The sequence below is a fragment of the Agelaius tricolor genome, unplaced genomic scaffold (assembly GCF_023055355.1).
Source record: "Agelaius tricolor isolate 1412-34295 unplaced genomic scaffold, bAgeTri1.0.p SCAF_34, whole genome shotgun sequence".
NCBI classification, from domain to species: domain Eukaryota; kingdom Metazoa; phylum Chordata; class Aves; order Passeriformes; family Icteridae; genus Agelaius; species Agelaius tricolor.
The window spans coordinates 4,171,854-4,243,942 of NW_027269294.1; the positions used below are offsets into that span (position 1 = coordinate 4,171,854).

Genomic DNA, 72,089 nt, shown 5'->3' on the forward strand with positions numbered 1-72,089 from the left:
CTTAGCATGGACATTAGTTTTTTCATATAGCCTTGTTTTATTACTATGATTGCTCATTACAAGTAATCAAACAGCATTAAAAATGAACAAGATCTGAATGGTTATGCCACAGAACATAAACAAATTTTGAAGCTGTAGGCAATGGAAGGGTGCCATTGCATCTAGTGCAGGTTTAGGATTTTTTGCAGCCAAAGAAAGGCACAATGCAGATAGATCATTTTACAGCTAACTTTTCTTGTTAGTACTTACCTACATGGAGAAGATAAAAGTAGGATTTACACAAACTTTCATTTTCTTTCAGCATTATCCATCCTCTTAGCTGAAATAATAAGAGCAGAGACATCACACAGGTTGTAGGGCAAATCACTGGTAACTGTATTTCCCTGCTTCTTGACTTGAATTAAATTGTATTTGGAGTTAAAAGGGTTGAGTTACAAGAGGTGACCTCATCTCAAACCTGTTGAAATTACTGAAATGACTTCTCTGCTTCCTTGGGCTACAAGTAATTGGCAGGTGGTGGCTGTTTGTTGCAGCCACAAAGCAGAGCTGTGTGGGGCTGCCCTGACTCTCCCCACACGCTGGAATCACCAGCCATGGAAAAATGTTTTGTCCAGAACTGGAAAGAGAGGCTGTGTAAGTCTTCTTAACCAAAAAGGGATAAAACTGCTTTGTCAAACAAAAGGGGTTCTTTTTCCCTAGGTGAAGCTCCTAAATCAAAGATCTGAGCAACTTCCCTGCTTCCTTGCTCACCAAAATACGTATATACACACACACCTTGATTTGTCCTGCATGACTGCTTTCACATTTTAATGATGATATTTCCAAATTCTTGTCAGCAACCTCCAAATGCACTTCTGGTACCATTGAAGTCTGTGGAGTGCTGGTATTTGTAACAACGGGACACGGGTCATACCCTTACATAATCTGCAATAACAAATTAATCTCTGCTCTAAATTTTCATTAGCCTGTACATGATAATAATAAATTACAAACACTGTTCTGTTCCTTTGACAATTATTTATTAAATTGATGCATTTATAAATATAAAACAGGGTTGGAAAAAGCCCAAAATCTTCTAGTAAATAATTGATTATAAGGAAACAATGCATTTCTCATTATTCTTAACTGAAAAAAAAATAAGCCTCCTACTAATTAACTGACTAGAAATATTTTACTTCTGTGTCTAGAATCCCAGTGGAAACAACTTGCAATTTTAACAGAGCTCAAATCTTGGATAATTCTCCTTTGGCTTCAGAAGGATTCAAAGTATATTCTTTGGTCACAAACTGACAGGCTGGTAAGCACAGAAAGGTGTGAAATGTGTGTTGTACCAGGTTGCACTTCTGTCAGAACCACTCTGTGACGGTGCTCACACACAGGGGTTTTCAGCTGAGGGAAGAGACGAGAAGGTTGACTCTATGTTCAGAAGGCTTGATTTACTGTTTTATGATATATATTACATTAAAACTATAGTAAAAAGAATAGAAAAGTTCCATCTCAGAAGGCTAGCTAAGCTAAGAAGAGAAAGGAATGAAAACAAAGGTCTGTAGCTCAGACAGAGAGAGAGAGCCAGCTCTGCCGTGACTGGTTCACTGATTCCAAACATCCACATGAGACCAATCATGGATCCACCTGTTGATTCCACAGCAGCAGATAACCATTGTCTACATTTTGTTTCTGAGGCCTCTCAGCTTCTCAGAAGGAAAAATCCTGAGAAAAAGATTTTCATAAAAAAATGTCTGCGACACCACTCATTGCTTTGTGCCACCATGTGCTAATTTGTTTTTTGCCTATGTAATTTATCTGCATGACACTTCCTTCTCATTCAGAAGACACTGGATTTTCTGCAGACTGAAAAATCCTGTTAGTCAGTGAGGCACCTTTTCTCTTACAGAGAGGAAAGAAGCTGTACTTGCACTCTGTTTCCCTTCCAACAGCACGCAAAGAGATCCATGTCTGGCAGCTGTGAAAAAAGGGTGACAACAACAAATGTGCCTTCACAGTTTTGCATCAGTTTTGACAACTGAGCATGAAGTTTGTACAAACTGTGAACAGCAGACATTTGGAACTCTGACAAAGCACATACTTACTGCATAATCCTAAACCAGAAATTTTAAAACATATTTTCTCCCCTTCCAAATCTCTACTCATGCTCTCTAGTTCAGGCAAACAGATAGTAGAACTAAAAAAGAACCCCTTTTCTCCTCCTCTTTCCTTCTCTTGACACATCAAAATACTTTGGAAGAGACAATTCAGATCCATGGTACCAACTTCTAATCAGCCACTGCAACTAATGATTAGTAACCCTTCCTGGCCTTGGATCCTTTGGTAGATACCTCGGGGATGAACTCCCCTCTAACCCAGATCAGTACCACAGCTTCTAGGATGACTGTCTAAAGGAAAGGAACAGCTTACCATCATCATTAGGTAATTGTGGATTAAGTCAGAAATACAGTGGCTCTTAAAATTGTCAAAACAGCCTCTGAAACACAAATTTAGATAAAGCATTTACTGGTGTTGAGCACACATGTTTGGAGAGAGCACTGAGGCCAAAACTTCAACTTGAGATTTATATGCTTTTATACACTTACCCATACTGTAAATTAACTTGGAAAAGAGAAAACACTAATTGGGCTAGAATCTTACTTGCTATCTAAGGATAAAGCTCAAAGTTGCTCTTACCAGCGTATACTTAATTTTGGCTATTCTCTCATCTTCATGCATCGTTTACTTTCCATCACTTGTGGAGACAGGCAGCTTCCACAAAGCAGTATTTATGAAGAGAAGCACCAATCCCTAAAGCAGAGTAGCACACAGTTGCAAAGTATGTTGGAGTGGCTGAACAGAAAATAAATTTTGTTGACTTTAGCACATCGGCGTAACGCCTAATGTTTTGTCTCCCACTGTGTGGCTGTGCTGATAAACACTGCTGGCTGCTCATCTTTCTCCTTGTGAAGCCTCGTGTCTCTGCACCTCCAGATTTAGGGATCCCCACCGAGCTTTATCACCCAGCCCCTTCCATCAGTGATATTAACACACAGTACGTAATGCACAGTACGTGCATGGCAGGGTGGAGGACACAAACCTCCCAGCCCCATAGAGCTTGCTGGTCATACTTGATACAGCAATTAAACACCAAAGAACTGCATGCATGAGCTGGTCCTTGTTTAAGCCTGGGAAGCCCAGCCTCAGCAGGCTGCAGGTACTCCAACAATTCCCTGTGGGAGCCTGCCACTGTGACACCTGTGAAGATCTAACCCAGACTCACTTGATGTCTTAGAGACAAAGTAGCCACTCAGTCCAGTGCAGACTCTTACTCACCCCAGACTTGGCTGCTCAGGCTGTTCTGACATTATTTGATTTACAGTTTCTATCCCAAATTGTATAGTTGGCATGGACACTGGTTCATTGAGCAAGAGACTTTTTAAATCACCTTGAGAAACTGTTCTTTCCCTCAAAAGGAGTCCATTTCTCATAGCTCCTGGTGCATGTGACACTTACCTCCACTTACTTTTACCACACCTTCTGACAGCCTTCTCTAGGGCTTGTTCCTTGGGTTTTCTTCCAACTGCAAAGAATACTTTTTTAAACAGAGTCTGTGCTAGACTAGGATTTATTCTTTTAGACACTTTGATTCCTGCTATTTGTCATCTCAACAATGTTTAGTGAACTTGTGGAATCAAAAATAAGCTGCAGCAAGCACAATGCTCAAAGCAAGTCATTTCATGTACTAGCTTTTTGGATTTTCCTTCCTTTTCTCCCCAACTCCCTTTCCTCATGCAAATGAAGCAAAATAAGAAAAAAACGACATATGTTATATAAAATATTTAACTTGTGAGGATTTGGGGTTTTTTTGAAGAGTGAGTTTAATTTAAAAAAATTAGCTAGTCATGATGTGCAAGTAGCATTTGATATACATGGCAAAATACTAAGTTGTAAATTGATTGGATTTTTAAGTTCCTTCCTTGTGCTGAGCAGCAGTTCCTCCATCCTCAATTCACTCCTTTTTTTCATTTCCATAGACAATTCCAATAGGTATTCTCTTTTATCCACACACAGAGAAAACCAGCTATTTTTTGCCACCAGTTATCAACTGCCACAGTTTGCCTAGATATGAAATTAAATTTCCTCATCTTCTGATTTAATACCAAAGTCTACATCTGGCCCAGTCCCTTTTGTTAGGAATAATCAAGTCCCACAGGAAGCAGTATTCTCCCTGGCCAGCCACAAATCTATTTCTGTTCTCAGAGCATCAGGGGACAATGGCAACAGCACCATGCTGCAAATATCCTCACTCCTTGCAGCCCTTGTGCCATTTTCCTTTCTTTCAATGATTTCCAGATGACTTGAACCCAAAAATCAGCTCTAAACCTCCTATAAATCTCATTTGCACTTAGAGCAAAAGGTTTGCAAGAGCAACTCCTTTCATCTAAAATCTTTCAGCTCCAAATATATTAGCAAGTGTGAATACCTCTTGCTTGTTCTGTCACTTTAGGTAACCATTTTTGTAGCAAATTTAAGACTTGGGTTGACTGTCACACAAAGCCTTACCTAATTGTAAAAAGCCAATTACCTGGCACAGCTTTTAGCTGTTGCCATTCTATTTATCTTGCACTGGAATTAATTCTCCATCTAAGAGCAGAGTCAGTCATCTCCAAATTTTCATTCAAGAAATAAAATATAACAGTAATTTCATTTTCTGCTAGTCCAATTCTCATTTTCTTCCTTTCTATTTGATGCTAATACCAAGCTTTGTCATTTGCAAAATATGGTGCTAAGTATCTGTACTGCAGTGACCTGGATCTTTTGCATCTCAAGCAGAGACCTACTTAGCATAAACAAACTGATTCAGTTCTAGATGTCAACTTAAAATTGAGGGAGTCTTTGGCTCTAAGCCTCCTCAGGGACATGCAAAATATGGTGTTAGAGGGATTGAAAAAGAGAAGCTGCACTTACAAGAACTGTTATTAGCATTTTAAATTTAGGTTACCATTGTGATTTGGAGTATTATTAAAATACTGTGATATGAACATTATCATAGTGCAGTGCTCTCAATTTTAAATGTTTCTATTTCTAATCATGAATTTCACATTGTCAAGTAGAGAGTTCAGCTATTTTCACCTCTAATGACTGTGTGCCAGAATTTCAGTCTCTCATTTTCACGTATCAAATACACCTTGGGGTAGGTTCTTTTCTAAAGAATATAATGCTGCAGTTCCATATGTCAGATATTCAGTGATATAAACGACCCTGAATTATTTCTGAAAGAGACATCCCTGTTAGCAAATATACTTTAAAAGGTGAAATGAGCTCATTAAACTTCCGTAAGCAAGACAGCAGAATCTTACCTTCTGGCCAAGTGAAGACATTGATCCACCAATAATCTTTTGAAAAGTTCACCAGAAGAGCCTGAGATCTGCAGGAGAGTTCAGCAAAGTTCACTGCTGGCAATTTTGTGTGGTATTCACATTCTCTGAACAGCGAGAGACATAATTCTCTCTCCCAGGATTTCTCCTGGGAAACAAATCTTATCTCTACATGCTGCTCCTGTAGTTTGGCACATGTGGAATGTGTTATGGAGATTGTTTATCAAGAGTGATTTGTTAATTGGAGTCTGGTGATGGTTGTTTGGATTGATTGGCCAATTGACTGTCTCCAGACAGTCACAGCTTTTTCTTTAGTACCTCTTTAGTGTAGTTTTAATATAGTATTAGTGTAATATAACATAGCTTATAAAGCAATTGTTCAGCCTTCTGAATCATAGAGTCAGAGCACATAATTCCCTGGCTAGGGGCTCCTTGCATCGATAATTTCATGGCAATAATCCATATTTTCCTTTGGGATAGTGGATTTCGTGCTTTATAGCTGCTCCATCTCCAAGAATGGCTTTTGCTTTCTGAACAGATACTGGTAAGTAGTTAATGTATGTTTTACAAGCTTAAAAGGCTGCACATTGCATGCTCTGGAGCAAAGCAATTGACTGACTCCCTGTTTGCCCTTGAAAATCACAACTCCTATTGGGCCAAATGCCATCAGTGGCAGGTAAACAAGATGCCAGATTCACTTCCATGTAATGATTTCTCTTCCATGTTAGATTAGTATTTACAATCTTTTCCAAATCCTTTTACAAGTTACAAAGCATTTATAAAGGAAAAATAACTACTCCAAGTACAAGAGAGCATTGGTGGGAAATTACTTGGGGAAAAAGCTGATGAATAGAATAAGAAACCTTGGAAATACAGACCACAACAGAAATAACTAGCAAAGATCAACATAAAAGAATTAGCAAAATTTGGTAATATTGTTTGGCCTCATACTTGCCTTCCACAAAAGGGCTTTCAGAGTAAATACAAAGTGGCCCACAGGGAGATAAAAATATCTCTTATCCTTTCTGATGAAATCAGAATTACACTCTCAGACTTGTTTTCATCTAAGAGTCTTCCTACTGTGATTCATCTGCACTTTCTCTGAGAAGGTAATTAAAACAATCTCACTTCTATACAAGCTTTTCAAAAACCATCTGATGGCTTAACAAGTACTAGTCTCAGTGAAAGGCACCACCACTTAGGAAGCTCTCAGGAAATGGCTACTCCTACCTTTTCTGATGTGGTGGTTGGCTGCTTGGCCATGATTTGAGCAGCAGCTGAATTTGTCCCTCTAAACTCCAGGGGATTTTATAACATCCACGAACATTCTATCACCCACACGTTTGGTCGGATTGGCAGCACATTCCTAATGAAAAGATAAATCACAATATTTCAGAAAGGATTAAAACAAAACCAGTTCATGAAATACCCTGTGCACCGCTCTATTTCAAACAATTCACATGGCATAAATCCCAGAGCCAGCAATGTGGGGCTCATGTGAGAGCTAATGAGGCTCTTTGGCTGTAAGCTGGGTATCATTTAAGCATTCTTTAATACTGGTGTGACTGGTGACCCTGCTACAATGCTATTGCACCATGATTTAGTTAGATGTGATTAATTTCATATAACCCTTATTATTCTAAATTAGATCATCTTGCTCTGAATAAGCAATTTCTTTCTTTCAATTAGAATATGAAATCATTCTTCTTCCTTTCTAGTGTTTTGCATAACGTTAGCTAGACAGGGTGCTGTCATGTGCTACACAGCAAGAGGCTTGTGCTAGCACATTCCTGCTGCTTGTACTGCTGTTACCACCTGCTGTCCCCAAAAATAAAATTTAAAGAAGAGGATGTATGTGCAAACACACAGATTTCAAAGCACAGGCAGATTCCAGGGTGTAATTATAAATAAATTGTTTTAGGACATTTAACTGAAAGCATATTACAAATGCCACTATTAACAGCATACAGAAGCAATTGACTTTTGGGCTTGTAAGGGTTTGGGGGTTATTTTCCACTTGGCTAAAGATGATGGTGAGGACTTTCGGGACAGGCTGGATAATTTATTTTCAGTTAACACATCTCCATGAATCAAATTGTCACGTAACACAACAAAAGGTTAACAGTAGGAAAAGGTACAATTTGTCACACAGTCACAGCAGATTAATGAGGTAGCCACTGGGGCTGGCAAAGGCACTGGCAAGCAGGAGACTGAGGGGAAAGAACAGGAGTGGGAAGAGATGGGATCTCACTGCCACAGTCCCTGTGGGCAAAGCAAGGGTTTATTTCCCCCTTCAAGCAGCACTGCAGCACTGGGTTATACCTTGCTTTTCAATAACAGGTTAGAAGCAAATCTAGTTACAAAAGAATGAAAAACATTCAAGTATTGAATAAGCAGATGTCATAATCAACTACAAAAAGACATGTAAGATTTCCATTGCCTGCCACAGAATTTCAGTCTAAGGCTGAAACAACAACAAGCTCTCTGAGGTAAATGCAACCACCAAGGATCAGAATTTTGGACAATTTAATGCACTGGGGTGGTATTAAACAACAGGGAGCTTTTATAGGTACCTAAACTGCCCATAAAAGAGTTATTTGCAAAGGAAGCAACCTGTTCAGAGTATTCCAAGGATAAAAAAAGTCAAGAAAGTAAGAAAAAGCATTAAGGATTAAATTGTGTAAAAAATCCAGAGAATCTCAAATTAACTGCAGTGCAATGGAACAATCTAATCTTTAATGGTATCAGTATCAATAAGCATTTTTGGCACAGATTACTTTTCACATTACAGAAATGTATTCGGGGCCACTGTGGTCTCTGTTTTGTACAAATGTGAGTGGTTTACTAAGCGAACACCAGGAAATAAATCTGAGGAGTTTTCTCCTGAATGTAACAGAGACAAGAAAAATAGAGCTGTGAATCAAATCTTTGCCATTTAATATTTCATAACTATTGTTATATTGTACACTGCTCAGCATGAACTTCTAGATCATTTTATATGGAAAAAAGTTCAGAAAATATTCTGCGTATTAAGGAATCAATGGCAGAGAACTCTGCATTTTTTCAAGAAATATTTTGACCATGACTTCACAAATGGTTCCAGTCATCTACTGGGTAAATTAATTACTTAGTTGAAATAGGCAAAGACATTTAGCAAAAAAATCCAGTAAATCAGAAAGTCTTACGCCAGCACACAAGTAAGAGGTTTCCCAAATCCTCAAAAGTGGATACATTTCTTAATAGATTTCTTAATACATTTGTGTATTAAGAACCTCATCTATGTTTCCCTAGTAGTGCAGGGAGTTTTCCAAAACAGCAGATTGGTTTGGACAAATAAGCCTTGGACAAGCTTTTGTGTTTGAGAGGGCCACAGATGAGGTAAGTGCAAAACTCCCCTTCAGTCAGCTCCTAGAAAAGTCTTCCTAAGCTGTGAGCTTTCCTTTTTCATATCCAGAACAAACTCTCAGTTGCAGTCCCAGGTGTAACACTGGTGAACAAAGACAGGTTTTATCAAGGAACTCTTCCTTACAGTTAGAAAGGACAGAATGATGACAAGAGTTCCTGGCAAGTGCTTGTGATGCCTCTGGAATGCAACCTGGCAGGCCCACAACTCTGTCATCGATTGGCATTCAAATGCTTGACACTCGAGAGCAGCAAATGCTCTTAAGGGGAAACTGAGGTAACAAGAGAGATAATTTCCTAAAGGTTATTCCATAAACAAAACCAGGCTTGGCACCTGGGCATTAGACCAATGCTTTTCTAACTAGACAACAACTCCCCCACCATGAGAAATTCATTGCATAGGTTTGCTCTTCTTTCTGTCTACTCTTGCCTAAGGTAAAGTGTGTGCCACTAGCCTGTCCACCTTGGCATGGGGGAAGAGGCTTTTCATCTAAAGAGCTCCTTTTCCTAACATCACGCCCCATATCCCATCCTGGGAAGCTGGAAAACTCGTCTGGGAGAAACATGTGTGCCGTCATTTTCGTTTAGGAGTCAGGAAAAGTCAACATTTTTGCAAATTTTTTTGCAAAACCTTAGCAATGCATCAGCCTTTGAAATACCAACATGTTGAATGTGAAATGCAGTTCTGATTTCTCTCAGTTTAAAGACCATCAAGCCAAGCTGGAAAAAGTGTGAAGAATGATGGTTAATGGGACCAAGTTTTCCAGTGTCCAGAACTCTTCAGCTTAGAAATGCACGACTAAAGGGGGCAAGGAATAGGAGTCTAAGCATAACATTGAGTGGCAGAAGCTGGTGATGGAGGATGTCTTAATTTTTATTAATTTCTTAATACAAACAAACAAAAAAACCCAAAACCAAATGAATTTCCCTGGTTGTTTTCTCTTCTCAAGCAGACTACAAACTACTACTAAAATATTAAACCTACAATTCTGAGAAGCCAAATAGTGTTTAGTTTTCCAGCTCCTTGTTAAGTCCGTTATGTTGAAATATTAAATGCCGTGAAAGAAAAAAATAATTATTTGACCCAGACCAAAATCTAGAGATGGTCATTAATAAACATCATACCTTGTCATTGCCAGCTCCAGCAAGTGCCAAATCTCCATGACTTGGGTTTTAATCCATTGCTGACTTCAGGTTCTAGGTTGATGACACTTGACAAGCTTTGGAAATTTGCCTTCCTTAACTTTTATCCAGAGAAAAGTAAAAATCTTCCCAAACCTACAAGAGTCATTAAATGTGAAAAAGAAAAACTTTTAAGACACGGTTAAGTCCAGCTGTGAAGTGTCCCTTCTGTGTCACTGCCCAGCCTACCTGACATCAGCTGCTGCTTCAGTCTGAGCCCTGGCATGAGAACTGGAGCCAGAGCTGTGTGATGGGTGACAGCTGAGCTGGGGCCAGTGCAGTGAAATGGCTTCTGATCTGCTCAGGAAAAACAGATCAGGAAGACACAGTAACCAGATGGACTGAGGCTTGAGGAAGACTGCAGGAAAAGCAGGATGGCTGCAGGAATCTTTTCCCTAGTGCAGGCTCCAGCTGACTTGTTGTCTGGAAACCCAAGTCCTCTGCCCAAGGGCCAGTTAATGAGTTACATTCACAGGTGTCAGGAACCTCCTTGACCTTGTGCTGGTGGGACACAGATGAAGAAACATGGCAGAGAGGGAGCAGGAAGTGGTTACTGGACATGGAAATGGCATTTTCACTTCCTATTGATTTTAAATGACACAGCTGACCTCTACCCGTGTTCAGGAAAAAACTTTTTCTAATTTCTCTGTCTTCCACATCCTCAAGTTTATGACAGTCAAGCTATCGCAGTGCACCAAAGACTTTTGAAGTTATTTCTTTTGAATAAGAAGTCTGCAGCTTAAAGAGTTTTGCCTAAATACATTTTCTACCTAAAATAATTTGAAATAATAACATTCTTTAAACATGACCTAGAATTTTTAGAATTGGTTATTAAGCACCAACATTATAAACAATGAAAACCACTGGATGAGGAAAATCACTGCCTGAGGAATTGGAAATGGAGTTTTTTGATGGCTGTCCAAGTGAACTGTTATGAATCAGTACTGTAGACTTGGCTTCCCTGCAAATCAGCTCACCACAAAAGTTATCATTCAGTGCAGCTCAGCTGCTTTTTCCAAACCAATTAATGTAAGAACTCTAAAGGAAAGGAGATTTGGGTATGAAAACGTGATTGCCTCCAGTTGCTTTAAATCACATTGCTTTATATCAGTCCTCATTATTTATTCTTATTATTTGCCTTTGCAGAAAACTATCGCTGAGGTTCTTTTCTTATAATTTCCATGTGAAAACAAAGAGGTGTTTTACCAAAGATGTTATTATGGATTTTTTTAAATTCAGAGGCAAAATAAGTCCATGGCAATCAGGCACTTGGCATTTAATATTTTAATAAAAATAGAGACCTTCAGAGAACCATCTGCTAGATATCAAGATTTCATTTGAGAAGGGCATATCCCTATTTTCCTAGCTTTATAAAACTCTGCTAACTCCAGAGATTACCCTGCCTCATCACTTGAAGCTTCTACAGAAGAGCACTGCAGAAAATTTACAACACGTTTTTTTCTTGCCATCTCTCAAGGTCTCACAGAGCCCTAGACTGGAATTCTTTTCCATTTTAATATGTTTCACTGAAAATATTCTTACAGACACAAGCTGAAAGCCTGAAACACCATAGGCAAACAGATACCTAAGAAATGTTTCAGGAGAAAGTGGTCCCTCTTTCACCTGCTCCTGAGCCACACGAGTTTTTCCCATCTTCAAGTAGCTGCTCATCCTCTCAAGTGTTCTTAGTGTGCTCAGAAAGAGCTGTCAGCTTCTCCCTCAGACACTGTTCTGTTGGCTATTTACTGGAAAAAAGAACTCTGGAGGGAACCTCACATGTGTCATTTGTCAGTTCTGTTTTGTTCTTATTTAAAGGCATGACTCATTGAGCTGAGGTATACAGCATAAATAAACAGCATGTCAGACAACAAGTGCTAGGTTGGCCTGGTATCCTTTTTTGTCCTCTGTTCCTGTCACTTAAATCCCCAAAGTTTTGCTTTCTTCTGACCACAGTGCAGCTCTTAATCTTCTGGGAATGAGAAAGCCCCTACCATTTTCCAGAACCACAGTCCTCTGGGATCTGGCATAAATAAGTAGCTGTTACTGTTATTCCATTCTCCTCAGACCTCTCACAGGTAGCCCACAGCAGCCAGGCTGAGCCTTCTCTGCCACAGGGGCTGCCCCAAGTGATGGTTGGCACAGTGGCACACAAGAAAGGATACCTGAAAGGTGAATGAGCTCCTGAAAAACACTGTAGGCTAATTAAAACTATAATATTGTGATGATAGACAAGGCAAACACCTCTGAACAAAGGTTCCCTCATGCTGTCAAAGGCTGAGTGTACAAGTGTCAAAAACGTGGCATGTGGGAATTACTTTACGCTTTCCCTTTAGGTAGATCCATTTCACACATACCTTTTCCAAGTGTTGAGCTTATTAAAGCCTTAAAAAAATTACATTTAAAACATTCAATGCATTCAACGCAAAAAGCATTCAATGAATGCTTCTTTTGTCTGAGCCTAAATTCAAAGTTGTACTCAGAGCCACTGGGTCCTCCTCTCTGTTGTGAAACAAGGTACTATATCTTTGAAAATAGGCCCATGTTGTATAGCTAGGTAAAGGAAATCCTTCCCACCATTCATCTGCTAGCCCTTATTAAACTACTTAGATTGGGACATCAGGACTACAGTAAATATCTTTATGTTTCAAAATCCATCATGTGGTAAACACAAATGCCACCATTTACTAAGGAAACTCATTTCTGGGGCAATAGAATTTTCATTATACCAATCAAATGTATATTTACTAATTTTGACTCAAGTTTATGCGTTACTCTGATTTAAAAAAAGAAAATGGGAGGAGAACCAAATCAGCTTTTCTGTGTGTGCATGTTAACCGTATACACAACACCTGCCCTTGGAAAATAATTCTGTAGTTGCCTTTTAGCAAACCCATGTAACTGTGGGCCAAAATGGGATTTCATTTGGTCAACCTAGATTACATAACTGGGTCTTTTCACTGATTTCTAGGTGTCAAAAACTGCAGCTCAAAAATATGGTTTGTTTCAAGGGTGTGTGGTAGCAGTTCTGCACTAAATTAGTGAAGTATTTCAGTCATCGTGTTTGTTATACCAGAATAATGATTAGGATCTGGTACCATTGCCTACTGTACACAACCTGTACTTATGGCTGGTATATTTTAAGTAAATAGTTTGACAGCTGCAGCTAACAAGAAATATCCTTCCCAAGACTGAAAGCTTCAGTACATGATCTCTTCCTCTTACAGTTCATTACTAATTTCTAATACAGGACTGATTGTATTCTCTCTTCAGGTTTTTACACACAGTTCTAGGTAACACATAGTGATAGGACTAATTAATTTCAACAATACTTCCCAACCAGAGCTGGAAATGTCATCCAATTTCTTTTAGAGGTTTATGGTGAGTTATTTAAATTAAAAAAAAAAACAACCAAAACCCACCACTTGAACAGAATGGAATTTGCAGTGCAAATATAAGATATAACTCAAGAGAGTGTGCTCCAAGCACCCTACTTTCAAGTGCCATGTAACTATTGTCTTTTCTTTCAAGACATTTTCCAGCAAAAAATACCAGGAACAAATGGATACACAAGTTTCCAATGCTTCTCAAAACTCTAAGCTACTATCCTTTAATTGGGCGTTTGGAGAGATGAGGCTTCACAGGCACTCAAGTTTAAAAACAACTCAGAGCATTTTCATTTTGTCTCAGAAAGATTTGGCAACAATGGTTTTGACATGCAATTCGAAGCAACTTTCTTTTCAAATTTCAGATGCAATTCAAGAATCATTTGTTTTGGTGGCAAACCTGGCCTAAAAAGCTCTTGATTTTGTCTCCCACGCCCTACTGCACAGTTGTCTTGTGGATTCATGGATTTCAACCCTACCACTGAGACAGCAAGTCAAAGCACAGAGAATTAAATTAGGATTTAAATTATTACAGGAATATACCTTCGTGGCTGATGCCATTACCTTGTCAAATTATGAAATAATTTTTTTAAGTTTAGGACCAGGATCCTAAACTGGCCTCAGAAGTTGACCAGGACATCCTGCAGGACTAAGAACATAGCAGCAATATATTCTTGGAAAAGGAGTTTTGAAAGAGTCAGACCATTCTATTTGGTTCCTATGGACCACAGGTGCCATTTTCCTGAAGACATCCAATAACACAATATGGATGACCACTGCTAGGTCCAAACAATAAGAACTTGGACAAAGCAGAAGGATCAGGCTTTTTGATCACCTGTGGCTAGCAATAAATTCAAGAGGAATTCCAGGATTTTTCCAATTACAATCAGCAATGCTTTGGCACATTTGGAAATGAGAAAAAAGGCCAAGAATTTGAATTTGACAACTGCTTCTCACCTCCATATTCGTATACATGCAAATGCCACTTCTGCCAGGAATTTGGAAAAACTTGGTTTTGGTCATGAAATGTTTTTATTCCTATGATTACTTTCCTTCCAAACTTCAAATTTTTATTTTTTCTAAGAAATGGCAGCTCAGAATAAATTACAGAGAAGATATCTACAGAGGATTCATTTCAAGAGATAATCACTCTCACTTTGCCAGCAGCAGCAACTTAATGAAAAAAGCAGGTGTTTGGCAATGCCTTAAAGGCTTGATATAGGCCTGGCCCAGGAGATGTCACCAATCCCAAGAGCCACAGTAAGAATCAACTCCTTGAGGCAATATTCCTTCCTTCTCTAACTTTTCAAACTTTCAAAACTGGCTAACAAGAACAAAATCAATAACAGCGATTTCTGCAGGCATTCCTAGGTCTGTTTTCAGCTGAAATTATTACCCCAGAAAAGAGCACTTGTATGGTTTGAATGGCAACTGGCTGCTGGAAGCACTTCTAATTACTACCCTGCTCTTCACTGGAAGATTTCTTTTCCACAGTGCCCTTACATTTTTACAGGTGTACCTTATCTAAACTTGTTCCCCTTAAAATTGGATATATTTGGCAACTGAAAAGATACAAGAGGAAACGACTGACCATGATTAAATCTTTCATCCCTCAAGCCCAGTGAAGGGCTGGTTTTCGGCTGCTTAACTAACTCTGCCTCATTCCCTCTGAGAGCAGTGTCCTCCCATGCTGCCATCTAAGTGGCACCTGAGAAGTCTGCACAAAAAAAACTAGTATAAACACAGATTGTCAGGCAGACAGAAAAGAACATGAGAAATAAGATATCCTCAATGTTTTTGAGAAAGTGAGACAAGTTAGCACCACCAGGAGAGATCAAGTCTGAGAACACAGCAGGGAAAGAGAACAGTACCATGCTTACCATTACCATCCATTTTGAAAGCATTAACTCCACACGTTTTCACCTGCCAACACAATCAGTCGTAGAGAAGCAAGAATAACCCTTACAGCATTATGTTTGCATAACTATAATCGGAGTTGCCACTTTTCTCCTAGTTTAACGAGTAAAACAAGTTCTGAACTATTAGGCTGGACTTAAACTGTTGATCTTTCATACTTATCCCCCAGAGAAACACCTCTCTTGTAATGCACTAACACTTGCATTGACAAACAGAGTTTTTCCTAGACCTAATATGTCACAGGACTTTAAAGCCAGGCCCACTTCTCAGAAGTGTTTCTCTTGAATGGCTACAAAGTGATTTCCTTTCCTCCTTAAAGTCTGCACAGTGGCAGGTTACAAAGCCCTCTTAAAGCTGTTGGTGAGATCACAGTGATCCAAGTCACCCGAGGCTGTGATGGTAGAGAAATGTTGCTGAGCTCAGACACCTGCCCTCCTGCACACCAGGGAATGAGAACTGCTCCCAGATGGAAATGTGACCATCTACACTTGTGACAACCTTTATTTCTGATCCCAGTCCTGTCCATGAAGAGGGCGCTGCTCCTATTCAAATGCTCTGGCCCAGTAAACACGGCCCAGTGAAGGACGGCAGAGCAAACACTGTTTGCTGTCACAGACCTGTGACAAACTGGGGAGCTGCTGACTCCTGCAGTGATGCTCACTTCCTTTCATAAGTTCACTGCTTTCAGCAAAGACTCCTTTTCCCTGAAAGATGCTTTTATTTTAACACTGGGCTCCATTAATTTTAAACTAAGCGCCATCCTCCCCACTGCTGAGTTGAAGAATCACTGCTTTTATTTCTGCCTGAGATTTGTAGCTGCTGACAACCTCTTCATCAGATAGTTCTTGAAATTTCAGTCACAGAAAGGCATAATCATTTCTGGCATGTTAAAAGCATATATTCCCATCACAACCTAGCATCGCTTTTTCTTAAAATAAAAAAAAAAAGGCAACCAAAAAAACCCAGAAAAATCCCAAAAACCCAACCCAAACCAAAAAACCCAACAGTAATAAGGTTATTCTGCTTTACATTTATAGCCACCTCTGCCTATTTGAAGTTAATCATCAATAAAGCATTAGGAAATACTAATTTGTTTTTTGCAAATTTTCTTGTTACCGAGCACTTCTACAAAAGTCTGTACAGCAACAACCCTGTGGCAGCAGCAGCTTTGATGATAACTTAGTGCTGTTAGCCACAACTCAAACCAACCTATAAAAAGGAGTGATCCCTTCCCAACAGGCACACTAGGATATTATCTTGGCCTTCAACAACTTCATCTGCAATGGCAGGTGTTATTTTCTTCCAGGAAGGACTGAGAAAAGCTGAATGGCAATAACCTGTGAAAGCATTCTACTCTTTCAGGTTTTGGAAATGCATCAACACTTTTGCTGCACCCTGTTTGGTACAACTGAGCACTTCCTTGGTTTAGGGACTTGACAGGAGCACCAGGGTACATATAGGAATGCTGCCTGGGGAGAACACTCCCTTTCCAGCTCAGAGAACCTGCAATACCCACATTTTACCTTTTCTTGGATGTTTTTCATTAAGCACCACAGGGGCGTTTAACAGATTTGACTTAGAGCCCATCTTGTCTCATTAGTAAGGCAGGGGGGCACTGATACTTTTAGTTCCAAATACAAGTTCCCAAAAAACACAGAAGGACACTGCTTCCACACATGCTGCAGATCATAACAATGCCCCTGCTTTGTCTCTTGACAGCAACCACAGAGAAAAAATACTGGAGACAGTTGGAGATTGCCTGCTGCTCAGATAGTGCTTTTCAGTTAGTTTCATGGTCACGAATGGCATTTTCATTCCCAGAAAAGACCCTTAAAATTGAGTCCAACCACTAAGCCAGCACTGCCAGGGTCAGCACTAAACCATGTCCCTACATGCTGCATCTACACATCTTTTAAACACCTCCAGGGATGGTGACTTCACCACTCCCCTGGACAGTCCTTTGGGTGAAGAAGTCTTTTCTAATATCCAACCTGAACTTCCCCTGACACAACCTGAGGCCACTTCCCCTTGTCCTGTGTCACTCTGACCTCCACCTGGCAACAGGTTCCTTTTAGGCAATTGTGGAGAGCAATAAGGTCTCCCCCAAGCCTCTTCTTCTCCAGGTTAAACACCCCCAGTTTCCTCAACTGCTCTTCAGAGTCATCACCATCTCCAGCTCTCCATTGGATGTGGAGAAAAGAACCAAAAGAAAAGGAAAGGGGAAAGAAATAGTTACTCTGAGTCATTCATCTCTGTCACACAAAAAATCCAAGTGCCCATTAAATTAAAGGAGAAAAAATCATTTGTTCCTTAAATTGAAAGATAAGAATTTAACTTAATTTAAAAGTTTTTTAAGAGGGAATGTTAGCTCTGCTCTTGGAGGCCATTACTCACAGCTAGGAATTACATTTTACTGATGGGTGCTCAATACAGCCCACGTACTGCCTTGTTTGTTCTCAAAACTCAACTGCAGCTATTCAATATTACCATAAAGGAGAGGTACAGAATTATCGACCTGTACAAATGAATTATCATCTGCTAGAAATAATTAGATCCAACATCAAATGCAGCTTCAGAAAAATCTTACTGATTCTTCATTGCTTTCCTCCATTCATGGCTGCCTGCATTGTGCAGCTCGCACTCATTAGCCAGTGGCATTTCTATCACCTCATGGGGTGCCACTGAGTGAGCAGAGCGCCAAAGCTGAGGCAGCTCCAGCTGAGGTGTGGATTACTCCCTTCACAGGGCTTATTAGGCAAGGCAATTGGCATTCAGTGCTCAGCCACCACACTGGGGTGGGGACAGCTCCCAGGCAGTTCAGCAGCACCAACCACCCTCTGCAGAGACCACAGGGGGATGGAGGCTCCCTAGGTGGGCTCCAGACCATGAAAAAGTGTCCCTGGAGAAAGGTAATGGCATAGGTTGCCTTTGTTCAGAATGAGGGCACAAGTCACCTTTGGAAAATGTCGGTGTGTCCATTTCATTGTATCCTCTCCGAAAAACCAATGGAAGAAAATCACATCCCCTCTAGTTTCCCTCCGACTCACCTACACAAAGCCCAGAGAACTTCATCTAAACTGCTGCAGCTATCAGGAGGCTCCTGTTTCCCAGACAGAGACAAGACAATTATTCCTCAGGTGGCAGTAGTAGCAGAGAAGTGATTGAGTGACATAAGCCCTAATGCTTCCAGTCAAAGATCTGCTCCCCAGGCTTCAGAGAATGGTGGAAATCTGACAGATCCCTGTGGGGCAAATTGATTTCCAGCTCATCTCAAACAAGATGCTCAAAGCTGAGCATACACGTGGAAGCACAAATGTCGGGCAAAGACCAGAAAAAGAGTCCTTTGTGACACTTCAAAGAATCCTTTGTGTCTCTGTCCCATTGGAGTCTTGTGCCTCATCTCCAGCTAAGTTCAGCCCCAGTGTGCCAGAGGAAAGCAGGAAAGCAGATTCTGTACTACTCACAGCTGAGTGTTCCTGGCCATGACAGGAGAGCCACCATAAGGATTTGTCTTAATACAGTCCCGCAGTGACTAAAGGGAAAGCAGGGGACGCAACTCCAATTACCTCATGTAATTGCAATTTTAAATTGCTGAACATTAGAGCTTGAGTCAAATAATGAATTCCAGTTTCAGTTTGCCTCTGCGTTTTTTAGCAATTTGTTGTTTCCAATTTTCTCAGAAACCATTAGAATTTGCAAGTAAAACAGGAGCACAGACACTGGTGAAACCAGCGCTGCTGTTCTCAAAACAGAAGGACAGCTTTCAATGTACACATGTTAAAATAGCAGCTGTGGAACTCAATACTCATTTACTGCCTGATCAGACAATACTTAGTTTCCGAAGTGTAGGTTACATGCCAATTCCTATTGAAATCATAGTAACATAGAATATGATATTTATAAATTTAACCAGCACTAGATTATGACTGCTGCAGAGTTCCTCAGGAGCATCACAAGCACACACAAGTCCCTCGGACTATCATTTTCTATTTTCTTTGTCACACACAGAACCACTGCCTTTTCCTGGGCCAGCACAGGCTTGCTCTGTACAGGAGGCTGCTTACACGATTTCCTGGCAACCTCTTCTTCACATTTCCTTCCTTGCTCTTGCTTCTAAATGAGCACAGACTTGGTGTACACTCACTCCCAGCCTTCAGCTGCAACAAGGTCACCCAGATCATCTCCTCTTCCTCTACTGGGAGCTAATTTGGTTACCTCAGCTTTAGCCATGAACAAATGCCGTGAGTAACACACCCCCTCTGCTCCCTCAATTTACATCCTGAGTACAAGGCCTCTAGTTCTAAGAAAACACCTCAATTATGTCTTGCATTCTAAAAACTTGTTTATAAATTTTTAAGCTTCCCAAACTTTAAAACAAACCTCCATCCATACTCCAGCTCATGCCAACAACCCATGCATATCCCACTTGCATATAAACTAGGGATTCCACTGAATTCTCAGAGAAACTAACAGGAAAAAAAAGCAGTAAAAATTAAATTATATTTAACTTGAAAGTGAGTATTTCTGATTTTCGCTGGGATGAATTTCCTCATACCATTAATTTTAAGAACATAAATGATGTTTTTTTGCTGCTAAAAATCTTTATAGCAAGAAAGCAACTACTCACACATCTACGATTTCTGAAACTTCTTTGCCTTTGGAACCTACATAACGAAATTCAGCCTCCACTCTGTGTAAAAGAACATCCTGTTGGTAGAGAACAATCAGCTCCCAGGCCCTGAAAGCAGCATCCCTTTCCACAGGTTGATGGATAAGGACCATAACAACCCATGATGCCCATGGGCTGCTTGGCTTCAGCAAAGGGGACAGCGATGCACATCACACCATCCTCTGGCCAGAGTCCTCCAGAAAGGCTCAATGCCTGTTTCTGGGCAGCTGGGGAAATTAAAGGCTTGGGTGAAATTCTCCTATTTTCATCTGCTGGGCTAAATTAGTGTTTTCACTGGTGCTGGCTGGCAGAATTTATATATTAGTACATTTGTCTTGGCACTGCTGGGCAGCAATTGCAAATCTAATTGTGGCCAAAGTGGCTCCAGGGGCTTCTGCACAGGTGTTTTGCTTAATACTAAATCTAAATAAAAAACACACTAGCAGGGACCTGTTCCTAACAACTTGTGACATGCATGCTTTCAAGGAGACAAGGCACAGCCTTCAGCCCCCTCTTCCCTCCAGCCCCTTGCTATTTAGTTCTTCAGGCAGTAGCACTGTGCAAATCAGCAATCATCATCACATCATTTCCAGGTAACAGCTCTCAGAGTTGCCAAGTGCTCAAATGGGGCTTTCCCTCTCCAGCACTACTGACAAGGAAAACCTAATTGATTTGTCAAGCTTTATCTCAACAGGACAGCTTCATTCATTTTCCTCAGCCATGTTCTCAGTAACATCTATGTAGTCCCAGAGATACAACTGTCAAGAATAATAAATAATTCCATTCAAAAAGCCTGACAAGGAACTGAAAGGAAGCCAAAATGCTTCAAAAAGCAATTTAAAATGGGTTTCCTACTCTACAAGGGACACCTTTTTCTTTCAGTAAACACATGAATACACACAACAGGAATTGCCCTTCTAAACATGGGGTAGTGTTTCTCAGTAACCCCACCAGTAGTCTTGAAACAAACAAAACAAGTGCTGGAGTTTTCAGAGCTTGACTCCAAAATTGTGATGCAAAGCACAGCTGTGACCACTAAAAAAAATACTGTGAAGGTGTAAACACTCACTGTTATTCATCCTGTGCTTCACCTCCTCTGTGTAGGCTGAAGGAGTCTTAAATGAACAATTAGCTCATTTATTAACAGCTGTGCATCTCCAGCTTTGCCAATCATATTACCTGATCACAAAGTTATGCTCAGGGAGTTATTTGGTTAGATTTCCAAGCTTTTGCTAGTTCAGGGGAATATGAATGTAGAAGACAAGAGAGGAATAAAAACATGTAACAGTTCCTTTTGCTGACTTTAAAGATGTTTTTGCTTAAACTTTAGCTTCTTCAGAGTCCTGAAAGGCTTTTATGTATTTTAAACCAGCCAGTGATACTCCCCTTCTAGCCCATCGCTGACTGCTTTGCCAAGAGGAACAAGAAAAACCCTCCAAAGAGCCTCCTGTTGCTGCCTTCTCCAAGGTAATGTGAAGAAATGCCCATAACAGGTTTGGACACTTTTTCAGTCTAGCAGGGAATAAAGGCAAATCTCAAACTATTTGCCCACTGACCACTCATCTTCCTCTGGTTTTTGACTGATTCAAATCACACTCATTCAACCAAAATCTAAGGTTTACAAAAAAATTGGGGGTGGGGAACTTTATCCATACTACGTCACAACTTAGTTGTGATTCTCAATACACTCAGAATGCAAAAAAAAAAAAACCAAAAGATCCATTTGGCAAAGAGAGAAATGGAGAAACAAGACACTGAGTACATCCTGTAAATACCACTGGTGCTTCAGCAGTCTATTTTATGGGATGGCTGCAATTGGTTTGGCTGTTTTTTTAAATAACAAATCAACAAAACAATGAGTAAGGAATAAGAGTACAGATTAAATTAACAATTAGAAGAGTCAGTGTGTTTACCATGATGATGGAAGCTACAGAAATGCCTTATTTTAGCTCTTGCTGATTATGAAATAGGATATTCCAACACAGTTAGAAAATTGCTATATTTATCCTAATTTGTTCAGCACTGTCAGTACATTTGTACTGCTATTGAGCCATAGGTATTTCTATATTATTACTGTGGCTAGAAAAATGTGCATGGGCTAAACCTATAGTTCAACAACATGTTGAACTGCTGTGTTTCAGCATAGAAAATCATCTTACTAGTACTTCTTTCTTCCTCAGATTTGCTTGCATAATACTGAATTTCAACATCAAATGGAAAATTGTTGGAGAAGACACAGTGATCAGCCTGAACACATAAGTGGCAGTAAAAACCCACTGAGAAGATCAAAATATTTTCCAGAAAAAATGTGCCAAGTCAAGAAATTTTTAACTCCAACCAGGGCAAGAGGTAAAAGGTCATTTGAGTTTCTTGAATGTTTAAAACCCTAACATTTTTAGAAAGATACAACAAAACCTGCTCGAAATCTTCTGGGGAACATCAGAAATCAGTTCAATGTCCCATCTCAGAAAAAAAAAAGTATGCAGAAAAATGACTGCTGACAAGCACAGGTGCTTATTTGAAATCCCTCACTTGCCTCAGTTTGTAATGTTTGATTAGAGGCTTCTTGACAGCTTCATATTCAGGATTTCAGAGCATTTCACTTCTGATCCAAGAGTATCTGGACAAAGAGTCTTTCATTATACTGCATTCCATACACTTTGTCCAGCTCTAATAACAGCAGATGGAGAGACAGAGAAAGCAATTTTCTGCAGGTTTTAGAACTTCGGAAGAAATTTCAACTGAATTTCATTCTAAAAATGAGTAAAAAAATTTAAGTTGTGCCTGGGAAGACTAATTTTTAAAGTCAGCTAGTTTGTTTCTCAAGCTAGAGTCTCACACTCTTCCTGAACAATTCCTGAAAAATAGCCTGCAACAATTTCCTTTGTAAAAGCAGCATCTTTCTATGATGAAACAGATTTTAAATGAGTACAAAAAAGGGGATGTTAGGCATTCTGCAGAGCACAGGGACAGAAGGACATCCTGTGCACTGCTTAGAGCCATGGCATTGCCAGGAGAATGAACTTCACACAAATCTGAGGAAACACAGATAGACAAGGTAAGGCAAAGCATCAGAGTGAACAAGGAAGGTGTCCTCACACATGGAGATTCAACTCACCTTCTGCTGCCATTTCATCAGGTATTTAAAGATTAAGGCTTTATTTCAGGGCAATTGAGGGTGGTTTGGGCAAGTCAAGAACTTGGAGCAATTTTATCACTGACCTGCAGAGGAAAGACAAAGTCAATCTTCATCTTCAGCTTACTCCTATCCCTGTGTAGCTGACCTCGTCACCTACTCCAAACCATTTTTATTTAACTATAGAGGATTCCTGCTCCAAACTAACATAGCATGAAAAAACAAGTTAATGTGAAGTAGTGTACTCTGCACTAGCAATTACAGAACTACTCCTTATCTTTGGGCCAGCTGCAGCCTGAATTTCCCATATCCCTCCCACTGAGCCTTGAAGCCCACATTGCTGTGGCTCTGCTTTCAAAATCCTGTTTCTTTGTCCTTTTATGAATTTAGAATGCAGTTATTAAAATATGAAAAATATTGTCTTCTTTACCACATAAAATAGGTCAAAAGAGTGAAACATTAGCAACTCATTCAAGTATTTCAGTGAATAGCTCATCCAACCATGATTTTATGCAGTTCTTAGGCACCTAATCATTTCATAAAAAGTTTTCAGTATAAAATCTGATTGACAAGTCAATCTTACCTTAAAGAGACCTTAAAAAGCTCAGTCTTCACTGAAAAATCAGAAGTATCGTTCAGTTTACATAAAAAGCTAACAAAAGAAAATCTCTTAATACTAAAAGCCTGAAGAACTGCACACCTTATCCATTAAATGGAAAAAACAGCCTAACATTTATTTATTCCAAGAAATATTCCTGTTGAGTTTATCTTACTGCCTGAAAGAACCTTTCAAAAGGTACTCACCCCACAAAAGAGCAAATCCAGCTTACCTAATAGGTAGGTAGGTATTAAGGAATTAGCATTTTTGGAAGGCATAAAAATTGAAAACCAGCAGTAGCCTCTAGACTTGATTTAAGCTTCAGCTCTCTCGGAGCACACAGCCTTCATGCCTGAAGCAGACTTGCAATCTCACGCTAGCACAGAGCAGACAGGATGCAAAATCCACCACAGCCTGGTTAGGTTTTACTTCACAAATAAGTTTTCAATAACTCACTACCTCCATCTCCTTTCGGTCTATGAGATGAATGAGAAAGGCCATTTGAGTTGCATGGTTGTTGACATCACAAGGAACTTGGCAATTGTAGATTCTGCATTTGTAAGGAAATAAAACTGCCAAATGCAAGGAGGTAGAGAAAGCAGCAGATTTTGGGGGGCGGGGGCAAGGTTGTGTATAAGTGACTGTAGCCACGTTATTGTCTCTCAAGAGCTGATAAATTCTACCACATGCATGCAGCATCAGCCAGTCTGCTCATGTTCCTGTTCACCACTGCTGCCTAAAACATGGAAGCTGCATAGGCAGTAAGATCCCCAGAATTCATGGCCCAACTGTGAGCTTGGGAAGGATTCGTTTTCTGTGCCCAGGGCTATGATCAGCTGTACATATTATTCCTGACATGTATTTCTGCACCCTGTTCTTAAATGCTTCAGACCCTGACGGATTTCAGTCTTTCAAATGTCCTTCAGTCTTTCAAATGTGATTTTCCTTGCTAACATTTCTGTATCTTTACCTTTGAAAAGTCTGAGGAAGTCCCCTCTAACTCCCCTCAATTTAAGCCTGTTCATCCTTGCTTTACCAAGAGCAGCTAGGCAGAACAAGCCAGTCCCTTCCACACTGCAACAGTCTGCAATTAGATGCAAAGGATGGATCCTCTAAATCCTCTCTTCTTCAAGCTGAAGAACATCCATTTGATTCATCTTTGTCACAGGACATGTTTTCACACCGTCAACAATGCTCTTTTCCTCCATCTACACAGTCTTCAATTGTTGCACAGCTTGCTTGGATTTTGGTAGCCAAATGCTCTAGGATTTGGTACATGATCTACTAGCACAAGCCCTAATTGAGCAGAACAACTCACTCATCTCCCACCCAGGCTAAAAATCTCATGCACATGCCTCAACAGCATTTTTCTTTTTAGAGTACTCCCTGGAAACTGCCCTCCATTTCTGTACAAACACTCCACAGCCAGCTCTTCCCATGCCATTGCTATTCCTAAGAACTGTGCTGGGAATTTGTACCTGTTGATGAATTTTTCTTCTTTTCAGACTACACCACATGTTTGAAAAGACCATTCCAAACATACGCTGAGCTCTTTATTCTCCCACATGCTTGTGGCACGTACTCCACATAGTGTGCTCAGAGGATTTGAACAATTCAATCTCCAGTTCCTTGTCCCAATCCTTAATAAAAGTCAGATGTGTGATACCAGGAACATACAGATTCAACCCCTCCATGCATAATCAGAGAGGCAATTTGGCATGTACATTATTACTCAACAGTAGTGAGATTTTACCTCCTCAAAAAATAAAACAACATTTCTCTAACATTTTATAGTTTCAGCTTTTGTACTCTTTTTTATTTCATTTACTGAGCTACTGCCTTATTGTGTAATTCCCTACTTTAAAAAATGCATCACTGATACAAGGCAGCTACAGTAATAATTGTTGAAAGATAAACACATTTATTTTGAGAAACTAGTTTCTCATTGACAGTGAAGGCCATTGTTTAAGAGTAAGAAAAACATCTCATGAAAATGCTTCTCATCTCCAAGCAAACTTACTTTTTTATTTCACCTAAGAACTGTTTGTCAAGAATCTTTATATTCCTCTAAGACTCCCTCAAGGTTATATCACAGATGTTCAGAAATTAATTGAAAGTAACAGGAACAAAGTAGAGAAACCTTTTGCTCCTGGAGGTGATTTTTAAGCAGCAGTTAGCTCTCATAATCTCTGTGCACAGCCAGAAGCAGGGGCAGGCATGGCCCAGAATAATTTAAGCCTCGCAGTACTCAGAAGGACTGAGTTTGATCCAGCCTTGAGAATCCTGCAAAATAAGTGAAGGAACAGCAGGCTTCTCTCAGGAGCTTGAGACAGAGGAGAGCATTTCCTGGATGTGACAGCCTGGCTGCTCTCCTGCCAGTGGCCCTGGGGAAAAGGGCTGACACAGCTGTGCGAGCCCCACACCACCTGGGAAGCCCACCCACAAAAGGTGGGGTCTCAGAGCACCACTTCCAACCTTTTAGGGCATTGGTATCACCAAGGCAATGATAAAAGCCCTACCAGAAAGTTCCAAATCAGATCAGATACATCCATATTTTATTCCTCGCCCCTCTGCTTCTGTGGTGAGGAGCAGCAGCTGTCTAAAGCACCATTTGGCAGCACTGTCCGGCAGTGGACAGGCAGCACAATTTCCCATCTGACTGGCAACAAGAAGGCAGCTCTAGCACACACATCAGCCAACCAGACAGAAGGCTGCTGCCAGCCCTTTGTGGCTGAACAGGGAATCACAAATCAGGCCAACAAGCTGCTGCTGGAGAGACACCCCAGGCAGCCCTAGGTCCAAGTGAGGCATGGGCCCAGCTGTCAGCTGTGCAAGAAGGGAGCCCACTGCACAAGCTTCTCAGGAGGAAAACCAAAGCAAGTCTGTATAGTTAAAGTGATTCCACTGGGAGAGAAAAAGTTGGGATGCATGGAAAAATCACAGTGGGAAAAATCACATTTCTATCACAGATGCCTGTGGTGGTGTTCACAGGGATCCCAGGATGAAGGAAGAGATGAGAGTCTTGACTCCATGTTTCAGAAAGCTGATTTATAATTCTATGATATATATTATACTAAAAGAAAATTATATATTAAAACTATACTAAAAGAATAGAAGAAAGGATTTCATCAGAAGGCTAGCAAGGAAAGGAATGATAATAAAAGCTTTTGACTGACCAGAGAGTCTGAGACAGCTGGACTGTGATTGGCCATTAATTAAAAACAACCACATGACACCCATCAAAGATGCACTTGTTGCATTCCACAGCAGCAGATAATTATCATTTGCATTTCTTTTCTGAGGCCTCTCAGGAGAAAAATCCTAGCAAAAGGATTTTTCATAAAATATGCCCATGACAGATGCCCAACATACCTTAACAAGCTCTAACATTAAGGAGAGAAAACATCTGAAAGCCAAGTACCAAAGCTCTGATCTCACTGCAAGATGTCTGAGAAACTGTGAAGCCCAAACAAAGATGAGTCAGATTTAGAGTCTCAGGTCTGTTAGGTGCCCTGAGAACTGTATTCTAATGCTGGCTATACTCTGTGTTAAACAAAGCTCTCAACATCAAAGTGAACTTTGCAAAGGCTACTAAAGGGGCTGTCACCCAATGAAGGGGTTTGTAATGGTCATCTTAAACACAATAAAAGAGAGCTAACATTAAACACAGCAGCAATATCTTTTTTCTCAAAGGGGAGAGATATGGTCATTTAAAGTAAGAGAGATAAAGATAAATAGGTATCTGTAAATGTATGGAGACTGGAAAAAAACCCTGGAGGTCAGAGGCCTCTTATTTACCTAGATCCCACTCAAACTTTCAGAGTAGTGTAGTGCCAGTCACATGAGACACAAGGAGAAAGGTCCCTGAAAATGCCCAGAACATGTGCAGGAAATGACTGTGAAGCACAGATTTTGGGCTGACTGGGACATGGTGTGACCAGGAAGAAGACCCCCCGACTGTAAAAATTTGTGTACTAACTTTATACCCAGAAAAACCCAGTAAAGATGAAGAAAAGGAATTAAAACCTCCAGCTTGCTATGTACTGCTGGCTTTCCTTCCTTTTCTCTCATAGACTAACAGCTTCAGTTCAGAAGACCTTTTGCCCCTAAAATTGAAGTGCAAACAGGTGAAGAAAAGCAACTAAATTAAACCACCATGCCTCGGATATTTTTTTTCCTCTTAATACGATTTGGCTGCTGGTCTGTACAATTGAGTCAATGTCAGTGAATGCTGTAGAGGCTGAGTCACAGGGATCAGCCAGTCACAGGCAGTTTCTGCTTGAAAGGAACATTTAGTAAAATCTCACCTTGTATTGGCACCTTTTCACAAACCAAATACAATCTTACAAATAAAGCTAACTGTTATTCAAATGCCTTTACTTCATATCAAGACAAGTCTCCAAATATTCAGAAGCTGTTTCAAATCATTAAAATACACAAATAGGTTTTGGCTACTAAATACCTGATATTCGTTTAACAAGGTAACAAAATATATTTTTTTCTCTGCTGTCCACAAATCAACTTTCACAGCCACTGCAACAGGCAAACTTCCTTGGGATAGAGCCAAAACAAGCAAAAACAAAGCAAATTGTTTGGAAAACCAGTTCTGTAATCCTGGCTTACTTTCATTTGAGCTGTGCAGTCATTGACAGACTGCTAATAACAACTAAAAGGTCTAAAACAGGATCCACTTTTTCATAGCTGCCAGCACATTTGCCTGCTGTGACTTCTCTCCTAATAACTTGTCCTGCCACATATTTATCCCCCTAAACCATATGTCATGATAAGAAACAAGACTGCACAACTCCAGGGTAAAAAACTTTGAGTCAATAGAGAAGCCAACGTTTTTGATGGCTGACAAGTCAGGAACCCCCAGAAGTTGCAGCTCAGCTTTATGGCTGCTTTTTATATTTTCCGGGCTGGATTACATTGGAGGGATTTCTCTTGCTCCTTTGGGCATGCAGAGCACTGATCACTTAGAGTTTCATTCAGGCATCTCTCATTTGCATAGCCCACATTTATTAATCATACAGATTTTGGTTTCCCTCCATCTGGAGACACAGCAGGCTTGGCAAGTCCCCAGCAAAATGGCATTTGCTTTCCTGGGGCTGGGACCAGAGCTGCAGAGGCTCCCTTAATTAGGGAAACAGTGACAAACCCAAGCACATGCTGGAAGCAGTAGCCAGTCTGACCCCATTGCCAGCCATGTGCCACCACTGAACTCATTCCTCCTGCTGTCTCAACCCCAAAGGGTCCTTTGTACCGCTCTGAGTCTCCAACATTTTGAAAGAAACTCAAGCAAAGCTCAATACAAATCGTTGCTCCTCACAGTCAAACACCCTACAATGTCTTTTTTGGATCAGTTGACCCACTTATCATTAGAATGAAATTTTCAAGTGACATGCCACATCTCATACCACAAATGCAGTTTGATTCTCAAACAACTTGATCCAAGCACCTTCACTTTAGATGCTCTGGTTTAATGACATGATATTTTTTTCCAAGAGACTGTAAAAGTGAAGCTAAAGAATGAAAACACTTGATTTTTTTCCTTCCTTCTGAACTTTCACACAGACTTACAAAAGAACAAAGTGCAGAATTTGGCTGATGGCGTATCTGAGGAAATAGCTCCCAGGCCAACGTCACAGCTCCACTAACTATAATGGGTTCATAAAGAGTTCTTGGAAACCAACAGCACTATTGCAGTCTGTGTCCAGGTATAAAGGTCTCTGAGCTGCCTTCAGCCTGGTAACCAGAAGCAGATTGACTGCTGCAATAATATTGCCAAACAGATTTACCTGCATTGAGCTCTGTGCTGGCAGAGCCACACTGCCTGCCCATGTGAAGAGGCTTCAGCATCTGCTGAGGAGCCAGCAAGCTACTACAGTAGTTTCTGAATTTCTGGCTCATTTTGAAAGGAAGACCATCTATTTTAATTATAATTTCAAAAGGCATGCCCTTGTGCAGGACAGCACTCTGAAATTCTTATGCACACACTTGAACTTGGGATAGCTGCAGTTTTAATCTGTTTAGGGATTGATTCAGCTAACACTAATCATAACAGAAGTCAGTTGATGCTTGCAAAAGAACAACATAGGCATCCACCATCTGAAATGTTTCCTCTGGAGCAGTATTTAGCAATATTTTTCCTCCTTTCCTTTTTTCTCTCTCCATATAATCATAGTCCTCAGTGTCATCTCTCAATAGACTTTGTTCTTACCACCTCAAGGTGCCTTACCTTTTAAGTGGTGAAGCTCCAGTCCTTTCACACTCAGTATGCTGCCCTTCTGGAGTCCCTTCTTTTTCCCACAAGCAGAAAACTGTTTGCAGTGAGAGGCTGATTACAGTATTTCCAAAGGAAAAAAAATCACGTTATTACATTTGTCTGAAAATTTGTTTCCCTGAATGTTCCAGTCTGACTTTTCAGACCACAGATGTTTGAAACCTTCACAAACTCTACTGACATTGCTCACTCCTAATAGGATTTCACTATTTCTAATGTGCCCTGTTGCTGTTTTCACGCCTTGTCTTTGGGTTTCCAGCCAATTATTCTACCAACCTAAGATTCCATATTGGGTGGTAACTCCAAGCCATACAAGTCTTACCTGTCTTCACTTGGAAAACCTTCTGTCATTCCTACAGTCACTTTTTCCATAATTCTGTTTGCTTCTCCCAGTTATGCTACCTTCCCACAGTCCTGCTTATCTGACTTGGTATCTCTAAGGACAAATACCAATTTGCTTTGCAAAATAAGCCAGGAGCCCACATTTATCATGTGCTTTTATTTGCTGCTCCTACCCCTCTCCCTCCCACCCCCACAGCACTCAGCAAAGCTGCTAATGCTGTGCCACATAAAAAGCTGTTTTTCTTTAGCTAAAGTATAAAATGAAGAAATCTGCTGGGATCCAATTTGTCTCCTGCTGGGCAGAATGTGGACCTCCGGGGGAATCTGAACTGCACCAGTTCAGATGGTGCATTTACCACCTCAGCATCCCCCACAAAAGAATTGCCTTAACTGCACATCCCTTCAGGACAGCTGCAAAGTTGATCAGCTTCAGTTCTGCTGTTGCCCTGAGCCATTTCAGCTCCAGCAAGTGCTGGGCAGGCAGGTAAAGTGTGACATCCAGCAGTGCCCTGAGTTTGAGCGTGTTCGGTTGTCAAGGCAATTAAAGCTGAGCACTGAGATGCTAAACGTGACAACGGGATGTACAGGAAACAGTCTGTGCCTGCTGGCTGTGCTGGGGGGTACAACCCCCTGGGGCAGAAATCAGGGAATCAATGGGAAATAGCTGCATTTCACGGCCAGGTCCACATGGCACCACAGGAGACATTAAGACTGTACCAACTAAACTAACCCCAGGAAAGGGAGATACAAGTACTTGCATCATGGCAGCTCTTACTCTAATTTGGCTGCTGCTTCAGCCATCAATGATTTATCTTTTTCTGACCATAGCAAACCAAGATCTAGTTTATTATCTAATCCATCTGAAAGAAAAGTTTAGGGCCTTACAACATTAAGTACTTTACAGTATTGGAAAGTCTCAGCACTATCTTTCATTGATTTTACTTCCTCAGATATTTTTCTTGATATAAATGCACATTTTATCGCACACTCTCCAACACTGCAGGAACAAAACTCTCCATGGATTTAGCAGACTCTTCCTTTCATGGGGCTCACAATAGCATTTCACTGTATTGATAAAAATAGGCTCCCAAAACAGTCTCTCTGCTTAAAAGCACATTACTCTCCCAAATTCCATGTTGTAAAGGGCACAGAAACTCACAGCTAAGGGTAATGGCCATGCAGCTTCGTATTATATTCCTCACTAAAGGGAGAAAATTCAGTGATTTTGGAATGTTTTTAAGTTTTAATTGTAAAATATTGTGAATGACAAATTCTTGTAATTGAAAACACTATAGCAGAACAGTACTAGACTGGCCATATATTCAATTAAAAGTGGTGTTTTGCACATAATTACATGAAAAATAGTTTTTCAGTGATTTGTCAACATTTATCTTGCTCAATTTTCTTGTTTCTCTGAGCAAGTTTTTTTTCTGCTTTATTATGCCACATGGATCTAAAATTTAGAGATATAAGTAATTTTCTATCCATCCAATAACTGAAGAAAACTAATCCAATGTAAAACATGGAAAATTAATTAGAAAACAGGATAAATCTTACCTGCATTTTACATATTGCTCCTCAAGTTAATTAAAATTCATTCTACAGTAAGAATGAAACTGGCCTTGATCTTTGTGCAAGACGTATGGAAGCCCTTGCATTGACAGCCATTCATATTACACTTTCTAGTAAAAAGAAAAGCAAGGAAAAATTTCAAGAGTAACTAAGGGTGACTAAGTGTTCCCATGTGTCAGCCCTCTGTTCTTGGGGTTTTATCAGTGGGAACCATCTACAGCTGCTGTTTCACAGCTCCCACTAGTCTGCTTGTAGAGCTGGGGCCCCCACACTTAAAAACTGACATTGAGTCAGCAGATTTATTGTAAACAATAATGAAAATTATTCTGTTGAAAAATATTCTGAAAATGATCTTTTTGAAAGCTTACCAGTTGCCAGAAGCAGGGCTCGAGAGCATGAAGTCTAAACAAAATACAAATTAAAAGTAACTTCTGAAAGATGGTTCCTTAGCTATATTTCAAAATCCCACCCATAACAGAGCTTTATACAACAGACAATCCTACTGGGGACTGCTTCCTCTGTTCTCAGGGACATACAATTACTACTTGTACAAATCATTCTAAGAGCATCAGAAAATGCATAAATGATTTATACCACTATTTAATGAAGAAGCTCAAAAAACATTTTTTAAGAGTTTATGACATTAATGTATGTTCTGTAGCTGAGCTGATGTGATAAAAATAATTAAAAAGAAATCAATCACAATGCAGAGATTACCCAGCTCAGATAATAAATGCCTTAAATTCTTTAATGCCATTTGAGAAAAGCATCAAGTAGATTACAGATAAATTAGAATTCATTTCACTGAAATTTACCCAAAAACTGACATAAGGATGATCAAATTCTGTAAGTTTGTAAGAAAAAGTACAACTACTAATGCTGTATGTAACTGTCTGGGGCAACATCAAAATGAACCCTGTGAAGAGAATAACTGGCTACTCACAGAAATGCAGCCACCAAAAGCAGTTTTCAAAGAACAAAAAGCTTACTCCATCCCATTAGTCCAGGCTATTTCAACCCTCATTATAGTCATGGAAACTCAGCCCATAACCACTAAGGAAGCCAAGAACTACATGAGGATTTTGAGAATTCCATCTTCAAGGTTAAATTTTTTTAAAAATAAAAAATAAAACCCAAGAAAAACAAATCACAAAACCCCCTAACATGATCCACCACAAAATGTACGCCTTATTTCTGAGTAACGATGTCAGAACAATTATTTTAGTACTTTACCAGCTTGTGATTGTCAGCTGATAAATCTTTGTACTTTTTAATAACCATTTGAGACATTTTTGTTCAGAGATAAGTGGTGATTATCTGCACTCCAGTTATCACATTTTCATCTATTTTTTTTCATCATACATTTGAAATGTTAGGGAATTACAGAAAGTAATTGCTAAACAAAAAGTACTAGGGCTGTATTTAAGCTATCTTAATCCTTTCTATCACAGAGGGATTCTATTATATTGCTATAGAAGGAGCTGAATTTGTCTTCATGACTGGGTTCAATTCAGGTTTATCTGTTTTACTTCTTGTGACTCATCTTGATGTTGCCATACAGAAAACCACAGGGCAGAGTGAAGTGACACAGCCTGAGGAGCGAGAGTTTGCTCAGTCACAGTCCCTCTGAGGGAATCAGGGGATCGGCCCCAGGTTAATTTCAGTAATGTTTTTGCAATAAGTCAGGTAGGAAGCCAGGCAAAACGCAGGAAGTGACTGAAAACTTTCTTCATGAAGTGCACCTAAATGATCTACTTAGGGAAATGTCCTAGTTGCCTTTTTTCTAGTTGTGCATTCATCCTATCAAGGGGGCTTGGGGGGCAATTTTTTTTTGTTCTCTTTGGTGAGGGGGAGACATTTGGGATTTGGTGGAGGTTTTTCCTACTGTTGAGATTGCTTTCAGAGACAACTCCAGTACTTGCTTATTCACAAATAATTTCTTCCTGTAATCTCTAACCTGGGCTCTGAGAAGAGCTGTGGTACTGTTGAGAAAGCAGAAACACTTCTCTTTAAAAATCAAACCTTTTCTCCAAGACCTAGCAGGGCTAAGTGATTTTTTTTTTAAATTTCTAAGTCAAAGTGTAGAAGAAAACACTGCTGCAGAAATAAGATAAGCTTATCTTGAATCTCAGAAACCCAAGAAACTGAAGTGTATGAAGAGAGAGGGGAAAAGCATTTCTGTGACATGATTTGGCATGATTCTAGCTGCCCCTTGAGTATCATGGCACAAACAGATGGGCCTTTCCTCCAACACCACCCCTTCTGCAAAGAACACAGCTGAGAAGCCAGATAATATTTCTGAAAACAGGAATTCCAGGGAATCAGGTACTCAACTTTATCTGGCGAGCAAGAGATAAAACCATGCATTCAATTCCATCTTAAGGAAAACTTATCTGCTTCAGTGGTTAAAATTGTAATTTTAAAGCTTGCTGATGATACAGATATATTTCACATTTACCCAGGACAGCATTTTCTGTTCCCCCTTAATGCATAAAGGAAATACTATCTCCCGTCTTAGCAACAAGCCATGCACCTATTTCCCATGACATACATATTTTTCTTCAGCAGCTTACAAATCTCTGGCAATATTAGTAAAGGCTTTGGAAGACAGTGCATTCCAAAAATTTTAGAAATAAAAGGCAATTTGATTTGAAATGTTCTTTTACAACAGTGCTGGCACTCTGCAATTCTGGTCATCCATACCAAAAAAATAAAAAGGAATCCAAGCTAAAATGGTGAACAGGGGTGGAAAGCAGAGCAGCCACCTCACCAAGAGGACAGTTAAAGATTGCCCTTGTGCCATCAGCCTGGTACGTTAGGGACTGGGAGGCAGGACATGACTGCTTTCCACAAGCACATTAAATCCTGTGAGGAGTACGTGCTGCTCAAGATGAAAGAGGATTCCCAAGAAGTGGGCATACAGTGGTAACACTGTTGAGTCAGGGACAGAAAGAAAAAGACTCCAGTCTTCAGGTGGATCAGAAGGCTCAAGAAGAATCTTTACTAGCAAGAAGCAGCGAGCTTTTATAGTCTCACTTGCTAAGTGGGACTGGATTGGTCTCAAAGTAGAAACATCTCACATTATTGGTGGCTATGACTAGCAAGCCGCAAAGAACCATAATGATAAACAATGGTTACAGAAAGAGAGAATAATTTTTGATTTTTTTCGTCTAAGATTCCCAGGCACAGCCTGGGAGAAATGGTCTCTGTTCTCTCTTTGACTGAACTGACAATGTCGACACAGTGGCTGATTTTAAACTGAAAATTAGGAGGATCAGTAGAGCAATGATGTCCTGGGACAGTCAGGACAAAAGGAAGTGAAGACAAGTAAGCCACTTACAAGATGGAATAAACACATTTACAAAGAACACTGTAGGATATGGGGGTATGACAGCAAGGTACGGGCCTTGGTCATGCAGGAGATCTTTTAAATCCCATGACCTTGAATATAGACATAAAAGAAGCAAGAAATGTTTTCCCTCCTCTTAAGACACAAATTTAAAAACTACCTAGACAGGTACTACTATAATGCAAACTCCAGGCATGGGAGAACAGCATTTCTGTAGCAGGCTGCAAAGCAAGGAGTCATTTGGCAAATAAAGGCAAAATGATCTCAGTTCTAATGTTTCACTTTCAACATTTCAATCAGTGCAGAAAAACCTCACAGAAATACCAATTAGCTGCATCAGAACAACACGAATTTATTCCCGTTGATATCTATGTGACAGTCTTAATTAACATTTCATGAGTTCCTCTGCCTCTTCTGCTCGGCTGTGTTTTAGCAATAAATAGCTTGAAGTGTCAGTCAGGAAACTATGAAGCCACACTGTCATAATGAGGGACAAGAACAGCTCCCCTTGATTGGAATTGCAGATGCCAGCCCTGAGAGCAGCCAGAGCCATTGCTCCCACAGAGAATGTCTGGGAGTAGAAAGGCAAATTCCCAATGTTACAGAACAAGAAAATGTCATTGGTAAGATTCAAATGCATGGAATTTCTACCAGCTATGCACAGAAGACAGTGGGCATACTTACTAGCCTTGCTGGACAAAAAGCAACTCTTGATGTTATATTTCCTAATTTAATTCTCTTTGCTTGAAGAAATATATTACCATATTCCATATGTAACAGATCTTCCAACAGAAAGTTGAAGTGAGGCAAGGCCAACTGTACTTGAAGAGTACTGAAAGCTACTTTCCAAGTGCAGACAAAACCTGTATGTATTTACACTGCTCAGAGTGACAGCCCCTGTTTAGGTCCAATCCCTTCCTCAGGCACAAGCTGAGCCACAGCATATCCATGGCAACTACTTAGGCACATTTATGGGATCACACAGAGAAAGCAACACCATGCTCCTGTCACAAGGCTAGTTTAATTCTTATCTCCTCTTTCAACAAGTTACTGGAATATCAGAACTCCTATAGAATTCAAGGCTTTTTTGAGCTTGGACAAAATCAGTTGCTGGATATTGAGTTCAGACTCTGCACACCACAACACTTCAATCTCATAGAAGTGCTTTTGGTTTACTATTAAAAAAACTCAAACCAAAGCTATACAAAATCAATGCAAGAAGTAGCAGAAATCTATCCTGTGTCTATGTTTTACCATAACAAATGGTCTGGCTGGAAATCAATTCCTTGAAATGTGCTGCATCTGAACTACTGCTTCTGCATCTCCTGCATAACTTGAAATTGAGATTGTCTTATCTTCTCGCAAATGTTCAAATATGTCAGGAGAACAAGACTTGATGGCATTGAAATTTGTAGTTCATCTCACTTTACATCTTCGTGCTGTCATTTTGCCTTGCTCTTGACTCTCTCTCTAAGGAGCAACGCTGGCTTTTTGTGATACTGAAAGCCTTGTTTGCATTCACTGCTTACATAATGCTTCCATCCTTCAACATTAAGTTTTAGAAAGCAAGAACAAGGTGACCAGACCTTGCTAATTCAACAGATGCATCGCTTCATCCTGAGAGATCAGATGAAATGACATAAAGCATGTTTCAGCATCTACTCCTCAGTTCTTTGGAAAGGTGAATCTTTTATTCCTTACCAACTCAGAAATGAAAAGACAAAGCCTGTTATTTTCACAGTTGCCATGAGCTAATAAATACAAGGCTGTCAGTAAACAGTAGCTGGAGATGCTCACAGCTACTACAGGTTACTAAATTAATAACAGCAACCTAGAATAATTTCTAACCAGAATTATATATAAGCTTTCTTACTTCAAGCCAGACAAAAAACCTTTTGAATGCTCACAGCAGAGTAGACATAGTTTGTTAAGTCCCTAGGAATAGATTTTAGCCCAAACAATTACAAACAACATACAAATAATTGCACTTGTTAAGCTCTCCGAAGCCTCCAAATTCATTTCTGTCTTTTCATGTATTCCTGCCACTTGATCCCAAAGCTCAGAAGGAACATTAAGCTGGCATTACTCTGTGCATTGAAAACCTTCATGCACCCATGCCAGAGGATTGAGCCAGAAGAGCCCATTTCCTCCTCTGCAGCCGTCACAGGACCCACTTGGGCAGATGCTATGGACAATGTCATTACTGAGATCACAAGCCCGTGCCTTACATTGGAAGGAGGCTTGTGGCTCCTCTTTGCATGGGGCTGCACTGGGCCACCTCAGGGAAGCAAGGCATTGCACTGAACTGGGCAGGAGGAACAGCCCAGGAGTCCTGCTATTGTTTCCCCCTGCACCCTCAAAGCCCTGTGAATGCAAGCCCACAGAAAATAATGAGCAGCTCCTCTTTACTGTGACATGAGGGACCCTACGCCCCCAATTTACCCTGCTGCACTGAGCAACGAGGTTTTCCTGCTATTTTACTGTTTCTGCTGGAAATTATTTTTAAGGACAGGCATCACTTTTATTTGAAATGCCAGGAGACAGATAACAATACAGAATAAAATCTTGGGACTATATAGCCTCTGTTGCACAGCCTCTGGCAGCACTCCCACACTCATCTCTACATTTACCTATGGCCCTGCAGCCCACTTGTACTGGGCTTGCTTTGCTTTCCAGAATCCAGCAAGCCTTTAAGCACACAGCTAGGATCCTGTTAGCTCCCAAATCCTGTAGCTCCTCTAGCACCAAACTGTACCCCTGTGCCTTGTCTGCTGCCTGACTTCTGTCTGGTCAGGCACCAGACACTGATCCTTCTTCCCTACCAGCAGCAGCCTCCTCATCACACTGCAACATTTGCACATCTCCTACCTCCACCCCTCAAACACTAACTCAAATTTCTGGCAGTGCCAGGACTGGGGCTGCTGAACCCCCAGGTGAGCAAAACATGAGCTCTGTGCCAGCCAAGCGCACATCTTCTGAAAAGTGGCACCTGTCACATCAGTGAATTGCTCAGTGCCCTCAAAGCTCAGAGTTAATCATGCAAAATGTAAACTGAGACTAAACCAGCTGCCCATGGAGCATACCAAGGCAATAAAGACATTAAAATCAGATTCCTGAACATGCTAGTGACAGAATTATGCCAGAGAGGATGAAGTGAGACCTGAGGGCTGACAAAATGAAAATAGCAAATGAAAAACTGCCATCCCAATTCCTGAGTGGGACCAGTATCATTGCCAAGCAGCTGGTTCTGAGGTGCAGTTATGAAGAGCAGGCAGAGGAACACGAACTAACAGGTCACACACTCAGGGACTCATCTTACAGATCACTAGAAAAATTAGCACTGAGAACGGTCATATTGACCTCAGCCATTATACATCCAGTTAAATTCTAACAAATACCTTCTAATGAATTATTTCATAATAATTAATAGTTAATTAATTGATAATTAATATTGGAGCTCTGGCTATAAAAGGCATTCCAGCCCACCCCTGTTAAATTGTGCTTTTTAAAATTAAATACTTGCATGGTTCTGAAGACAAAGGTTTAACACGCTATAAAGAAAAAACATCACATACATGAAAGCATTTAGGTGGTAAATGCAAGCTGGATTTTTATATTCCTTGCACATCACCTATTTATGCCATAATTATGGAGCCCACTACAGACAGATTAGGCATCATCCTACTGCCACTTTTTGAAAATATCAACGATTGCACAATTAAAAATGATGGAGAAGTCATAGGTCAGAATCTGCAGCCCTTATGTTTGGCTATGGCTTTTCCAAATACAGTCTTCTACTTGGAATATGATATTCTACTCAGAACAGAATAATGAGAGGAAAAAAAAGCTCTATCAATAAAATAATCAAGATTTGAAACAGCAAGAAATACAGACTGGTGCATACAGTGGAAAATAGAGAAATGGAAGAGCCGGCCCTGTTCTGCCATCCCTCAGCATTATTCACCTAATAGTGGCTTCCACTGCTGCTCCTTGCCAAAACACCTGCTAACCTGTATTTGGCTGTGAGCAAATGGCAGCCTCGGGAAAGATATTTCACCATGCCCTTCATGTAGATGTTTCCAGATTAATTTCAACTCAAATGTAATTGAGAAGACCCACATTATCTGTTTTAAAAACCTACACTACCAATGCTAAGTTTTACAATTGATAACTACAATATTCTGAGAGTCTCAATTGAAAGGCTAAATAAGTACTTCAGCTGCTTCAAAAGATGGACCTTGTACAGATGGGAAATTCTAATAGTGATTTTTTTTTCTGTTCTGAATGAAAATGTCAAAAACAGCAATCAAACCAACAGAAATCTCCACCTCAAAAGAAATGCCTCAATCTTTTTTCACAAGTACAGAACTATTATTTCGATTCAGAACTGTAAGTGGATTTTATGTTACTAAAGAGAAACATTGGTGTATAGAAGTGGATACAAGGTCATTGAAAACTATTTAAGATAACCAGGCTATTTTGACCCAATTTAGATGGAACCAGGTTGTATTAAACTACTTCTACAACTGACAGCTTCCAAAAAATATTTTGCTTGTTTTTACAACAGAAAGAGTTAGCATAGAGCCTGTTCCACTGATTTCTTTTCCCTGTATCATTATGTTTCACTGTAAATGCAGGACAAAACCTATCAAACATGAGGCAGAAGTACAGCAATTAAATTCAGAGGAAGACTACAAGCATCAAAGTCACAGTCAGAGAATTAAAAGGTTTTGTTTCTGCATTCACCTTCAACAAAAACTTGTACCTCATGTTTATCTACCTAACCTGGCAGCACCAGCGCAGTGGGAGGAATGGCACCCATTGTCCCAGTTCTCCACTTCTCTGTACCCTAAGTAATTATTTTCACGTGTATGACTACAAACCATAAAGGGCTGAGACAGTTTACAGCCACGCTGCACAAGTGTCAGTCAGTACATGAAGTACAGAGGGGTGACTAACTGGGCAATGAGCGAGTGAGTGAGTGGCAAAGTACACAACATGAGACTGTGGTTTTTGCTAATTTCAGCTCTGGGAGGCACAGCATTCGGGCTGCACGGTTCCCCAGCTCTCAGCAGGGCACTCAGGCTGTGCCCTCACCAACCCTGCTTCTGCCACCTGGAAAGCTTAACTCTTGCTCCTCTAAGAGATGTGGCACATCCACGTCTCCAATGGTTCAAAAAAGTAAGAAATTGATAAACTGCAGCTCTGGAGCAGATCCTGCTGTGTATCAATCACATCACAGCAGATGGTGAGCAATTCCCACCCTGCAAGTTGAGCAACCCTAGAATGAGTAATAGAGGCTTCAAGTGAACATGTATTTGCTACTTTTTATTTAACTGAGCTCATTGCTAATGAAGGAACATTTAGGGAATGAGCTAATTTATATGTTTATTAGGGCACTGAGCAGAGCAAAATGCCTGGGATTAATCACAGCAACCCATAAGTTTACATGAAAGAGAACAAAATCTAAACAGCAGTTTCAAAAACAGGGTAAATGTAACCCCATGCCTCTCTCCATGAATACTCATTAGCTTCCTATCTTTACTCACAGACCGTGTCTGGAGGCTCACTTTCCTCCCCTGCCTCTTGTTCCAAAGCTCTGGAAAGGGAGCCACCTCTCACTTGCAGGGAAAGCAGATGTGTTTTTGTCTCACTGTAAAACCAGGCTGTTCTGAAATTCCTTGTATTTTCACCACAAACTGCCTCCTCTGCCACTTAAACTGCCATCCTACCTCAACAGGCAGCATAGAACACAACTTGAGAGGTCCTTGAGAGATTTTAGCTACTTGAAAGAAAACATCCACTTTGTTTTTTTCACATAAATGATGCATTATTTATATAAATATTTCAACCACCTGCACTCCTAAAACTCCCTCCATCCCGCTTCTTTCCAGAGCACACCATTCTCAATCAAAACATTGATGCTTACATTTTCCCTACTTTAAATTCTCTCCCTATTCTCAGCAAGCACCATCTCTTGCTTCCCCTACAAGCACTCGCAGGGAGAATTGCTAATGACCCATAATAAGATCCCGAGTCAGAAGCAGCCCTGTGACATTTTGGTTTCATACACAGCCAATGCACAACACCAGGACCCACTGGCTTTTTTGGGAGGATGAAACCATTTTCAAACTCACTGTACCAAATAAAATCCTGTGAAGCAGACAATTTTTTGGGAAATGCTCATCAGGAAGCCCCTCTCCTTCCCATGTTGTATTTGGCACATCAGTGGAGGAGGGCTAAGCCTGCAGAGATAAATAGGTGTCACAGATATTTGCATTTCATATTCAGGCTTCATGTACACAGGAGATTCCCCTGCAGTCTGAACTTAATGCAGCAGGTGTCCCACTTCCCTTTCCCATCCCAGACTTGGCTTTAGCAGCTGTCCATAACCTTTAAGGCCTTAAGGGTCTTTTTTTTGCCAGTCTCACTCTAACACTGACCAAGGCAAACGCAGTTCATCCCACTTTCAGAAAGCTATCAGTCACCTGCCTGAAGGGGACAGGAAAAGTGCTGGGACTCAGCCAAACTCACCCTCAGCAAGAGATTCTCACAGCAAAGCTCTGTGGCAGAGCTCCAGGTCAGCCTCCAGCCTGGAAGGAAATACATGCAGAAAGCACCTCATCACCTCATTTGCAAATAAGGCTCTCAGTGCATCCTTGGGGGGCTGGGCAAGCTCTTCACAGAAATAGCCCTGGTCAATCCACTATCAGAATATTACAGCAATACTAAAGAAGAGCTTTCTATGGCTTCCACAGGAACATTTTAGTTATTTTGGGCTTGTTCCTTTTAATTCATTTTAGGCAATTACTAAAAGACTGCAGCCCACTTCAGATTAGGTCCATGTGCCAAATCACATGGATTGTGATTTGTAACAGCAAGTGCTGCTTCAGCAGCCCCAAGCCAGTGAGAGCCAGCAGTCTGTGACCACCTGCTTCCCTCCCCTGCTCTTCCTCTCAGTATTTACAGCCAGAGGTGGCAAAGAGGAGTTGCTCTGTGAAATGCACATTAATTCAATGATGTGAATGACAATCAAAGCCAAGGGAGCCACTCTACGTGAGCCTGATAAGCCTGGTGCAGGCTCCACAGCACAGGGTTTCACCCTCTGCACTGCCTGCAGCAGAATGAGATGCCCAAGGCACAATTATGATCCAGTCAGATCTACCCCTTCCTTCTGTGGCTCGTACAAACCACAAACCAAGTTTAACTATTGCAAACTAATGAGCTGTTTCCCCTATGCAACAAAACCTCCTAACCTGCTCTGGTGAGACCCACCTGCAGTGCTGCATCCAGCTCTGGGGTCCCCAGCACAGGAAGGGCTTTGGCCTGTTGGAGCCAGCAAACAAGATGATTAGAGGGAAGGAACAGCTCCCCAATGAGGTAAGGGAAAGAGAATTTGGATTTTTCAGCTTGGAGACAAGAAGGTTTTGGGGTTAGCTAATTGCAACCTTCCCTGTACCTGAAGGGAGCCTACAAGAAAGCTGGAGAGGGATGTTTTACAAGGGTCTGGAGTAAAAGGACAAGGGGGAATGGCTCTAAACTGACAGAGCATAGAGGTTTAGATTAGATATTAATCTAATATCACCCTGTGAGGGTGGTGAGGCACTGGTGCAGGTTGCCCAGAGAAGCTGTGGCTGCCCCATCCCTGGCAGTGCTCAAGGCCAGGCTGATTGAGGCTCTGAGCAACCTGGGATAGTGGAAGGTGTCCCTACCCATGGCAGAGGGTGGAACAAGATGATCTTTAAGGTCCTTTTCAGGCCATTCTTTGATTCTGTGATTTAATTATATCAAAACTGATACAAGAGAAAAAAACCCAGAAGGAACAAAGGAGAGGGATGGGCTTTAGGGGCAAGAATACCAAATATATGCCTAGAATAGCTCTTTGAAAAAGAAACACAAAATTTCCTTTTGTGTTATTTTTAAGTTTGCAAGCTAATTCACCCAGTATTAAATTAAACATGGGACTTGAATCAAAAACACACCTTGAGATTCATCCAGCAAATAATTCAAGTCCAAGTGTTCCCCCTCAAGGATAGAATAGCCTAGGCTAAGTGAAATTATATAAACAATTTTCTGCAAAACAAAACAAGTATAACATCAGCAGCAAGATCCTGTAAGATACAAAGGGAGGTATGTTCACAGATTGCTGATCTTCCCAAGAGGGGCTAGAAAGGAGCAGACAAACTATATAACATCCTAATGACTGATCAAATCACATTACTGCAGCACAGGGGAAGCATTCCAAATTCCAGAACTGAAACAGTGGGGCTGTTTACATTCCTGCACCCGGTACAGGCTTCGTGCTTACAGTTACAGCAAAGGAAAACATGACTCCTGTGAAATACTGTTTGAGAGGAAAATATTGGAAACACAAGTAGAAGGAAAGTTCTAGAATAGATGAACTGAAAAAGGTTCCATTTTGGTGCATTCTTAATGCACCACCAGTGACCTTCCCATAAAGACGGCCCATAAAGGAAGATATCCTGGATGCTATCATGAGGTCACTGCCCTAAGATCACCATTAAAGAGCCATAAATGTCATATCACTAAATAATCCCTCAGTATGCTGGTAAGAAAAAATTCTTGTTTGGAAGGGCTGTCACTTCACTCCAGAACAACACTCTGAGGTTCCAGCCAGCTTTTGAAATTACACATAACTAAGCACTTGGTCAATTTAATTGGTACAACAGTCACTGATCACTACCAGCAGAGCTTACAAATGCCCATCTTCCCAACAGACCCACTCAGTGTGTTAAAAAAAGGCCTCCAGCATAAAAGCTTTCATGTACCAGTACAATGAAACAATCAGTTTTGAAATGAGATCTGGTAACAAGTGTCCAAGGCTACAAATTCTAACAGTGGTCCTTGTTAGAGCTGCATAAAGAATCCTTCCCCCACTGAGATGCACAGCAGTCCCTGCAGCATGGCCTTGGGCTGCTGGCACCTCCTGGGGCTTTTCTCAGGTGTTCTGGCAGCCTCAGAGTGGTCACTGCACGTGGCCTTTCTGCTCCAGACATCTCTAAAAATGAAGTAATGGAGCAATGAAGGAATAAGACTGAATCAATAAAGCATTCCTCATTTAGGCTACTGGAAAGCTCCTCCACTGTCCAAAGCAGGAAAAAGTCCTTGTCATGGAGCTACAACATCCCTCTCTCTTAACAAGGACTGGTTCTCTTTATTGGACCTTTATCAGCTTTTCTCCCCTACAGGTTCTACAACAGTCCCAGCAATGAGAGTTCAGTGCTTCCCAGGATTCCACTTACAAAGCCAGTGGTTCTCACCATAACAAAATTTCATCCTAAATGTGGTACCTGGCTTGATTTCATCCCTTTATTTTGGCTGTAGCCAAACCATTAAATTCTTCATCTATCTTCTGCTTAATGTTTGTAACACATCTGTTCTTTCATTACCTTCCAATTGGTGTTAAGACTCCATCCTGTTCGCCAAAAAACGTTGCCTAAATAGGATCTCAAATCCAGTCTTCCAAAAAGCCAAGATGAAGCAGTAGAATAAGGGTTTGTTCCCCACTTGGTACCAAGGTTCCTCAGACCAGCCGGAATGGCTCCTGTTGCAGTTACACAACACAGCAGCTGCCATCTACTCACCCATCTCTCAGTTTCTCTTGGCATTACCTTATTTTCCAAGTTTCTGTCTCAGATCTATCATCTCCTCACTTGGATTATTTTCTCCTTTTTATGTGCTAATTTGCACTTTTCCTAGTTCACTGTCAAGTTTTCTGACCACATAGCAAGATCTCTGGCCCTGAGCTATTACTCATATCTAGAAGTGATCTTCTTACACATAAATTAGGTTTGCAAACTGGCAGTCCCCCTACAGCCAGAAGCATGTACACACTTCTTATCAGTAAACAGTACATTAAATAGCCAAAGTGTTGTATTTTCAGTATTAAAAGTAACTATTTCTGTATTTCAATCGGTCAGCCAAATAGATACAATGATTTTTTCCTCATTATTAAAAAATTCCTTCTTGCTAAGACAAGGTTTTTGATTTCAAAGTTGCTCATGTTTCTCTAACGCATTAAATGAGAGTCCCAACATATAAGGAAATGCTGAATATTTTACATCTCTCTGCAACTAAGCGCATATGAATGAGTACTAGAGGATTCCTTACCTGCTCCCCAAGTTGTTCCTCAAAACCAAGAGCACAATGACCCTGTGGCATGGCAGTAAAGTACTCAGTGGTCTACAAGTACCCAAACAAAATCCCCACATCTGAATACAGAAAACCTGAAGATCCTGTATTTATCCACTCTGAAAAACCAGAGATATTTCTCTGAAAAGCAGAACAGCTGAGGAAGGTAAGCTTAATTCTCCCTTTAACCCTGCTATGACAGCTGGGAGCCTGAAGTAATTGCTAAACACCATGAAATTACTTTAGACATCACAAAAACCAAGAGAAAAAGCACCAACCTCCTGCAGCGTGGTAACAGCAGGGAAATCAAGCTCCTTTGTACTTCTACCTTTCCTCTGTGTGTCACACAGTTTATTTGTTCTTGGGACACACGGGTTGCTATGCATGGATCCATCAGCCCTTTAATTGCATTTGATTTATTTGGTTTAAGTCACAGAACTAGGTTCCTTTTAAACATCACCCCTAAGCAGCAAAATAAGTCATGCTTTGCCCAAGTTCTGGCTAAAGCTGTGGAAGGAACTTCACTCCAAAAGGAAAGAATTAGGCAGATCAGTTTTGGCAGCATCTCCACAAGCTCCAGAGAAAGAAGTTTTCAAGACTAGGAATAAAAGGCTGGGAAAGAGACTGAAATCCAGGCAGCAGCACAAGTGGAGCCTGGGAAACAGGCACACTCAGATTCAGGTGTCTGAAGGGCCTCAGTGGGGTTTGTAAACTAAAAGTTCTCAGAACAAATGCAGAACCACCACTGCAGTAGGACATAGCGAAGACAGCATTACCATTCCTCCTCTACTCTGTCTTGCCTGCCCTTGAACTCTTTTAAGCAGGGAAAAAAAAAAGTCTTCGGTTCTCTGACTTTTAATTTACAAATTTCTTTTCAGTTGGCTCTCATGGAGCAGGTCTTAGTAAGTTTACCTCAAAGGCTCAGGTCTCATCCCACACACAGAAATGCAGCCCTAGAGCATCCCTGGTGTGCCAGCACTGTACCCAGCACAAGAGCCAGCCCCAAGAGTTATCCCAGTACAGCACAACACAGGCAGGGAGAAAAGTTGTTTGTTCTGCAGCAGCCTGGAACTCAAAGGCTGCACTTGTGCTTGAGCACGAGCAACCCCTTGGCTCTCCTCACCGAGCCTTTCCACCCACATGCTCAGTGCTGCACGTCATTCCCCAAAGGCTGCAGAAAACACTTCCTGCATTTTCCTGTTCTTCTTTGTTGTCATCTTACTGCAAAAGTCCCATAGCTTCTTGGTGATTTCTCATGGGCAGCTCCTGGCAGCACTGACTCCTTCACAGCACAGCCAACAAACTCCATCTCTCCCCTCACCCAGCTAACCCCACCCTTTTGTAGCACTCTTCCTCTTATTGGACACAGCTGTGGCCTGTTAAGGGCAGGCCTATTCCTAATCTTTGGTGATTGGTACAGCTGCAACTCCTCGGGTGTGAGACAACCTTCTGCACTGTCTTTGTTTTCTTACATTCTATCCCTCCACAGTTCTCCACACAGATGGCAGCCCAAAGCTCAAGAGCCAGGATGAAAATCAAACTTCAAGAAGCTACACAGGGTAACATGTTGCAGCCCAGCTCTCATGTTTTATCAGTGCAGAGCTTTTCTGAAGCTCCCACATTATATCCCAAATGTGTTACACCAACCAGAGTGCCCAGAGTCACCTAATCCCCAGCCACCAGCAGCCCTGATCCCTGAACAAGCTGCCAGAGGAATAGCAAAGGAGCAGATTAAAGGATTTGTACATCACAACAAAGTCATAAACACCACTTTGGCCAGACCAATTAATTCCAGAGTTGACAGCTTTTACAGATGGCATGGCAACAGGTAACCACGGCCACAATAATAACAAGGTAGTTTAAACCTGCACAAAAGAGAGTGATGCACATCATAAACCTGAAAAGGTATCTGCATCCATATTCTGATTGCTTCTGTGTGTGAAAATCTGTGATGTGCCTGTCTCCTGCTTTGTAGGCATGCCTTAATAAGATGTGACTGGATATGGCTTTAATGACACATCTGCACTCAGAAATCTCTCCTCTAAGATACACAGGCAGGAACTGAGTTTTGGGGTGGGTTTTTGTTTGTTTAGGGTTTGGGTTTTTTTGATTAAGCCTGTATAAAATGGCAACACTGCTTTACACCAAAGGAGTTTTGTTCCTTTATGCATCGCAGCAGATAACTGAGCCACAGGGCAAGAAGAAAATCTCCATTTACTATGCAAAATGTCTGCAGCTTAAGTGACACCCAGAGGATGAGTGATTCACACAATCATGAAGATATTGAATGTTTCTGTGACAGATGTTTCGGGGACAATAGTTTAAAAAAATCCTGGAAAGATGTTTAAGCAATAAAGTTGATGCCTCATTTTTTCCTCCTTATAATTGTTTCTTGAAAGCATGAGGACTTATATCCATGAGACTGAAGTTGGGCCTCTAATTCCATGCTTCACTGCCAGCGTCTTTAAAGAGTAATAAACACGCAAAATATTCCAGGTTTTCCATTAGGTTGCTATCTCAGAGCCCAAGTTCCATCCTATTTTGCCGAGTTTTATGCTTGGAGTGTTCTCAAACAGGAAATCTCTAAAGCAACCCTGTGACTTTTTCCTCTTAGACTATCAATCTCCAAGAGACCTCAGACAGGATGTGCTCCTCCAAAATGTGTCTAATTATATTTTTTCATCACTCCTGGTCTAAGGGACTTTCTCTAAGAGGCTGTCTCTAAGACTTCTATATAAGAGGCACACAGTAGCCTCTCTCAGTTTGCTGAAAACTCAAACTCAGTTCTCAGAGAACTGTTCTAAACCTCTGCAGCACAAAACCATTTCTGGTACAAATAATTGCTTCATTTTGACTGCTTTCATTCAAACCTTTACCTCTTCCTAATACCTTCAAATGCCCTGTATCTCTACAAGAAGTCATTTCCCCAGGTCCCTCAATCCCTGCAAGATTAAACAGAGCTCATGCAGGCTAACACTGTGATATCATTACAGCCAGTGTCCCTAAGGACAGATTTGGAGCAAAAAGGCTTTTTGCCCGACACCAGGTACTTCCATGTAGGGAAACTGAGTTTCCTGAAGCCCACCTCAGAGAGCACAGCATGCTGGCAGCATTTATCCCTTCATAAACCAGCAGTCTCCACCTATGGATGTCTGTCTTCCTTCGCTCTCCTTTAGAGACAAGTGTACTCTGAATACCACTGGAGGCAACTGAGCCGTGCAAGTCATTTATTGAATTACACAAAGAGCTCAGGAATGCTCTGATGCAAACTCTAAGGAGCAATTTTCAAGTGTAGAGCCACTCTCCTTCTCCTCTGCAGTGCTGACAAACCAGTTGCCTTGTAATGTTCTATCACAGCATTCTAAAGGCTCAGAAAATACATCCCCTTTATTATGTGGCTACTAAATAATTTATTACAGTCTTATTTTGAGCCATATGCAAAACAGGGACCTGCCAGAGATTCAAGAGTCTCTCCTTTCTACATTCAAAAGCAAGACTAAGACACAGAAAGCATCTAAACTAGCAAGAGGCTGTTGACTCCGCACTGGTCTCACACCAGCAGGGATGACATTTCCAGTAAGCCTAGAACTGAACATGCTCCCCAAAAAACTGCTTCACTTAGATAACCATTCTCCAGATCAGCTTTCTTTCAAGTCATGCACCAGACTTGACATTCCAGGGAAAACAAATCCCTTGGCATTTAAGGTTTTGTTGATTAAGAACCAAAGAAACACATCCAGTCAGAGTGCAGGACTTGAGTCAATGTTATCTTTGTATCTTTGTGCAGAACTGAAACAGATTGTACACAAAGACTGTGGCAAGGGAGAGGAGCACAAGGGAAAATGCGCACTTTTCACAACAGATGCAGACAAACAGATAACTGGGCAGGCTTCTCATTGCCCTGTGAAACACTGGGATTGTGTGACATGCTTTGAGACCAATGCCATTAACTCCTGCAGACTCCCCAAGACATTTCTGTCCTCATCCTTTTAAGCCTGTTCTATGCCAAGCAGCAAACTCCAAAATGAATTCCCTACGGTGTCTTCCTGAAATGAAACACCAAAACTGCTGCCTTTACATACAGCCCAAAAGAAACTGATTTCTTTGTCTGGAATTTAATTTTGGGTTATCCATTACAACCTGGCAGGAGTTTCCAGCAGGACGGCAACAAAAGGAGAATCGAGCGTGGCATGACACAGAGTTGGGGGGCACCTACAAAAAGGAAAACCAGTCAGTAACCCCTCGGCAGATATCCTGGGAAGTTGCTTGATACAGTCACCTGACTGTTAAAAGGACAGCTCAAGAAATACACCAGAGTCTTGTACAAAAATAAATCCTGATGGTTTGCAATTTATTCTTAGGGCACAGTGTCTGTAACTTAGAGCCATATGCTGGTTACTTCCCTTTACCCTCCAAATTAGCAGCCTGCATTACCATCAATAAGAACTTGCATCATTTGTGTTCAGTTTCAGTACAGCAATTCTCACAAATCTGTGACAGTTTATTTAACAAAGCTCAAGGGTGGGGAAATAAAAAAAAAAAATCAAATGCTCAGCATTATTGGCAGTTTGCTTTGGATACACACCAAGCAGAAAGTCATCTCTCTCTATTCTTCAATAATGCTCACTGAAGCTTGGCTTATACCTGCCTCAGTCAATATGAGGCAACAGAAACAACTTACTGACTTTTTTCCATTTGACATCTTGGCTCACACAAAGAAAAACAAAGATGCAGCCAGACCCTTTTGAAGATACCAGACACTGATGTGAGGGGAATAAAAAGTCTTTTTCCCCTTCCTACAGTGAGACTCTGTCCAGAATGTACATGAAAATTCTGACCACCATATTTCTCCGCACCTTCTCTTACTCTGCTGTTGCTATAGTATGACTCATTCCTTCATGTGGCATCCATGACAGGCAAGAAGCCCAGGAGTAAGCTATTCCATAAGTGTATGGAGTACTTGGTCTTCCTCTAAGCAGTTGCAAACCCATGTATAAAATCCTCACAGCAGTAGTGAGGACATAAGAGAAATGGAATCGATTCCCTTTTCTGTAATGCTTTGTTTTCCCTGTTTCAAGATCCAGAACTTCCTCATCTGACTATTCTCAACTTTTGCCAGAATCCATTCCCTTTCAGAAAGTTTGGAATCAAAAAAGCCTTAAAGATAACACAAAGGTATCATTTCAAATGACTTGAAATGTAAACGATGTAATGTCTCTGTCTCATAACCCAACCCAAAGAGCCCAAGATGAGAGCAAGGGAGACAGTGTGCAAAAATGAGCACAGGGTGATAACTCATGGGCCTTATCCCAGTTTTGCAGCTCCACTTCCTACTTGTGCTGCATGGATTTCTTTTTCCTTAATCAAACTTATGTGCTTACGCATTTTCCAAGAAAAACACTTGGATTGCTTCTCTTCTCATGAGAAATAAGCCCATTTTTTCATTACATTTGCTCACAGCAGAATGAAATGTCTTTTCATTTGTAACAGTGTAATAAGGAAGCCAAAGTTAGAGTTTGCTCTCCTGCTCCTCAGCTGTCTCTGTGTGCCTGTAATGCAGTCATTGATTTGGGAGTAAAAGACATTAATACTAATTGGCACAAGCTGCTGTGAGGAAAACTTTAACTAGCAATAACAAAACAAATATTTACAGCAACAGCAGCTAAGCACTGGAACAGAGTGAACAGCAAAACTGGGGGATATTCCTGGACATGTTCAAAACTTGGCTGAACGAGCCCCTGAACAACCAGACCTCACTTTAAAGCTCATCTTGGGTTGGACTACACAACCTCCAAAGCTCCTGTTCAATGTAAACTTAATGCCAGATTGAAGAGCACCTATTCATTGTCAGCTTGTGTGCCTACACATCTTTGGAGATATATACCCCAAATCAATTTTTTTATTGCCAGCCTTGTGGAAATGAGGCATAAGCTGTGCAATTCCATGCTGTTTTGTTCGACCATTGTTCCTTGCCAGCTTCTCCCAAACCTGCAACAACTCTGGAAATAACTGAGCCAACATCAGATAGATTTGATAGAGGGCTCAGAGCTATTCATATTTCCAAGTGTTTCAAAATAAATATAAACATTGACACAGACTGAGCAATCACACAGCTGGAGGCAACCAGAGCACACCATTAGAGTAGATGGCTTTGTCATTAAATGGCTTACAACATTCCTCTTTTCCCTGCCTAAGGCCTTCATCCTGAATGAAAACACAGCTACAAAGGGACTGGCAGAGCAGGTTGGCTGCATCTCTGAGGCAAGATATAAGATGGACAGGATAAGAGCATTCCTGAATGCATCAAAGCAGTCCAAGCAAAAATACTGGGCAGGAAAAGATGCATTTAATCCATGTATATATGCTGATTTATCTCTTCTCATGACAACTCCCTTACGACTTGCTGTGTCTTAGTAAATGACTACAACTTCCTAAAATAGAAAAACAAACGAACCAAAACCACTTTTTATAAAGAGTCCTGCCCAGCAGAATAAGAAAAAAACAAAGGCACTGCAATACACATAGGATCTGTCAGCAGGACAGGTCCCTCCTTGTCACCAGGAGGGTCACAGCAGCACTACCTACAGTAGGCTGGTGCACAGCTTCTGCTGATTTTCTGTGTGGCCCACACTGGAGATAGAAATGTTATTTTAAACAAGAATCCAAGAGGAAATCTTAGAGGTTCCTGCTCCTTCATGATAAACTACTTCATTGACAAGGGGGCCACAATCCAAATCACTGAAAAAGTAACTGAAAAGCAGATCAGAAGCACATTAGAAAAGCAAGAAGCACAGACAAGAGACACTTAGTGTGCCTTGCCTTTACAAGCTTCAAAACCTGAAGTCTTGCTTGTGTCCAACAGACAATATTTTACACAATATAGTGGCAAAATGCAAAAGCTCTAAGAGCTGTCAGGCCAGTGAACCTGCAGGAAGCATCTTGCACTGCAAACAAAGTCTTCTAAATCAAATGGTGAGACCCATTCCACCACTGCTGAGAAGAGAGGTGCTTTTACACTTCATGAACACAAATCCATCCACACAAACAAGAAACTTGTGTTTGAAGATGAAGATTTTCCTTCTGCTGCACACAGTTTTTAAGCACGTCAAGGTCATCTGAGTGTGATATCTTGTTACAAATGGGGATTTGTCTGGTTTTCAAAAATGTAGTAACTGGAGTCCCCACTTGAAAGGGAGGGTTCCAATCCAGGTTTGGCACTTCAGCAGTAAATGCGGTGCAAGAAATTTTAAATGTGTTTTCTGATAGGTTTTCTGCTTGATTACTCAATTTTCAGCCTTTTGGACCCTCAAGTTGTAGTCTGGAGAACCAACTGGCACTGAATAACTCTGCTAAAAGTCATGAAGTTATTTTGCATTTAAGTTGTGACTGTTGTTACTGCGTAAAAAGCATTGCTTCAAATCCTCTCTTAGATCCTGAGCTCACTCTTCACTAAGTGTTAACAATTCATTCATCAATCTACATTAGCTTACCATATAGCCAGCTCAAAAAAAAAAAAATCAAGGAACTGTCTGTTCAGGTATATGCAAGCCAACAAACTCATCTGCTCTGGTCTACTGAGTGCCTAATTCACCAGTGAGACTCTGGCTGAGACCAATTTGAGCCAGCAACAAACACCTCTCAGCATTCTGGTTTTATTTCCATTTTTGGTCTCATCTAAACCGTTGAAAGAGAAAAACAACACTTGACAATATACACCCCTCCCCCTCCAAAAAAAACAATCACTTTTTTTTCAGATCTATAAATTAAAGCAGATCCAAAAATAATCAACAACAACAAAAAAAGTCATCTTTTCTCAAACCTCAGTAGATACAAGAAATTAAACAGCCCAAGGGTATCATGTTCTGTCTCTGCTTAACATTATGAAAAAATTTCAGTCCTTCATTTCCAATGACTTTGTTAATATACGCTGGTTTAATTCATCTAAGTTTAATCACAAAAAATAATTTAATCTTACTTCTTCTACTAGCATATTAGCATCTCATTTTCAGAGTATTTGTTTCAGCTGGTTTTATATAACCATCTAGAAAAACCAATATCTCCTACCATTTTTCTAACACTTTTCATTCAAAACATCACATTTTCTATAGTCAGCGCTGAAGTCTTGCCTCTCATTTTTCTCTGTACTTATTTATTGAGCCAGGACTCACAGAGCCAGCTAAATATCTGTCACCCTTTAAATAATTTCTCTTTTCAGAGTTCCAGACGGTTGTAAGCTAAAGAATATAAGTCCCTTGTGGTACCACCAGACAGCCTCGTGTATTTCACTGGAACTCACAGAGATGGCTCAAGTGGAAAACACATTACATACATCCAAAAGGAAAAAAGGACAAATCTGATTTATTATTCAGCCACCATTTTTCAGACTTTGTGTAAAAGCATGCATTAAGTTTTTTTCTACCCTCTGCCCAGAAAACATTTTACCTCCCAAAATAAAGCAACTGTTCAATGCCAGGTTCAGAAAACACATTTCCAAAGCAGAACAGGCATAAAATAACGAGAGATTGTCATGGCAAGCTCCCTTCTTCCTGCTTAGCTTTCTCAGCTCTGCTTTAGGAAGGCAGAGCTCTTCTCTCCCTGGCACTTCTCTTCCCCAGGCTCTTCACCAGCCTCCCAAGGGGGACACTTCTGTTTTTGTCACCATTAACTCCATGGGAAATTGAAGGTGTTCCAGGTTCCCTCCTCCTTCACCATTTAGATAATTTCCCATCTCTCCCCTAATTCCCTTCCCTCTTTCCTTTCTGCACGTCCTGGAAGTAGTGATATATCTGAACAAGAACATTCTGTTACAGCCTGAACTCTCAAACTATAATTCGTGACTGCATATCAGAAGCCATAGGAAGGAGATCGAATTCAACCATCAGCCAGGAAAGGCATTATTGATTATCTGCACTTACCTTCCACAGAAAGCCACCTCTTTATCTCATGTCATCCTTTAAGTGTGAAGTCCTCATGACGGGGTCTCTCAGGCTGAATTTCTGCCATCAGTCACTGTGAGAAAGCCACTGTTCCAGACAGCCACAGACTCTTACACATTTTCAAAGTCATCATCAGATTTGAGCGCATTTTGTCTGGCTGTTGAGTGCTCTGATGCCAAAACCCATATGAGGCAGAAAGAGCCATCCCTGAACTCACAGTAAGCAAAGTAAAACACAATTCTGGGCAGAGGGGAAGATCCCAGGTATCCTGACAGCCCAGGTAACTGCCTCAGAGCAGAGATGGGAAGGACAAGGCTGGTGGACTCAGTGCAGCCCTAAGGAAGGAGCCAAGAAGTAGGAGCCCCTCTGGGCCTGCCCAGAGGAAGTGGAAGGAAAACAGCAGGTAAGTTTGAGTTTCAAAAATTATTGACCAAAGGTAACAGATGTAATGACACAGTCATTTTAAGACCCCTTGCAAAAAGGCTTTACTCAAGTGGCCTATTCAAACATGTTAAAAGCACTTACACTACATGATGCCAAGGTCTCAGTCATCTCCATGTCATTAAAAGGCTGCATAATCTTGCTAGATGTGATCTACCACATCTACCCACAGCTGTGTAAGACAGTGCTTATGTGAGGCACCTGGTACTCTGTTAAGGTCTGATTTGCATCTATTTAAATCCCCTATATAAGATATTCTGGCAGTTTTTGAAGCCTGAAGATGTTGTCATGTTATGGCAAAGCTCTCATACTTGGTGATTTTTTCATGGGCAGCTCTTTGCAGCACTGGCTCTTTCTGCTTCACAGCACAACTAACCAACTCTTAACTCTCTTTTCACTTCACTAACCCACTCTTCTGTAGCACTCATCTTCTTATTGGACACAGCTGTGACTTATTAAGGGCAGGACTGTTCTTAATCTTTGGTGATTGGTACAGCTGCAACTCCTCAGGTGTGAGACTACCTTCTGCACTCCACTTTCTTACATTCTATCCCTCCACATGAAGACATTAAGGTGCATGATTTCTTGGTGGAGCACATCTATCTTCACAGCTTCAGAGCTCACCATCAATGCCAAATGCAAGAGATTTTTAACCTCAGTGCAGTCAATCTGCCAAGGTACAGGTCTCTGGCAGAGGTGGAAAGCGAAGGCTCTTCTCTGCCTCTCTGCTATTCTCCCACATTAAGAACAGAGTGACTTCTACAAGCAATTTCCCAAGGAAATGTTATGCTAGTGCCCTGTTTTCAATACCCCTCTCTGCTGGGAAAAACATGACAAAATGTGAGCATCTACTGAATTCTCTCTTGGGGGATTTATGAGTTTATTCAACACTTAACTAAAACCTTTTCCAGATCTACTCAGCAGAGATCCATAAAATAGAATATCTATTTAGCTTTATCAAGTTCTATCAAGTATGTTGATGGAGGGAACTAAATTACATCTCTTCATAAAGCCAGATCAACTAATAACAAAAGTGAGTCAACAGCTGAATTGGGCTTGATGCAGAAAAAGTACCAGTTCAGTATATTTTCCAGCTCAGTAGATATTTTTCTCCTTATCTACGCGCAATTCTGATGCCGTTAAAACGATGGATATCAAAGTTTTGTTGCCTATCTCCTGTACATCCAATCAGAGCTCCTAAATGGCATGCCACCATCACCACCCCAGGAGTCATCAACTACCATTTCTGTAGCTTTCTGAGCATTTTGTTGATTTCAAAACAGTGATCCCAGCAAAGAGGGAGCCATCACTGACTTGCTGTGTTGAACCTGGACAAATACTTGTGCTTTTGCTTCTATTTCCACTACCCCAAAAAATTACAAAACTCAATCTTCATTTGTGAAAGGCTCTCTCATGGGTTAAGCAGACAGAGAAAGAACATCCTTGTTGCTTATTCCCTTTGGGCTTTGGTGGGAGATAGAGAGACTCACATTCAGAAATTATCAGTCTGTCATTCTTAGGCAGACACAGAAAAAAACCTAAGTACTGCAAAGCTACACTGAAGCTGCTTAAACACCTAATGTCTGATTTGGGGCATGCCCAGAAGTGCACCAAGTTTATGGGAGCTCAGTCAACTGTCCCAAATGGCATTTGCAGCCAAATCTTGAGTGACATCATGTTCTGAAGTTGGCAGTGCATCTCTAAAGCAGGTATGACTACAGCTATTAAAAGTTCTGATAGCTAAGCACTGTGTTAGAAATAATGTGGTAACAGGCTCTCAGTGCAAAAGGCTCCATGAGGTTCTGTTTTCTAGGTACCAAACCAAACCAGTACATCTCTGAGTAGCTGGTGGCTCAGAAGGGATTCTGTTTCTCCCTGCTCTCTTCCACAAGTTTCTATCATGTACTTTTGTTACTGTAGAACTTGCTAGAAAAAACGATGAGGAAAAAAATAAGCTTACACAGTCTGGCATCAGAAAGCAATTTTTTCAGGCCAGCCACGGTGTTCTGCAAGGTTTGCATTATGTGAGCATCAAATGAGACTGAAAGGCAATCAAAAATTGTTCTGAAAGTGCCATAAAACCTTGATTTCTTCCCGTTACTCTATCCTCTAGAAACTTGCCCACATTGCAGCTTTTAGTGGTTTGACTTGACACCACTTAACCCTAATCACAGCTCTCTCTCCCTGAAAGCCCTTTGCCACACTGCTTTCTCTAGGACTGACAGCACATTTATGGAATTAAAACCACCTCCCCCCCATCTGTCCCATTTCTCTGCGTGAGCCAGCAACAAATGAACACACTGCTCCTTGGAGGAAGGAATGATATCACCAGGTCAGTGTTTCCTCGGATAACTTCAGGGTGACATAATAGCCCTTAGACCCTAACTGCTGTGATCTACAGCCAAAAGCAAATCATACTTCCAGAATTCAGGGAGGAATAATTCTTTGCTCAATATTTCTCTGTTCATGCCACTTCTCAGTAATAGTGGACCAAGCACTGACAGTATCAGAAATTACATTCTTTTTATAGACAAAATCCCATAATCTTGCAAGAAATTTTAGGGGAAAGAAGAACGCAGCTAAGCAGATTCACAAGTCTTTTTATGGACAATGGCCAATTTTGAACTTGCAGAAAAGGTTTAGACTTTACCAGAGAAGCAAAGAACAAAACTTCTGACCAGCAAAGCAGTAAGGTCACTTCTTTTCCAACTTGCCTCTTGGACCTCTGCTGTGAGAGCCTGTTACACTTGCACTCAGAATGCTGAGATTACAGCTCCCACAGAAAAACCATGCAGACCTGTCCAAATGGAAAAAATTTGACAATTACAGACAGATTCTGTAGAGGTTGTCAATCCATCAAAAATGCACTGAGCCATGAAGTCCTCAGAGCCCCTCTGGCAGAGCTCTAACCAAAGGTGAAACTTTAATCCCATTTCTTTAATCCATGTTGCAGCCTGACTGCTATTTCCAACATTGGACCCTGTAAAAAGCACCTTAAAGCCCAAACTGCACCCACATCTTCCAACAGAGCTCTTGTGTGCTTCAATCCACAAGGACAAGACACTTTAAGAACAAGTTTTGTAAAAGCTTCTGCTCTGTTGCAATCGACACATGCAGGATTCTCAGTAATTTTGGGTAACTGATACAAGCCCATGCACTCCCTTCCTGGGTCACTAGCCCAAGACACTCAGGCAGGAGCCCCTTCCCGCCCCTGGCTTGCCAGGGCCACAGGACTGCCAGGGAAATATCAGCCACTGCATTGGAATGGAATCTTGGAAAGGATTGGTTTCCCACCACCCCCTGGGAACAGACATGACCTTCAGAACATCTGCCAAGAGATCTCAGGGCAGTCCCAGTCTGCAGAGCCTTGTTGGTGAAACAGACCTGCTGAAGTGATCCTACCATAGAGCAAAGCCCACTGCTCCAGGGAGCAGGTTTTGTACAGCAGCACAAAATTTTATAGAGCCAAACACTGCAGCTGGAGGGCAATCACTGTCAGAAGCAACAGGGGACTTGCAGTCCAGTAGAGAAAGATTGAGCTCTACAACATAATCATGCCTCTGTCCTTTCTAACCACTAAATATTTCAGATTGAAAACATAGACTCTATGTTCAAAAACATGGCTATAGAGTGAAAGAAATCAGACTTTGATGTGGTCAGGTATCAATTTGACCATATTACAACCACCTGCTGCAATGACAGCTTTAAGTGTTAGCAATACCATGAAAGATAGCCTAAAGCAAATCCAGCCAATGCTGAAATAGGACATTTTTGTCTACACAAGTCTCACATCTATGAGTTGCATGTTCTCATTTTAAAAATAACAAGTCCCTTGCCTTGGGATGCCTGGAAAGCTTTGTGCTATTGACTATTTGACCTTTCCCTTGCTGTTACTGGGGAGGCTAAGTTGACCAGCTTGAGGAAGGGACTTGAAAACCCAACTGTTCAATTGTCAGGCCTTCAAAAGTAAATTTGCCCTGAGCAAGCAGTGTGTGCACAAAGAAGGGAATGCAGCTGGAAAGGAACAGTGGCAGTTTCTAGCACCTGTGGACAAACAAGTGTGGCTGTTCCCACTGGCAGTTATCAATAGAATTTAGTGTCTGTTCATTTAGAGCTGGGGTGGTTGCTACAGGCCAGGTCCAGTGTCCTGCACTGAGAGCTGTGGGAACCCTAAAATATAGAACAAGAAGAAAGAGACAGACCTGCTTCTGTTGGTGTCAGATCCTTGCTGTCCATCAGTTTGGCATTGCTGCAGGCATACACAACCTGGAGAGCAGTGAGGTGGGATACCTCTCCTCCTCCACTGTTTGCAAGATGAGGAAATGGCCCTAGTCTGCTTAAAACAAAACTTGGGCACACAGCCCTACAAACCACTGCAAATATTGACCAGAAAGGTCTTGTTCACCTCCACACACAACACATATCCTGTGCAAATGAATAAAAGTAGAGGGAATTAGGGAGGGACAGATGCATGTCCAAAGCTTACTTTAATTTATGTTGACTTTTGCTTTGTTTTTCCAAAATGTTTAGGTGAGTCTTCAACCAAAGCAGGATGAAAAATACTGCCTCATCTTCTCTCCCTAAGGCAGGACCAGCCAGATCAACAACACTCCAGACAGACTGAAAAGGTTCTCCACTGAAAGGTTTCAGCTCATCTTGGCTGAGGTCCAGCTCATCAAGGTGAGTCCCAAAAGGCCATTAATTAACCTCCTGATTAAATTGGCATTTTCTTGTGTAGAGCAAGTCTTATAGGAAGAGTTTGCAGTTTTAACCTGACTCAGCAGGCAGCCATGGGGAAGACAAACTACCCTGCTGGCCAGGGAGGTAAGGAGGGGAAATAAACTGGCACCGGGTAGGGGATGGGCAATTTAATCCAATAACTGGCTGCCAGCAGTGACAGTCACAAATCCATCACCAACAGGGCTCCCAGCTGCCTCCCAGGAAAAGCAGCAGGGAACAGTGGGAGCTACACTCTGCACCTGGTTTAAAACTTACCCATGGACCTCTGCATGAACTTGTCTTGTTAGCTCCTAAGAGTAATTTATAGCCATGGTCTCCTCAGTGCCATGTAAAAGCGAGTTCTGTAACTCAATCATGACACAACGCTTTTTTCCTTTCATTTTGTTTCTAAACTTCCTACCTGGCAATATTGCTGGGGTGCCCTGGTTTTTCTAGTCTGAGGACAGTAAATAATGACTCCTCTTCTCCTGGCCACTCATCAGTTTGCAGTCTTCTCTTATCCTTCCTTCCCACCAGTCATTTTCAGACTCTAGGCAACGTATACAGTCTATAAGTCACCATACCATCTAGGCTCTACCTGCACATGGACTGAAGCCAAGTGTGACAAGTGATCTTCTGTTTAAATTCAGTGTTCACTCAAGCCATGCCTGCTTGCATCCTCATCTGCAACACAAGAGCCTGGTAAGACAGATGAAACAAACAAGGAGGCTCTAAACAAATCCACATGATGATACATCAGTGCGGAGTGAAGGTGACACAGTAGGTGCTGAGCCAAGGCAAAACGCAACATAAACAGGTTAAATAATTAGGCAATCATTCTGACTGGGTTTTGTTTCCTCTAGCCAGGGGATGCCTTTGACAGATCACAGTGTATTTTTACTCAATGTAAACGGCATTAAGAGGTGATTGCTCTGTTATGCCCTTAAGGTTAACAGATGCTTTATACCCAGCTGCATAGGAGAATCACTCATGAAGCAGCAAGTCAGATTACCTGCAGATGGCAGCCTCTATAAAACGTTTTAACATCTAAGCATAAAAGCATATAGCAGGAAGGAAAAGGGGAGGGGGTAAAGGGGAGGGAAAAACCCAAAAAATAGAACTAAAAAACCCCAGCTTCATTCTTCCCTTCACAGGTCATGTGAGCCATACCTGTACCATTGCTAAGGCAAATTTTGGTTGTGTCCATTAAGGAACAACCTCACAGACCATTTCAAGTGAGGTGCACATGTGGGACTGCCCATGCTGCAAGCAGAGCTGCTGAGACAGTGAATATGATCAAGTGCAAGCAGTGACAAAACACTGCCTTACTAAATTTATTTGTTAGGAGCAGTGGGTGGCCATGGTGTAAAGTCAGTTCTCTTGCTAAGCTGCCACTGATCCAAGTCCTCAAAAACGAATGGGTCCTTTTTTTTTTTCTTGTTTTATCACTGTCACTTTGTGGTGCCAGCACAGTCAGGATCTTTAAACTCAATTTCCTCCAGTTATCCTTATCATCAGAAGATTGTTTTCTGAAAGTAAACATAAAATGGCAGAAGGGTGAGCAGAGATAAATAGGTAAAGTAGTTATTGAAGAGGCATCCACAGGGTAACTTCCCTGATTTACTATTTCTGCATACAAAGACAAAGCAATCAGTGTGAAAGAACAGGACGTGTCATTAATATTTGGCAACTGATACAGAGCAAGACTTCTAATGACATTTTCACTGGATTTCAGTGAAATACTACCATGCCTCATTATACGCAACCTGTAGCCTTCTCTTATGGAAGGAGGCTTTGGGAACAGCAAAGGTAAGAGGAAAGCACATTTACTGCCAAGTGTGTGGAAATATTCACCTACACCATTTGGCTTTTCTCTCCATTTCCTTGCTTCTGGTTCCCTCAATGTCATTACACATTTCATAGATGTGTGTAAGAATGACCAAGACTTGGACCTTTTGTTATACCGTTCTGCTACCTATTGAAATAAAGGCTAGAATGAGCCAAAAAGTTAAAGCTATCAGATGATTCTGTGGATGAAATTCTATTCACATGTGCTCTAGATCCAGGAAGATTTATGAGCCCATTTCCCACAGATGAGTGGATGATTACTTTGGCCATTTTTTCTTGTGGTAACAAACCAGATTAGTTTCTGTCTTAAAACATTCTTCCCTTCTCCTGCTTTAAGAATTTTTCATGACATCCTACAAATGCCACATCTGTTAGGACAACTGTTTGAAAGTAAAAATAAACCAAAAACCCAAAACATCATCTTTGCTATCCTTTCCACCCCACAAGTTTTTCCTGCTAATTACACTGTTACTTTCTAAAATATCAGATCCTGCACAGCCTTCCAATTTCTTCAGAGAGTGCAGGGCACTTATGCTGGTGCTTGAATGATATGAAATAACACCTTAGGCTTACTCAGACCCAGCAGTAATTCAGGTATTGCAGGTTAGAAATCCCTCTGAATCAAATAATACTGCACAGGAAAATCTGTTCCACTAAATTCCCAATTGTGAATGTGTGAGCTGAACTAAAACATTTTCTCATTTCCCATGATTGGGGAGTTAGAGTGGACATTGTCTATGCTCAGACTGCAGCAGGCAAACACTTAACATGAATAATGTCATGTGTATAAACACAGCTTCTATTTCCAATGAAGTATTTTGTTCACTGCTCTCTCTCATTTCATAGTGGACACAAGATTACATTAAAAGGTTCTGAAAACATTACAGAAAACTCAATTTTCTGACTCATGCTTTAGGTAAAGGAAACTAGATAAAGCAACCTGAAAAAGGCACAAAAAACCCAAAATAACCATCAGGAAGCAATTGAAGAGAGAATGAGAGAATTTGAGCACCACTACAGCCTGAATGAGATTAGCTGGAACAACAGCACCATCCCCTGCCCACATGGCAAATGGCACAGGCCTGGGGAAAATGACACTCCTGTCCCAATTGGGAAATGGGAATTCAACTCACTGCACTGACACCCAGAGCAACTAGAGCTGTGACCAGAGGCACTAGGAGCTGAAACAAGGCTTTCCACTTAGCTCTGTTTGCTGATTAGAGCAACACTTCTTGAAGGCACAGCTAGAAAAAGCCTTGTGTGGTTGGTGTGCAGCCACTCCATGAGGTTTCAGTGTTTCTGCAGATGCTTTGTTGGGACAGCAACAAAATAACCACATGCCAAAAGCTTTGCTGAAATAAAGAGCTGAAACCTTCTCATTTCCATGTCAGAAGTGCCATGTCAGGATGAATTCCAGACAGTGGGCAGCTGAGTTTCCTACCAAGTGCTGTTCAGGCACATTCCATGTACCTACTTCCAGGTAAAACATCAAGTGGCATTTCCAGAGGACACCAGAAATACCCCAACACCACCAAAGCTGTGACCCACCACTCCTCACTGTAGTGACTCACCACTTGTCTGACTTCCAGATGAATTCCACACAAAATCAAAAAGAAGAGTTATTGCTCAGGCTTTTCATGCATAACATTGCCTTGTTCATAAATTACTGCTTTCAGCACATATTGGAGAAACTGGATGCCCACAGCAATTCCAGCTGTCAGGGAGCTGAAGTGGGATAAAGAAACAATATGAAGAGCACTTATGAATCTAAAGCAAGCAAAATCCTAACTTGATTATGCATGAATAAGAAAACTGAGGGAAAAGAAATCAAGTAAAGAAGCTCATAAGCTCCTTTCCCCCCCCTACACTGTGTTCAATAATGCAAAGACCAACATACTGTGATGAAAGCAAATACAGAATATCATAGTTCTGGCAGTAAAATAGGAGCCCCCTTAACACTATGCTGTGGGGGGAAGAGAAACCAAGCAGGAAGGGACAGTAGCTCTTCAGGGAAAACCAACAATATTGTACTTACTGAAGTTTGACTTTGCAAAGAGATTGATGGGATTTCTCACCACTTCTGAATTGTGGCAAAACGAACACAACACAAATTTTCATGACTCAAAATGAGAAGATGGAGAGAAAAAGCCAAACACACAAACGATTAACTATTGCCACAGAGGAAGTAATAAATTCACTGGCAGCTATAATTGAAAGGTCTCTCAGGAATTCACTGTACTGAAGATTCCAAATCTTGTATTCCTAAAGGGATGTTACACAGTAAATACTACAAATATTGCAATTCAATTAACTCCTTTACATGTTAGACTTCTTAGAGTAAGAAATGGTCTCAGATTTTGTTTTCTCTGTTTAATTTCTTCAAAAGGGAAATTGAAATGCTTTTGTCCACTTGCATCTTAAAACTTTCTGCAGATGACTGATACCATCCTGGCCCCTAACAACTCCAGGTCAGAGCCACTACTTAAAAATTCTGCAAGTAATTTAGACCATTCCATTTAAATCCTAAGGGTCAGACTCCACTGCAATAGCTTCACATGTGAACCAAAAAATCTACCAAAGAACTGAAAACAGATCATGAAGATCAGATGGTGCTTTCCTAAGAATTCTAAAGAAATGAAAGGAAGCTGAAAAGTTACATATAGTCTAATCTCTAAACAAGTAGAAAGCAGTGCCTTAAAGATTTTTGTATATGATTTTGCCTTGGGAAATTTTAAGTCATTAAAAAGAAAACGATAAAAACCACAACTACCATAAACCCCCAAAACCTCCTGCTATCCATCCCAAGGTATTTCCAGGGCAGTGGTCATGCCAAGCTGGCAGTGTGTGCAGCTGGCTACGTCATTCCAGGATGAAGAGCTGTAAATTAACAATCCTTGCTAACACATTTGTAAAGGTTCCACAAACAGCAAAACTGACAAACACTGACAACTCATTTCAGCAAAAGGAAGTAAACATCTGAACATTATATATATAGATATCTGAAGATAATTTTTTCTTCTGCATATTTTACACTGAAAACAAAGCACTTAGTAGCAAGAGATCATGACAGTACTAATTCAGAATTACAAAGCAGAAAATTTAAACTTTACATTTATTCAACATGAAAGTTTTAAAGCTCTTAATAACCTGTAAAGACTCCGTTTCAGAAGAACTATTAAAAAGCGCAGCTTCTGCAGCTGGTGTGACTGATTGATAAGTCAAGTTTAGAGCCATGGTGGTCAGACCTTAGCAAGGCATGAAAGAGAAGCCTCTTGATTCTCCTTCATACATGTCAATTTGATTCTCAGATCCAGTCATAAATGCTGAACCAAAGCAGAGAATTCAAGGCAGCCCATAAAAAGGGCTGGTGCTTCGTTCACCCTGCACTCTGCTCCCTGATCACCTGAGGGGAGGGATGCTGCAGCCATCCTCCTTTATCACAACACCCCTGCCATCTCTTCCCAGTGCAGAACCTTGTTATCCCAAATCAATAAATCAAAGCACAAACTCCTCTGTCAAAGCACTAATTGACAAAGAGCTTTCTTATCTGCAGAACAGATCCCATCTCTTCCTCACCTGCTTCCATCCCAGACATCCTTGACCAGTCCTAGAGTACAGCACATCTGCTCTACATTGGCCCTGCACAGCAACTCTCCTTCCTTCCTTGTCCCAGCTTTAGAGGAGAAGAAAAACACAAAGCAGCACCAAATGAGAATGCAATGCCCAAGCAAGCACCAATATTTTGGTTTTCCAACTGTACTGAACAATAGCATCATCACAGCACCCCTATCCTAGGCTAGACATGAGGATGGAGAGCTGCAAAGCACCATGGATACCACAAAACCTCAATAATGGGAGGAAATATAGACCAACAGTCTGAGGCAGTGAAATCATATCAAAGGGAAAATGTATCAAAAACTTTAGATTAAAAACCACATACAACTGTGATGAGAGGGGAAAAATTTATTGGTCCTTTAGATTTCCAATGATTGCTTGTAATATGTTCAACAAATTCATTCCAATATTACATACAAAGGATTTCCTTGCTTACCATGTTAGAATTAGCTTAACACTCAGTGGCAATGTAAGGAATAAAAAGCAAAAAGGATAATCTTGAATTTATTGTGAAATACATGATTATTTTTTCCTATTTCAGCAAAATACCTATAAAGAACTGGGTTCTGTGCTCAGCACCCACCTCCCACAAAGGTGACTCTCGCAGATCACAGAAGGCACTTGAAATTCCTGGAAGTTGGGATGTGGGGAAGAGAAGGGATAGCAATGCACTCCTTTCTACTAAGTGCAATCCTAGTACAAACTCAAGCAGCCACAAAGCATTAAGATACAAAACCTCAGGCAGACATGCTAATGAAGGGCTGCAAAGCTGGAGGACAAGGAGAACTGCGTGTCCCCGCCCGTCAGTCGTCGTCTCCGCCGCAGAGGAGCAGCAGCGCTTTCCTGTAGTCCCCGGAAGTGTCTTTCTGTCAAGGCAGCACAGCAGCACCGTGAGTCACCAGGGCAGCTGCCAAGGAGGGCCCCAGCCTGTGACACACTCATCCCACCCACAGGAAATCCACATGGATGACTCTCTGCTCAGGAACGACGCAAGGAAATTCTCTGCCTCTTACATGACAGCTCTATTTACACAGACAGGCTGCCAGAGACAAAAACTCTCCAAAAGCTTTACTAGAAAACAGAGCTGCCTGTTGCACATTTGACACATTTGTCCACAGGGGAAAGCCCAAAGGAGAAGCCCAAAGCAGCACCAAAAGGAACACATGGGCAAAGTGCACCTGCCACTGCCTAGAAAGGCACCAGCTCTGCTCCCTGTAATCAATGGGAAGCTCTGATATGAAATCTGTATGGGCCTGGCAGGCAGTGCCAAAAAAACTCCACCCAGGCTAGTTAAGGGAGCATAATGTCAGGAATGTCAACAGAAAAATAATAAAAACCCAGGATTTTCAGTATAAAACAAGAGGAGAAAAATAAAAGCCTTTTGGCTTAACTTTGCAGCAGCAGCTGGCTCCTAATTTCTTGCTAGCTCTTTCCCTTCCTGTTCCTTCCCATCCACTCAAAGGAAATTATGACTCAGAGTGGTTCCTCAGTGAAACCCTTTTCACTTGGAAATGTTGCCAAGGGTTCCACATCACAACCCAAAATCTAAACTTCAACCTCAGACTCCCAACCCAAGAGTTTTCTCTGGAGCCAGCACCCTCTCTGAAGCACTGCACAATAAGGAACCCAGACAAGAACAAGGAAATGATGCAGTAGCTAAATATGGTGTATGAGTAATTGCCATTTCAGAAAACCACAGTGCCCTAGTGAACACTGGAAGGAAACATTTTTCCATAGGAAGTGTCCCCCTCTTCAACAATGCCATGTCAAAACTGCAGAGGAACTCAAATCTCAGAGTCCAGGTCACTGAGTTCTACCCACACCCATCCTGTGCCAAGAAAAACAAGAACAACAACAGTGACATCTCAATCACCCCTGCGTTCCCTGAGAACACAACAGCAATTTTACCTGAATCATTTGATACAAGGACTTGGCAAAATTCTTTCTGAATTCTTGTCTAATATCCAGCAGATCAACTTCACTTCTTGAAACCATGACTCTGATCAGGGTGTCATCATCAGTGCCAGCCCCCTAAAAGGAAAAGACCAAATAACTACCAAATATGAGTCTGTTCTGGACAGATGCTGCAACAAAACATGAAATACAAACAAGTATTGTACAACATGAAAGCAACAAGTGGCATCTCAAACCACTCCTGCATTACGGTTCACCTCCAAAACAGAGACTATTTGGGACAGCATCATGAGACATCCACACTGAAATGAGGGGAACAGAGAAGCTCTGATCCCTGGACCTCTATCAAGTGCCAGATGCTCAGGCCTCTTATTTCATGTTTCATCTCAGGCTTCAGCTGTGAATACCCACATAAATGTCAAAGATCCCAGTTCCAAGCTCACGCAGTAGCACAGCTGCTCACCACAATCAGAACCACATGTAACCCCCCCTGCAGGGCACCCTGAGGCTGCACAACTGCACTCAGTTCTGGAACTGGGCACCTCAGTCCCAGCGGTGACCAGGACAAAGCAACATCATACAGCAGGACACAGACAGAGCAACTCATCCCACCAACTCTCCAGCTGTTCATTATGGGGGCACAGCTTCACAAACCTTTTCCAAGCACACAAACATGCCCCACTCTGTTTGCCATGCTCAGTGCTTGAAACATTTCACCTTCCTGTGCAGACCGAGTCCCTGACCCTCTGCTCAGACCAGGCAGACTCCACACAAGCTGAAGCCGTACAAACTTGGATGTGCTGACCTGCGGATGCACCTCAGGGAAGGACTTGGCAGAGCCCCCACGGTCATCTTCAGCCTAACGTCCAGGGCCACTCAGTCCTTCTGGGTGCAATAATCCTGGATTACACCTAAAAATGCCCTGAAGCTGCTCAAAAGTTATGCCATGAGTCCAGTGGTTTCTGGGGAATAAAAGCCAAGCTCTGCCCTACCTAATCATGAAAGCCAGCTCTGCCCAGTGTAGAACTTTGTTATGCCAAACCGATAAATTACAAGTAAAAACTCTTCTGTCAAAGTAATAATTGACAAAAAGCTTTCTTATCTGAAGTGTTGAATGATTTTTTATTTATTTCCAAAAAAAAACTTGGGGGATCTCACCAGCACACATAGGTCAGGCTCCTCACAACAGAAGTGTATAAGAATCTAAAGCCTACAGGAAAATTGCAGTCTTGAAAAAATAAAAATAATTAAGAGCAAAGTAATCCTCCTCAGACAGCTCATCCTACTGATACAATTCTTTCTATTTTTCACCTGAACTGAATTCTACCTTGGTATCCACAGAAGCAGTAAAGGACTTTCAAAAATTAAGATATCATTTCGTGTCTCATCACTACCTCTCAAGCTGTCACCTCATCTTCTGACAAATGTGCTTCAGGGCTCTCCAGCAAGGGCAAGGGAGGAATTCCTCAAGGAAGCTGATAACTTGAGTGAAAACAATAGAGTACCTGCCTCTGGTTTAATTAATATTAACCCTTGGGAGTTAAAAATCATAGCTTTCCCTGCTTATCTCTTCCCATCCAAGAGAAGGTGAAGCCAACAGAAACATGGATGCACTGCTAATGCAATTCCCACATGTAATCTTTTGCAGCTGTTTAAGCCTTTCCTTTTCTCTGCTGAGTTTCTTTTGCTTCTCCAAACAGGATGGATAGTAACCAAAATGTGTTCCAAAGCTACCCAATGCCCTCAGTCTGTAAACACTCACATCCAAATCAAAGAGTACTAATTTGCACAATCTACAATTCTTCCCTTCCTCATTAAATCCACCACCTCAAGATAACTGGCATTTAATCAGCTGGGAAGTGCCCAGTGGATATTGCCAGACATTTTCCAGTGTAGCCACAGCAAACCAAAAAACAGCTGATGAGACTAAAAGGTCTGTGGTCTGAGAAATCCATAACCAACCCCAAGGAAACCATGAATTATTTGTATCCTCTCCCAGCCCTGCACTCACTGAACCTTTTGCAGATAGTTAGTGATACTGTCAGCATTTACAGTGGCAGAAGAAATTAAGAACAAGCTAAAGGGAGAGGAATTGTAGCTGGAGGAGATGGAAAGTGACCTAGGGAAAAGATTTACATACCTTCATGGAATAATACAGCGTCTCAGCAAAATAGGCAGGCACACTTCGGATGCATTTCACTGGAAAAGACAAATGATTGAATTATTGACTGCTATTAAAGACAGGGCAATCTCTGATTGCCAAGACAAGGTGTGTGTCACGGGGTTATTCTCTCCAGTGGTGTCACCTGGTCTCTTCCTCTGTAACAGCTCTTTGGGTTCTGGGATTTAGAACAAACATTTGTTTCTGATAGCAGAGAGACTTTACTAGTCAAACTCTCCAACACTGTCCTAGATAAGCTGCCAGGAATGCAGGTGAAGGCAGAGCTCTGTCTCAGCTCTGGCAGAGGTGCACATGACCAAACAGAATGCAGTTCACCACCTCTTCTCCAGAAATAAAAATAGATCCCCAGGTGATGATGTTCCTAAAGGAACCCTGTTTTCCCACCAGCCTCTGTGACACCTGCAACTGCAGGAGGCCTGGGAGTAAGCAAAGGCAGCCTAGGGCTAGGCACGCCAGGACTCAATTACCCACTGCCAGGAGCAGCTTCTCCAAGTCTCCAGACGTCTCCCGGTCAATGGTCTCCTCAATCTGGAAGCCAGAAATGGTCATGTACTTGTCAAACACTGCAAAACAAAGGGTGCTCAGTCAGGGAACAGCCAACATTTCTGCCAGTGCCCCTCAGCTCAGGACAAGCCCACCTGTGTGTGAACCTACAGTTCAGGTGCTATTGGCCACTCCCTGTCTTGTTCTGAGCACCCATTTCCCATCAGATGCCCCCTGTACAGCCCCTCCCCTGCACCTGGAAGGAACAGCTCCATGCATTATTCCCAATGGCCTAAACAGATGGGTAAAAGAGACTTCTGGATGGGCAAGGAGTAGGGAAAAAGGTATTGTCCCTCTATTATCAGCTCAAAGTAGGCACCTCAATATGGGCTGAGCTTTTCCAGGCTGGATTTCAGGCAGAGGTTCTCAGCCCATCAGTAACCACACTACCTACCCCTCCTCAAGTGGGAAACGCTGCGGGTTCCCAAGATAGTGATGAACTTTTCTTCATCTGTTCCCCACTTCAGCTCCCCAGCTCTGAACAAAACCTGTTACAAATTCAAGATATCAAAGCATCAGCATTTGTTTTGTGTCCACACCTCCTGTTGAAAAGCTCCATTTGTCTCACTCTAAGGAGCATTAAATTTACTAACAAGCCATAGCTGGAAGGAAAAAAATGAAATTAAATTGCCAAGTACTGAATTAATCTTAGAAATAAAAGAAAAAAAATCTGAAATTGACTGTGAAGGCATTTCCATGAGTAATGCAGCTTCAGGCCCTGAAACTGACTGTGCCTAGTCCTCTTCATAAGGACTGAAGTTTGCTGAAGCTGTGATAATACAACAGATAAAATCTATTCACAGTACTGCCTTTTCTGCCATTTTTTCCCCTTCCCTTTTTCAAACAGTATGGCAAAAATTTGTTACATGATTGGCTTCAACAGCAAAACCACACCAACTTGGCTCAAGCAGAAGTTCTCCAAGGAGGAGGGGAAAATGGATCTAGAAGCTCTCAGAAAGAGGACTTTCAGGCTGATATATTCTTAGCTGTTTGAAACCCAATTTTAATTATGGTTTTAGTACATCCATGGCTTTTCAGGCACGTCTCTATTTGCTGCAAAGACCTGGGTGCATTTTCAGCACCAGGAAAGTAAAGCACTTCAAGAAGCTGGACTGAGCAAGAGCCAGGAGAAAACAACAAAGAAAAAGAAATTTGGAAAATGAAACAAGTTCTTTTTCCTGACAGCTGGAAAACTTTGCCCTTTTCCAAACTGTGTGCTAAGCTCTTCTGTAAGGAGAAAGGTTGCACATACTGTAGTATATATGATCTTTTTAATATTCATGGTACAGAGTGAAAAAAAGGTGGAGAGCAAAAAGCTCTCAAGGCACTCAATGCCAGGATATTTATTACAAACATATGCTAAGCCCTCCAAATGAATACCAGCACTCTCCATCCAGTAGCAAATGAGAAGTCCCAGTACAGCATTTAGAAAAATACCAGCAAAAGATGGACTTAGAGATACTACAATTTGCAAATAGAACTTGGTCAGCTTTAAGTTTGTACCTGCCTTGCCACTGGGCAATACACAAAATGTACCTCAAATGTCTAACTTGAAAGAAGTGATATTCACAAAAGCTTTTCCAAAAAGACAGACTTGCTCCTTCAGGCATTCTCAGCAAAGTCTCACAATTGCTTTGAATTAATATTTAGTAATCATAAACAAAAAATTTAAAAATCACCACTGAGCAAAAAGTTCGCCTTCTAATGTATCAAGTCCCTTCCAGAATATATGACTCAAGAAAAACATTGGGAAGCCAAAAACAGTCCTACATCTGCACAGTCACGTACCCCAGTTCTGACCATCTATACCTGCCAATAGCAATCATAAAATGACTGAACCTGTTCCAGCTGTGTTGGGTGGTGAATGGAAAAGTCCATTGACTCAAGGTCCCAGCCCAAGTTAAATGTATGCAGCAAACCACCGAGACTGTTTGGAAAACCAGGACCTTCTCAAGAGCTGGGTTTTAGTGCCTCCTAAATTTAGCTGCTCATTTAAACCCTATTAAAGAGGCCAAAAGGAATCTATCTGCCTACCAGGGCCAGTGCTTCATGTTTGCTGAATTACACAGGCCCAGCTAAAAGCAAGACTGAAAATTTCATGGAACACTCTAGTGCACAACTCAAACATTTGCTCCTCTAATTTTCCAGCTGTAATTGTCACAGGAAATTAACCTGGACAGCAGAGCAACAATGCTTTCTGCATTTAAGTGACAAAGGATAGGCTTGTACCAGTAAAATATAGTTTGCCAATCTGTCTCTCCATCTCGCTGTGCTTTCAGGAGAATGTTTTATTGATCTAATATTCTGTGTTTACTCTGTGTCACCTTGAAACAATCCCTGTATTTCTTTCATCTCAACAGACAATTTATGAGAAGAATACGTCTCATGCAGAGTTGCCTGAAATAACTGAGAAGAAACATGCATTAAATGAGTTGTAATCAAATCACTGAAATATCAACCATCACTCCAACAAAGCAAATGGCACCAGCTAGAGACAGGCAAGGACATGGGCTAACTGCTAGCATTGCTTTCCATCCAGA

General features: G+C 41.3%; 1 protein-coding gene and 1 long non-coding RNA gene across 8 annotated transcripts in view; both read right to left on the reverse strand.

The window, feature by feature from the left end:
• Nucleotides 1-249: 249 nt before the first annotated feature.
• LOC139602449 (uncharacterized) lies at nt 250-30,381 on the reverse strand. Of its 5 annotated transcripts, XR_011683221.1 has the most exons (9): nt 30,259-30,381; nt 29,892-29,990; nt 23,038-23,141; nt 9,894-10,046; nt 6,597-6,732; nt 5,349-5,473; nt 3,502-3,568; nt 2,683-2,796; nt 250-319 (listed from the first exon to the last, which is right to left on the reverse strand). It is a non-coding gene; the product is annotated as an uncharacterized lncRNA (long non-coding RNA). The 5 variants fall into 5 exon arrangements; XR_011683222.1 differs by lacking the exon at nt 2,683-2,796 and having other exon boundaries at nt 274-319; nt 3,512-3,568; nt 5,349-5,416; XR_011683223.1 differs by lacking the exons at nt 2,683-2,796; nt 3,502-3,568 and having other exon boundaries at nt 270-319; nt 5,349-5,416.
• A 34,862-nt stretch (nt 30,382-65,243) lies between these two features.
• The window catches only part of ANXA5 (annexin A5), a 20,047-nt gene continuing 13,201 nt past the window's right edge, over nt 65,244-72,089 (reverse strand). For all 3 annotated transcript variants that reach the window (XM_071452378.1, XM_071452376.1, XM_071452377.1), the window contains exons 9-13: nt 69,944-70,037; nt 69,474-69,569; nt 68,965-69,023; nt 66,819-66,941; nt 65,244-65,776 (exon numbers count right to left, since the gene is read on the reverse strand). In XM_071452378.1, the coding sequence (XP_071308479.1) occupies nt 65,714-65,776; nt 66,819-66,941; nt 68,965-69,023; nt 69,474-69,569; nt 69,944-70,037 (435 nt within the window). In that variant the 3' untranslated portion in view covers nt 65,244-65,713. The remainder of the gene's footprint in view (nt 65,777-66,818; nt 66,942-68,964; nt 69,024-69,473; nt 69,570-69,943; nt 70,038-72,089) is intronic.